Here is a 61,840-nt window from a genome sequence, read left to right as displayed (position 1 = left end):
TGCTTTTCTCGTCACTTTGTTGTTGTTTGTTACCTGTTATTTATTTCCTTTTGCCACACGGCTCTCAACCCAAGAAGAACACCGATCGATCTATAAATCAATTGCATTCTCTAAATTAGGTGATTGTGAGATCAATAGAGATCAGAACATATTGATTTTGTTTTACCTGCTGACCTCAATACCTCATTAATGGGAATATCTTTGCTTTTATGCTTCGTCTCCTATAGCTCTGGTGAGCTCTGGATAATTCTTATACGCCCACCGCTACAAAGAGATTAATTGTAAGCACTAGGTTTAGTTACGGGACCTAGATGAACAGGGCATTTTCCGTATCGGAAAGCAATAACCGTATAATGAATATACGAAAGGTTCAATGTGATAACAACACGCATATCTTATCTTGAAACACACAAAACTGGGTGCGTATTTTATTTTTATTTATTTATTTTTTTTTATTCATTTATTTATTTTTGTCACATGGAAATTGCACATTTGACAAGCACAAAACTGGGTGCCTTTTTTTAATTTTTTTTTTTTTAATATGAAAATTGCACATTTGACAAACAACCCAGACAGAAAAAAATGCCTTGAAAATAGATGAAACCGTCTGTTATTAGTAAAAAAAACTAATCGCCTTTTCTTTTTTCCATTTTCAATACTACTGCGCTCTGAATGAATGGAAAGAGCGAAGTTCATATAATATCATGTATGATGAAGTAATTCACATTTTACCCGGCATAAGATTATTGCTTTAAGATTTTAGGATTTGTTCTTTTTCCAATGATCAAAATGTGCCAAAGGGTTGGCTTAAATGAAGTGCAAGCCCTGCACGTTTTATGGATACGAATTGTATTGCTGTTGTTTGCTGTGAAAACTTTGTGGTCAGTGCCTTCTTACGATTAGCAAAAGAACGCAGCTGGGTCCTTGGGAAACTATGGTAAATTTTTATTCATCGGTGTGTATACTTATCTTACAAAAATGGCCACTGGTCGTGCACCTTAAGCCAAATCACAACACTCATTCTATTGTAATTTCACTCACTGTTGACACATCTTTCATATTTCACCTGATATAAGATGAAGCTAGGGCTGTTGATTATATATGTATATCTTACTCTCCTCTACATCATGGCTAGGTCTCGTTAATTTGCTTTTCTATGGACATTTTCGTCGACCATTCAGAGCAAGCATTTCTGTGTAAACTGTATGGGCGTTGTAAAAGCGTTAGATCAATAAGACTCGCGCACTTAGAAGTGGCAGCAAATACACGGTTTACTTTGCCATTGTTCAACCAAATTTTCAGGGTAAAATACGGCTTGGTTTTTGGACGAGGGCTTCGACATGTCAGGACTAGTTGTCTCTGAACACAATATAGACAGGAAGCATGCTTCTTTAAAAAATGATAAAACGCAACAAAAGAAACCTCGACTGCAAAAGTCAGTCCGATCGATAGGCCTATATAAACCGGTGTACACGCATGTTTGAACACATACATGAATTGCACAAATTAAAGCGGAAACAGTCGGAGGGTATTATCCCAAGCGAGTATAACATTTAAATCACTTATTATTATAACAGGTTGTATAAGCCATACAAGTCGTACAATATGCCTCCCGCAAGTTCATCGTCACAGGAATGCAAATAATAAAAAATGAAGAAACAAAACGAAATAAGTATCATAACAACAGTAAATCAGAAAGATGTGGCCCACATCACGTCTCCTCGGTTTGTCTTACAACGCAAACACAAAAAATACTGAAGCCAGACATCACAAGTACGATATGCAGGATATCAGACAGGTCACATTAATCATTCCGTAATATTTCGTTATGGCATCATGACTCTGCCAGGATGGCCTTTGGTATCGATAAATGTAGTTGTATCGCTGTTGTATCTCTCGGCCGCCTTGGGATCGAGAAGTGTTAGCTGGCTTGGATTTGGACGACTGATTTACACAGATTGAAAAAAATAACTCAGCTGGGGGCCTTTATTTCTATGCCGTCGGTAATTTGAGACTGATGGGGTAAAGCGTCATTTTTTTCCCTTATATTTAGATGACGCGGTGCTTGCCTTTGTTCGAATGGAGTTAATGCATTCACGATTCACCAATCACTTTATGAAGAACAAACTCGCATTTTCAGGGCATTCTTCGAAATCGTTTATAATCGTAATATCATAAATCATTAAAAGCCTTTCGATGTATCATGAATATGGTATCACACTACAGTTAATTGATGTAAAGCTCCAGTGGATTTATACATATCTATCTTTATAAATTTGTATGAAATATTTCTTAACCCAAACTACCTTGTCAGTTTTCAAAGTTAACCATTTGCTTTGAAAGCCATTCGTGTTAAATTAGGATAAGAAGAAGGATTTGTTGATTTTTGTTTATGTGCTACTAGGGCAGTTGCTAGGGAAATTAACCTGTGTTCTAAAGGATGAGTAAGAATTTCAAGAAGGTATGACAAGAGGCTTATCACCATAATCATGACCTGAGATATGAAACGGACATGTAAAGGTGTGAAAAACATACAAACACTAGAAAATCTGTTAATCCTATCCCCTTTTTAGATCCTTTTAGTAATGAAAAATTTAGAAAGAACTACACATGTAAATGTTTCACAGGATTGGTGTTGTTTACTTGATAGCTCAAGATTGTTACAAAACAGCTTTGTGTTGTGCTGAGTAGGAAGGTCGTTCAGGTGGCGAGAGGACGCGGCTTGAGCCTCGGGGTATAATAGGGGTCAGGTGTACATAGACACCTTATTGCCCCAGGAGTGGTATAATAACATAATACATACATGAACTAAGTGTATGATAAAGATTTGCGTCACAAACCACACTCCACAAAGCTTGGGAGTGGGATATTAAGCATTTACTGTTTAGTTCAGAGGAACACTTACAGCTGATATTATGTATTACAATGAATGTTACAGCACAGGGTGTTTAGGTCATCAATTCAAGTCACTTAACAATAACACAGAGCTCTTTGTTTGTTATTTTGCATCCAAGCCTTTAATATAAAATTTACGTGGTTATTATGCAAAATTACAACTGTTTAAAATATTTAAATTCTTTCAAGCAAAAATAATTTGTGAATCACATTTTCGACATGGGCCCTATGTGCAGCATTTTTGAATCACAATTTCATATATTTCATGTCCAGAATAAAGCACAAACAAGAAAATCAAGAAAGACTCATACATAGGTTTACATAATCAATATGATTTATTTATGACAAGGTTGTATGTAATCGATATACAGAACATATAGTACTGTAGCATATTTCCTGATGGTTCAACCTCAGTCATTAGATAATAATGTAAGCTTAATTACCAGCCATATTAATTGGCATATTGCATTTGGTGACTGGATTACTCTCAACAAGAAAACCAAAGACAAATTACCAGACTGTAGCAAAGAACCAGTCTATAAGCATGATGAAAAAAAATCAAAACTTCAATCTCAGGACTATTACCTACTGGTATGTTTTACTAAGATAGCAAACATTATGTACTGGTAGGAACTCAATACTGCACCTTAATATAAATGAAACAACCTCCCCCCACCCCCCCTCCCATTTTTGATGATTAAATGGCATTATGAAAAACTGGACCAGCCAATGCGTCAGGGGGAAATACATGAAAATATGCGAGTTGAGCCCAGACATGTAGGCACCTGTGCATGGGTTTCCCAAATGAAATCTGAGCCACCTTTTACTCCTAAACCTGTTGGGGTTCCAGGCATGAACCTGCTGTATTGGGGTACCATTGATCCAGTGCATGTTTGTAAATATCAAGCTCTTTAATTGATACAAAGAACTTTTGTATAAGTGCACTGAAAAGACAGGCTTTCAACCTAGCGGCTGTTTTGTATGTGGTCAATGAAGCATGTGCTTGTTTCAACATAATCTGGATCAATGGTCAGCATAGAATGAATCTGGAAGAATGTTTCACCCCACATGAAAGTAGACCCATTCATGCAATTTTGGTCGTGTGTCGATGACTTAAAAAAATAATAATAAACCCACATGTACGCAAAATTTGCCTTACTGGATGAACTGTTGCCCTTTAAATGGATATAGTTCACCTGCTTCAAAGCTTTCCAAAATCTTTTTTTTTTAAACAAATAACATTGCTAACTACCCCCTTCCTTCAAATAATTGCACCTATTCACTGCAAAAACAATCTGTGCATATTATACATATACCTAGAATATAAAAACTTTCAAAGGTCATACCACAACAGTATGCTTTCATGAAAATTTCTTCACTATAAATGTGAAACAAATTTTTAAAATTCACATAAATGGACGGATATTATGAACTGGCACAATACATTTGGCTTTATACTGATGGACAACTTTAGAAATGATCACACATGCCTTTGCAGATGCCTTTCCTACATATTTCACTATGATAGTATTGGGCTGGGTATACTGCCTAGATCAAACAAGTGTTCACAGCTGAGTGCTGCAATAGCAGCATCAATGTCTAGTCTGTCACTCTCCTCCCAGGGATGGGAGTGGTCTATCACGGAGGGTACAGGACTGGGAGCTATAGGTGTGTGCAGTCCACTGGCATTCGAGTCCATGTTGATGGGGGAAAGAAGTCCCCGCGTGCTTCCAGAGAGGTTAAAACTCTCATTCCACCACTCTGGGGGCTCAATTTTGACCCCTTGGACTGTGAGGTCCAGAGGTTTGGACTCATCAGATGAATCATCATTGTCTTGGGCAGGGTCTGTGCCCAGTTCTGAGAGGTCTGTGCCAAAGATCTCATCAAATGCCGAGTTTGATGCATCATCAGAGAGTGGCGGACTCATTGCAGTTAATGGACTAGCTGTGCGGTCACTGATTATGTCCTCAGTTTTTACCTTCACACCATTAATATCAATATCCTGGTTCAAAATGGAGTTCCAACTGAAGTCTCCCTTCAAAGCATGGTGATCGTCATCCAGGTGAATTGTTCTCCCATCGTAGCCTGGCTCCTGTTTCACTTTCACTTTGCCATCCTCTGCTTTGCTGTCATTGTCTTTCTTTGACTTTTTGGCAGGAGAAATGGCACTGTTGCTGGTGCTGTCACGCGTGCTGCACCTCCTCTTTTTATAAATACCGTTCACCAGCTGGTCATTGTAATCTGGATTGATACGCCAGAATCCTCCCTTACCAGGCTCGTCTTTTCTTCTTGGAACTTTTTGAAAGCACTTGTTCAAGGACAGGTTGTGGCGGATTGAGTTCTATAACAAAGAAAGAGAATCATTACCAAAAGTGATTATTTGTTTTAACCGAAGTTCAAGTGCAGAAAGTAAAAGTTTTGGGAATGGGAATGAGTGTTCAAGACAACACAATTAGCTCCATTTCATCTGAGCTAACTACAATGTAACAGCTAGCAGCAATGTATTTTAATCTTTTATGGCGTAAATCGCCATGCCCTCATGCAGTTTTTCCACATTTACAGATGAGATGAAGTATGCATTAAGCACTTCATTTATGTCTCATGCTGTTGCATAGTCTTTTCATTTCCTACCTACATCAGCTTCATTCATACAACCTCTGTATTGATCTTGGCAGATCATTAACATGTCTTTGTGGAAGGTAGGCATATTGATCACTAACATCAAATACTAAGCTGACTTGCAGCTACAGAATTTGTTCTACACAATGGAGAGATTACTAAGAAATCTTAGCGACATTGGCATTAATATTCAATAGCATCATGCAAAAGACAAAAGAAATTACTTCTTTTATATTTAACAATGATTGGCTGTTGTATTACAAGGTTGCCCATTATTGTAAATTAAAGCTCTCTGGATAATGGGATGCCGGTCATATTGATCACACAATTAATGTGTTGCTGAATTCTTGCAGTTAATATATTGACTGCCTACATACAGTATTGGTTATATCATCTGGGTGAGTCTTGTTCTGACTTGTTTTATAGAAACAAGAGAAAACCATCATGGCATTGTAGATAAAAGACAAATATTATGTCACAACATCACTTCCTTGCCAATATCTTTTCATACAATATATGTAGGTGTTAATGTGTCTATAAGCAGTCTCCCCCAGGCTTAACAGGTATTTAGTTTAAGACCTAACCAATCAAATGGCTTGACAATTGTCTTCTACAATTAAAAATTTGGATAAATTTTACTAGAAGCCAAATGAAATCAATTTACTAATGCATCACAGTATACAGAGCATATCTGATGTGAAAATGACCATGTAAATATTGGGATATTTACCTGCCAGCTAGGATCTGCCACTCTGTAGTACATGAAATTATCTGTGATCCAGTTATAGATGGCTGACAGGGTCATTTTGGCTTTCTTGGTCTCCTTCATGGCCATGCATATAAGGGTAGCATAGGAATAAGGTGGCTTGACATATGGATTAGTTTTATAGTCTATCTTTTCTGCTGCAACTGGCGTGGCAGGCATGAGGTCATAGGACCTCGGTGGTTCAACTTTTATTGACGTTGATGCATAGTTGAGAATGGCATTAGGGTCGACTTTTCCATCATTGGCACATTCCACTTGTGGTTGTGGACTTGCTGGGGGCGTGGGTGCAGCACCAAAGTTCATGATATTTAGATTTTGTAACCAATTGAGACTAGTCAGACTGTCATCTAGATTGCCATTATTGCCGCTGCTATTGCCACCACTGGATGGAGTGGCTGCCTCCATAGGGTGCTTGGCCAGCCAGTTCTGGCGGAACTTCATGGCCAGGGTGTCTTTACTTAGGACAGGCATTCTAACCTTCCCTTGGAATACGTTGGACTGTGGAAACTTCGTTTTGGCGGTTACTGTATTTACACCAACAAATGTACCACTGAAATATTATAATTAAGCAATCAATATAATTATTATAACAATTAAACAATAGTCACCTTGGTGATTATATTAAAACTTTTTAAAGCCCGACAAAAGATATGATGTACGGATGATTTCCTGTTAAGTTATACATGTAGAATCAGTTATTTCGATCAGAAATATTAAATGTAGACAGCATATCTAGGCAAAAATAAAAACCCAATGAATCAACGCTTGGCTGACATTGGTATTGAATAAAAATAAAATATGCCATTTTCATTTTTACTGTATCTGATAAAACATCTTTAACGCGCACACGACACGTAAACGCTACATATTTCATCTTATGGGATCCACGTTTAACCTTCACAGAAAAAACTAGACAAACCAAAATAACATTCTTTACTTACGAGTAACTCGCCAGCTTGTCTATATGGTGACTCGGATCAGCTGATCCCCTGCAGAGATGAAACAAATTCTCCAAATTCCCCTGTGCTCCGCAAAACGATTTTTCGAGGAACAGTGCTGTTATTTGCAGTCAAGAGGTAATATCCCTTCTAAATTTGGTTATTGTTTAGCTACTGCTTATTGCTATAAACGGTGTGTAAATCCACCAGTTACACCCTTAAGTTCCACGAGAAAACTGCATGCAAGTCACTTGAGCTGGCTTGATAATATTGCTTGCATGGCAACTAGCTAAATAGTGGAGTAAATACTAGCGCGCCCACTGATTGGCGTGTCTGTTGACGACGTCGCTAGGCATGCAAATGAGATAAACATGTTTAGAGATGGCGCTTCTGTTGCCGGCTCAAGACAAGTTGAAATGTGGATTACGAGGCGGAATGTGTTGTATCGATATTTCAAAACTAAACTAAAATTCCATTTATACATCCAGTAAATAAACATACATTTGAAACACAAATTTAATTTTTCAAACATTGATGTGTTTAAAATCTTAAGAAGATGGTCGGAATCGGTATAAAGAGCAATCAAGGCAGGTGCACTGTTCAAAGGCTGTGGTTCGGGTGGTTAGTTTGACGCAATCGCGGCGTGGGAGATGGGGGGGGGGGTGCTTATTATAATTATTACTTTTGGAATTTTGCCTACAGAAGTTAGTTAGCATTTAATTAATTCCATATGCTACATATAACAAAATGAATTAACTTCTGCACTTGTTAAGTTGTCAGTTTGACCAGAGACAATTCAATTTTGGTTTTGGTGGCGAAAAAAAGTCTGTAAGCGGTAAAACGTGTTTAGATAAGGTGGATTTCATGAAGTAGGCCTATTTAGCAACAGCAATAGGCTCAATATACCTTGAATTAAATACAATACACGTCCCAACAAAAGGTGACTTTTCACAATGGCTTGCATTAATGAGAAAATACTATTAGATTTGTTGAATAGAATAAAAAAAAAGTTATATGATAAAACTGAAGGGACCGCTTCTTTTATCATAGCATATCAACACGTGTCCTATATGCTTGATTCCAGAGTCTCAATTTGTTTTCATTTTGATGAACAGGGAATAACAGAACTAAATGGAGTTTACTATGTTCGCATCACAATGGGTCTAAATCTGTTCCTCAGCACCCTGCTATACAATTAAAAAATTAAGCCATGCGACATACAACTGCTTGGTATGGTGATGCCATATCTATAACGTACGTCTTTCATATCTAAGTTTTTATTGAAGTCAGGGTTTGAGGTTATGCAAACAACACAAGAAAAGCAACACCAGGGTAAGCTGCTATACGAGAAATCGTAAGCTAACTGAAGCTATATTCGACGTTAGAGTCAAGTTAGTGACACTTGAGATATAGTTTGTATTAATTAAGTTCCCTTTCCTTCATCCATCCACTATTACAGTCATTCCTTTTTTTTTGACAGAATTAATGCTACCCTCGGCGCAGTGGAAGTCAAACAACTACATCATCATCACCAGGCAATAGTAAATCATATTCGCAATTTTAATAAATGGCATACAGCATGCGCTTGGCACATTAAAAATTACCAATATCAGTCCGTTGAAGTAATTATACGAAACCAAACGGTCACAAGGGGGTGTGTGTGATTGTTATGAAAACCTTGGAGTGTAACATGAATATATCCAATCACGCTTTCCTTTTTGGTGGACAGAGAAACAAACACAGTGACGTCAAATTTACGTATACGTTTTTAATCAACATAAAGAGTCGGCGTTTTTTTAGGACATTCACTGGTGTGTTTCTTGACTTACTTGAGGGGTTTTCAAGCCACAAAACATATCAAAAGGACATATTTGGCATTTCTTCGGTGAATCTTCCTCTAAAGCGGGATTCTTGATAAGTTAGTTTTGTTTACCTCATTACGGATCTATCTTTGATAAGGTAAAGTTGACTTCAGTTGAGAGCAGGCCTTCCACTTTGATTTACCACGTTAACATGACCACTCAGAGCACCGATTCTGCGAATATCTCATATAAGAACGTATGATCGAGCCCATTTTCTGAATCACTTTTGTGCGAAGTAAGATGACTGAGCGCTCTTGTATACACTACGTCAGTTTTATTTGAATTAAGTGAGTTTTGTTACCATACGCGTATATTTCTAAGACTTCAATGTTTTAATATAATCCAACTCGATTTCTTTAGAAAGACGTCTAAGTGCAAAATGGTTAACGTCGTTTTACGGTAGAAAATTTTCATCGAGCCTCATAAATTTGAACAGAACATGCCTAGTGATAGAGACAGGGGTGGAAAAGTGCTAGCCTAAGCGTGGCAAAAGCCATTTTCCATTAAACCTCTTCACCTTCCCAGCTAGCACGAAAATTCATGCGTTAGCACTTCTATTGACGGTTCTGATATGTAGCGGCTGTGCAAGTACGTATCAGAACCGTCAATAGGAGTGCTAACGCATGAATTTTCGTGCTACTTCCCAGCCAATGCATGTTCATTTTATTTTTAAAAAGTTGGACACGTTCCTTTTCAATAATAACAAAGCAAATCACAAGTCTACCGTGTGAAAGGTATGGTTAAAAACAGATACTGATGTCCGACTCTATCAGTGATACTTAGAGGTTTCCGCAATTTGGCACAACAAAGGAGTGGCTACATTGCGATGACAGCACTACTACAGCAATCGGGCAATGGCTGTTTCATTAGTCACTGCAACCCCCTTTAGTTTACGTTCACAAGCCCACGAGACGAACTGCGTCACCCACTTCTTATATCATCTTGTCTTAACTATTTCAAGGTCTATTATTCGTCAATGATATTGCAGGAAAAAACGCCATCTGTTATAAAATGTATTTCAAGTTTGTACACAATGTACAGGTACAACGCAATTTACAAAGTTGTATGAAATGGACTTTGATTGAGTGTGCACTAATCCGTGATGTAAACACCATGCTCCCTGATACAAACAGCAAACTAAAGGCTGCGTGCCAACTGGAGCAACAACCATATGTGCCAGCAAATAAAACAAAACCCTGAAACTGCTGAGATCCTCACATCTATAAAGAATAGACATCTATATTCACTCCATTAGTTTCTTGCCAGTTTTTGCTCACCCACCGCTTTCTTAACACAATATGCATAAAATACAGAAATTACCGTCACACCTCATCATTTAACATTCAAAGTACACTAATTACCATTGGTCTTTTACATTATACTGTTAAGTGACCTAAATACATGATAAGAATACAAATTTCACATGAAATTTTATCATGAGATTGACCAGTCCACAACTACTATGTCCCCTTCTTTCCCTGCCCAAGCTATACCTGAGTGAATGCACTGAGACACGGGGTGCACTACAACTCTCACATATCAGAAGAGATAACAGAATATTTATATATATATACAAAAGATTATACAGCACATAACCCAGTGCATCTGTGACTGACTGAAAGAAACGTGTCATAATCAGTGTGAAACCCAAAGTTAACTTTTGCTCTTCAATGGAGTGTTCCCAACTCCAGGCACTGTTTAAAATTATTTTAGTAGTCCTAAAGACACACCAAATTTTTCAACTAATATAATAAAAGCACCAGATCATTAGTATACACTGTCTCATGTGTCTCCAATTAGTCAATATATCTTTTCCCTTTTTAGTTTCTTTTTCTATAAACCTGTAAAACACTGATACAAATAAATTTTTTGAACTTTTTCCACTTTTTCTATAAACCTGTGAAACGTGGATTAATATAATGTGAATATGAACATAACTGAAGAACTGTCAAAATGATGCTAGACATACATCATATCTACATGAATGATATAGATACCCATACAAATTATATCTTTACCATATTAATTAAATTAAAAAGTCTCAGGCTGTTCAACTTCTCCTCAATATTAAATTGCCTGTCATCAAATGTTTTATAGATGAAATTTAGTCTTTTCCCTGCCTCCATCAATAACAGAAATTCTAACATAGAACTCCTTGATTTCGAAGAGTCTGACCTTGCTCATTCATTGTTATGTTCCAAGCGCTTCACCTGTTCTTGAGAGACAATAAGATTTTCCCTTTCTCCACTCAAATGTTTGCAACACTTATTTCTTTCGTGATTAAGTGTGCTTTCTGTGAAAATCAGAAATCAGAATTTATCTTTGTGCTTCCAGTTCCACCTTAGGTGGCTGTGACTGAGGTGATTGTTGTGCAGGAGAGCTTGCATAGTAATTGGCAAAGTTCGAATTTACTGGTGATGTTGCCGTCATTTTCTCTGCACCGCAAGACCATTTAGAAAGTGCTGCAAGTGCCTCTGGGAAATTTGGCGGTGTGGCAGGAGTATTCGCAGGTGTACACAGCTGAAAAACAAGAATACAACAATACATAAATAACAATAAGTGTTCTCATCTATTGAAACACAACCACATGGTAAACAATACACAATCACCTGTGAAGATATATCACAGAGATAAGGTTGGAATTCCAAAAAGGGGGGGGGGGGGGGGGGGGGGGGTTAGCTTATTTGTCAAAAAGTTTTTTTTTATAAATTCAATTTCACCTCAAAACCTGAAATCTATACAAATTTCAAATACTAACTGAAATAAAAATGTTTAAACTTCTATCCGCGTTCTTAATACTTGTTAGTGTTAGTACACCTAACTGACTCGAAACACACTGGTAAACCATGTTGCTTTATAGATTTTTTTAATTGGCCTATCAAGCGGAAGCCAGTTTCATCAAAACTGGTGGACAGCATTGTCCTATGGATATCACTATCCACTGGGTAAAACTGTTATCCAAGAGTGTGGACAGATATCCCATGGACAAAGAAATGTTTCAAAAATGCTGAATACTTTTTGCCTCAAATATTGCTATTAAACTATCTATAGGAAAACAATTTAATACAATGGATATTGAAACCCACAGGCTAACTCTGTCCAGTATTGATGAAACTGGACTCTGTAGCTTTTAATCAAGTAATTACTTCATCTTTTTAATGGGCAAAAAATTATCATACTTTCAGATACATAATTTTATAATCGTAAAAATTATATTTCTTTTATCATTTGTTGATGCTTTTAATGCATAAAATAGAACTCTACAGAAGTCTTATCTTTAATTTTGTTACTACCACTCAATAGGAATACTGTAATTAAGGAAACTTTGACTTAAAAATACAGTATCTGTAAAACTCATCACAATATCACAGAAAAGTTATTACTTTAAGTAACTCATCAATCAGTTTAAGGTTATACAGCATTAAAAATTGTCAATCATAAAATTATTAGCATGCACCAGCATTTGTTAAATAACTTGGTATGTTGTATGGTAATCCTATTAGCTACTGGCACAAAAAATGCAGCTGAACCAAATCCCTGTATAAATATACAACCAGTGACACCATCACAATTATAAGCTCCATCTCTCTCATACACTCAACACACATATTAGTTGTATATAATATATACATGTATTTACCAAATTCCTTCTCTGCTGGTATTCAATATCAAATATTGAGTATTCACACAAGTGACATAAACAACTACATTACAATCATAAATCAATATCATCCCCAGACAAAATCAATATCATTTCCGTTCCTATCATTAGCTGATAGCAATACCCTAGATCATCAGAATATTAGTTTGTACCGAAGTTTAAATCTGTGAAGCTGATGGCAATTAACCAGTTTACTTTAAGAAATGCTAAGAAAGCCAGAAACCTATTCTATTTACCAATTTCTAACCAGAACTCTCAAAGGTTTAACACATGTGCTACAGCTAAGACTTCTCCAAAGAACACCAAGCATTAACCAGGCTGATAAGACCATAACAGCAAAGCCAACTAAATTGCCTCTAAATTATTCACTTCAATATGCTATGTCTATATTTGTTCAGACAAGTAACCTTTTAAGTCTAAATTGTGGAATTCAGGAAAATAACTTTTCCTGAACCTCTCTCTCTTTCTCTTCCTTCAATGAAAAAGAATGAATGTGGGGTGTTCTAAAAACAAGCAAAATACACAGTTGTCAGCTTTTGGACATTGCAAAGGTATATAACAAGTGTTGAGAGGGGCTGGTATTGGGAATGTAAGGGCGCATTTCCAGAGATTTTAGATCGATCTATCCCCGTGGGGAGTCTCACTAGATTACTGTCAGATAATCCAACTTAAATGTCCGTCCCGCCTACTACAAGCTGTAAGGGGGTAATTAACTTTCATGCCGCCCGGCTGACGGCTATTTAGCGTGAACCCCCAGGGAGTTAGGTCAATTTAGTTGGATTGATCTAATCTCTGGGAATGGGGTCTAAGACTGTCTCTGGTATATCACGTGCACACGGTGAGAAAAATCAAGATTTTACTACCCAATATATACAGTGGTGGATTTAGAGTGGGGGTCGGCTTCGTATCAGCGGACCCCCCTTCAAATAATCCTGGATCAGTCCCTGATATACCAGTATAACTACACTGCTTAAAGCCTAGACATGAGAAACATCAGCTTCAAACTCTTATCAAGGTTTACAAGGTGGCAAGCGTCAGGGATAAAAATACCAACATTTATGTAGCAGGATTCTGACATAATACTACAAATTTTGAGAGCAAAGTAGACTAACAGTTTGCACTCCGTATTACAGAGTGCCATGGTCAGAAAATGGCACAGCTAGCCAAGTACTTGTGTTATTACAGCATAGCAAATATATGAAAGGCAAACTCCCAACAGACATCTATTTCATAAAGGCATAGGTTTTTTTCCAAATCTATTTGCTCCACCTCTGGTGTCTTAACAGAAACATACAACAACAACACATGTATCAGACATGTAAACAGGAGATGCACCATGTCAACAAAACATTACCAGGCACCAAATTGCAACATGAGAACATTGGACTACCTTCTTTAAGCTATGTCTCAGCATTAAATTGAAAGATCATTAGATAGAGATACAGTATTGCAAGATAAAAGAGCCCTAAGAGTTAATGATTTATTTAAGACATACAGTGGCTCCACTTTTAAACTAGTTTTAATGAATATGTTCTTTAAAGCAGCTTAATGGAACAGGAGAAGCAGGGGCGAAAACAACATATTAAATACATCAGGTCAGTCAGTATTTGGGGATGGCAAATTTAAATAGGCCATAATAGCTGACCCCATTCCTGACACAAGGTGACCCACTTACAAAAGCAGGGCACTGACCTCCTGGAGAACATACTAAAATACTAGATCAAAGGTCAAAAGTGAAAAATTTTCCAAAACACGTGCTAGTATTATGTTTTGACGGCAGATGACAATAAGGAGAGTGAAATATCAAAAACCTGCTGGACTGGTTGTCCAAGTCACAACAGATGCACAAAAAGGCACATACTATGAATCTGCAAAGAAAAGGATGAGACAAATGTAATTTTAACTTACCTCATCAAAAACAGTTATGAAAAGATTCCATTCTACTGCCCTAAAATACAATTGTACTTTAACAGATGTATATGTTGATTACATTCAATCAGGAAAATAGTTCTGCACTGTTTTATAAAAATATATAGAGATATAAAAATAAATAAAGAAAAAACATGTAATTAAGCATAGCAAAAGACCTGAATATCACCTACTATTAAAAACATTCAAAACTGGTGCCAGTTTTGAAAGGACCTTCCTTTAATTCTAGGCATAGTGTAAACTGCTACACTTGTACAGTGGACTCCGTTTGGCTAAAGAGCATTTTTACAAACAGTTGCCCCACAAAAAAAAAACAATTATACCTCAATAGGTTACTATTATTGTTACAGAGGTAAAGAACCATTGACAAGGCTAATGAGAATCAGTTTCCTCTAGGAATACATAATGAAGGGCAGAAATAATGATTTTTAACTAAAATGCTACTGTAACATACTGGAACAGAGGTATGTAAGCTCTTCACTTGGGAAACTACAACCATGTAGTGAAGACTAACACATTCTAGCAATATCAAATAATACAACCCATTAAAACCAAGTATTTCTATGACTGTCACTGCAAAATGCATTCAACAGTACTGTAAAGTCAGGCCAGTGCTTTTACCCAACTTTTATAGGTCATAACCTTCATGTTACCCCTAACAGAACATTCTAGACTTCTGGGAACTTGTAACATATTCTCCCAGTGAACCAGAAACAACATGTGTAACTCTCAATCATTTAACTTTATATCCATTTCCCTTTGTGTTGAATGTACTCCAGCATTACTTCAGTTTTTTAATGGGCATCCTTATTAGGTACCAGCTGACATGGCTGTTGCTGCTAGCAGTGTATGTAAACAATGCTTCTCTCAGTAATAATGATAGTTACAATACACTTACATAATTATTAATTTCAATACAAAAACATTATTATGACTTTGACCAAATGTTATATGCTATAAATGCAGAAAAAATCTCTTTACTAGCTGATTGCCATCAGTGAGGTGGGAAAAAATGGAGAAAATAATAGAAAGAAAATGGAGAAAATAATGATACAATTTTAATTTAAGTAAGTTAGTAACAGAATTATTCCTCATAAACTTGAACAGGATGTTGCCACAGAGCGCAGTACAGTAATCCTACTTTTTATGCATGCTACTTACACAACTAGCAGACTTGAGAGAGAGAGAGAGAGAGAGAGAGAGAGAGAAAGAGAAAGTACATCTCAGCCTTGGCATCTGATAGGTGTCTTTAACTAATTTCTACACAGCGAAGGTAAGTACTTCAGACATCTGATGATCAACTCCTATTGTCCGAAACATAGGATAATCACCACTCTTAGCAACCCAAAGGGAACAATAATAAATTTCACAGATTTTATCAGACTATAGAGACAGATACTTACTGAGGGGCATTTTTGTTGTGGGTGTTCTTTTGTCACATGATAAGCATGAGCACATCTCTGGAATCACTCTTTTGTCATGTTTGTTGTAGCAAATAACTTATTTGAATTTTTTAAAATCTTGAGTACACAAATAAATATTTCAAAAATATGTCAAAAAGAAAGACTAACAGAATTACACAATATTTATTTCTACTACTTAAATGCCACACTATCTGACTACAAAAAATGTCGAAATTTAAATAAAAGTACTCTTTTGTTCAACTGGCCACATAAGACTCAACCTAACTTGAAAGGCACATTATGGAATTACCTGGGGGGGGGGGGGGAAAAAAAAAAAAAAAACTGTATCGTGATGTACTGTTATTTTGAGTAAAACTATGCATGTACAGTAATTACTTGATTTTTTCAATGGGCAAAATTTATCAACTTTAATATACATTATTTTATAATCACAAAAAATGTATTTCTATATGTAATTTGTTGATGCTTTTACTGCATAAAAAGAAATCTAGAGAAGCTTTCTCTTTAATTTTGCTGCAACCTCTCAATAGGAATGTTCCAATTTAAAAAAAATCTGACTTAAAAAATACAGTATGTGTAAAATTCACAATTTCCCCTCATTTAAAAGATTTAAGTTATTACCATAAAATTAGTTCTAAAAAAGTTAAGGAAATATTGTGTGGCAGATTCAAGAAATGCAAAATAAAATGTTTTCCATCTTAACATTCAGTGGGTTAGTATCATTACAAATGTGAACATGTTGATCATCTAACAAACATGCAGTTGATAGATTTTTTCAGTTCTTTAACCTAAAGTTCTCCAATGTAATATGACAGATGCCTAAAAAGTAAATCAACTTAATTAACCCATTTTTATGTGATATTCTCACCACCAGATGCTAAGTGCACATGGCAATTGATTCACAGCCATCTGGACCACTACTCTAGAGTCAACAGTCTTAATAAATAATTTGATCTTGTAAAAAAGGTCTACTCACAAATATAAGCCTTGACTGACAGATATATTTGACTTGAAGTGGAGTTCTCAACAACATGGGTGACTTGTCTGGGCTAAATTTTAAATTATTGCAAGTCCTTAATCATTTGCCAAACAAGCACATTGATACAGTTTAAAACAATTCTGCTCTTCTGCTCATGGCAGCATACTTTTCACACACATACACCAACATCTTATTTAAAGCAAGTTCTCTACGTTGACAAAATTGGGTGGTTCAAAGGCTCATGAAAATAAAACGCTTGATCAAGCAATGTATCATATATGCATGTAACCTTGGGAAATGTTCCACTCTTTTCCAAAAGCTGGTAATCTACTTCTGAGGCATCCCAGAAATAAAAAAAAATCCCTAATGAGAGTTATCCACTTCATAACTGCTAAAGCCTGGTGAGAAACAAATATATTTGACAATCATCCACAACAGCTAACAGCTAGATAATGAAAGCCATCATTAAAACACCTGCCAATGTAAACAATGAGCAAGATATCTAGTTGCACCACCCTACTGGCACTAAGCCTTTTCCATTAGTTGGCCAGAATTAGTATAAAACAATAACAATATTTGTACTCTATCAACCTGCACCCCCACCCACCCTCTTAACAAGTTATAACACACCAACACACACATTCACACTCCCAATTGAAAAATGGGCTAAGTAAGCTGTAGTGACATTCACTATCTCTTTGTACTAGAACAATTCGCACTGAAATATTTTTTTCAGATCTCTATCGGGGAAATATGTGTCCTAATGATTTGGCTTGCCTCCAAATATCTTGCATAATATACTGGTACAAACTGTATTCTACAGGATACACTATTAAAAGCCCCCGAAAAAAGGAGTTGTTTGGAGTTTATTATTTATAAATTGTCCCATTCATTAATGAAATAAAATTATACATAAATGAAATCCCATTAGTCATCATAATACGACCACACCAATCTATCTGGGTTTCCCCACCTTCGTACGTCCTCGGAAGCAGGTTAACTAGTTCTAAATAACGGAAACTGAAAGTATGAATATTTCTAAAAGGTATTAACTTAAAGTATTATAATATATCAACAGGGGGGCTTAAAAATTATGATTTGTTCTAAAAGCAAATCACAATCAGAATAGTTGGCAATCCTGCGCTAAAGTTAATCTATCATCTTTATTCTGTAGTTAAACTAAAACATTGCAAGTTGATGATGTCATCAACATGGAGGATTTCACTCGCGAGGCAAATAAGAGGAAAACACTTACCGGGTAGTGCCCGTTCGTGTGAGTTCGACAACTTGGGATGGCTGCCTCTTGAAAAAACATACTGAGAGCGGTCTGAAAGAGAAAATTATTCTGTGAATCTTGATTTAGAGGGTTGTTTAAAAGGATTTCACAACATAAACATGGCGGAAACTAGGTCACGTTTTCATTCAATAACAATCACGCCATGTTTTGATCTTATTTTTCCTACCTGAAACTGCCAGTTTGCTGCCTGTAACAACTGTTTTGCCTGTTCAGCGTGACATCCGGCTGCAAGAACAAACTGGTTGATCATAACTTGCTCCCTTAAATTGTCCATATTGGCGATTTAAGGCCAAAAGTGGCTCGACGGGAAGCGTGCTTGTTTTGGTTCCGAAAAACACTGAGAGTGATTGACAACTGAGCTCATTCACGACGCTTTTGATTGGTTCACATGTCACGAAATGGGGGTGGCCTCTCTATGAAGCGAATTTGTAAACATAAGCTGTTCCGTTTAGTAAACGTCGACCCTTTGCAGAATATAATTATACAAAATGCATTTTGTTTAAACAAGAAAGACAACAAAAGAGAATAATGTGTACAGGAATGGCAGTGGTATAGAATGAAAATCATGTTCTAGTTAGCAATCGTAAAGTATATTTCAACCCCCATGTTTGACTAATTATGCCTAAAATCCAATTGACAAATAGAACCTTACCATGACGTCATCACTTTATGTGTACGTACACAGTTCTTCTTCCATAATTTTCCTGGACACGGAGTACCCCTTCACATAAACCCCCGTTGTTTTGACTGGTGCGTTTGATTATTCAAAATGGGGGCTTTAAATAGTCGAAGAGAGGCCAGGGTGGAAGAGGTGGACATGCCGACTAATAATGCCTACAAATACCCACCAAAAGTTGGTAAGTGATATCTTGATACTAAAGTAAAGACTTCGAGTACTTGACAATATAACTGCATTTAGGTACATTAATATTGTCTAATTTTACGAGGGCTTTTCGGCTTTGAATGCGATTTTAAAGGAGTGATATTTACTAATAATCTGTGTCATTTATTTACATATTTAATAAAATACAGATTTTCTTATGTAGTGTCTAATATATTCAATTGAACTTGTCTCAAAGACATCTACTGCCAGGGTAACACCTGAGAAGGAAAATTAACCTCTTTTCAGTTTCATACTTGGCCTAAGATTATTTTATTTAATCTGTCTCCTTAAAAAAGTTTTTTTACACACATGTGCAAACACACCCAGAAACTTTATATATGCATATGGGAATTTAAACAAAAATGTACACATCAGTTATTTTATTAGTTGAAAATAAAGGCAATCAGTTATGATATAAAGACACAGCTTTACGGAAGAAAGACCAGAGAAGAAGTTATGTCTACAGCAAACTTGCTTTTTAGATTGTTTGTCAGTCTTATTAGTATACACATTTGGAAAGATTTGGGCTATCAACAAATTGTTTTTAAATGAATGAAAATCAAATCGATCCCTTTTCAGGTAACTACTTTGGTAGTCATTTCATCATGGGAGGGGAACGCTTTGATGTAATGCAACCAGAAGCATATCTGTTTGGAGAAAGTACTGATTTGAACTTTCTCGGAAGTAAACCTATACCAGTAAGTGCTATTAACATTAACATGTAATCCTTTTATTTATGAAATCTTATATGCTATTTTTCATATAGCATTTAATTTTCCAGTGAATCAGAGATTACATTTTTAAAATACTAGTAAATACCAGATGTGTTTGGTGTGTGTGTGTGTGTGTGTGTGTGTGTGTGTGTGTGTGTGTGTGTGTGTGTGTGTGTGTGTGTGTATGTGTGTGTGTGTGTTTGCTATATATAATGTTGTATTACAGTGTTCATATGTATGATATGATATGATATTTTGAATGTATAATTTATAAAAGTGGCTGCTGTACTGATTTCAGTTTCCCTATCCTGCTCCTCAACCAGGAGAGCCAACAAAGACCCTTCGCAGCTTGGTCAACATAAGAAAAGATTCCTTGAGATTGATAAGGTTAGACCTGGTATTTCATCTGTATGTATATTATATCTTGATATGTATGATATCAGGGTGTGTGTTTGTGCGTGTGGGTAACAAAGCTGATATTATCTTACATATACTGTGAATAGTTTGAACTGTTTTTGATATTCTTAATCTCTCTTCTTGTCTAGTTATTGTCATCAGCAACTGCATTGTGTAGTATTATCTGACTGTATCTGAAATTCTATTCACAATGCAGTAAGAGTGACAATCAAGTATTTATATTTTATTGAACGCACAATGGCCTGTTTGGTTTATCACAGAGTGACTGAGGATGGTGTGGAAGCCTCCGAGAAAGGCTCTATAGGTGGTTCATCAGCCCCCAGTTTAGCTGAAGGGAGTGATGGAAGAAAAGAAGACGGCACAAACAGTGAGGAGTGTGCTGGCAGTCCAAAATATAACATTGAGTTCACTTTTGATTCTGATGTGAAATGTGCAGTTACAGTCTATCATTTTGCCACTGAGGAAATCACTAATGGACAGGCTGTGTAAGTACTCTTTATATCTTCTGTAATGTACTGTATAATACAGTATTTTTATCTGTAAAGTAAATTGTTGGCAGATGCCTCTGGTGCATAAGCTGCAGTAAGGTTTATCTTTATCTTTATCTTCATTAGTTTTCACTTTTGTCATTTTAAAAATGAAAGTTATCAGCACTTTTGTTCTTAAATGCAGAATTCAGTGAGTGAATTGTAGTAAGTTTACTCTTATGTTGCATTTAACATCATAATTCATATATATAAATCCCATTTTTTGCCAGATACTATCCCAGGGATCCTAGTATGAACTCTGAAACCTTCCACTATAAACGTGGTGCCAACCAAGTCTTCAGTCAATCCACACACATTATACAGCCCAGTGCATTCCCAGAGGAGGATGTGAGTTCTGGACACTTTCTGTTACAAATCATAGATTGTTTTTAAATTATTGGTTGAATATGATTAATTATTTTTTAGGTAAGAAGTAAGATGCATATTTTGGTTATGATTTGATAACAAGGTAATTTATAGAAGTATAAATGCTTTATTTAAAGATAATTCTAAAGAATTAAATAATAATTTAAACCATGTTTTTGAACATTTCTTGGAATATGACTTCAGTTATGGAGATGCAACTCTATATTCACACCTTGCACATTGTCTTTTTGTTCAGTGGCAGTATGTCCCAGAGAAGGATATCATACCTATTGTTATACACTGTGTGGTTGAAGATGAAGGTCTGTAATCTCTTTGCCATTGTATACAGTCATCATAAATCATAATGGTAAAATGGAAAAAGTTCGTTGTTACCTGACATTTGGTAGCATATACTGTAATAAGTGCTGAATGTACTTGAAGTAATTGTGCCAGGAGACAAATGATAATGAAAAAAAATGTGAAGAATGTTTTTTAAAAACTTCACTTCATTATCTCTCTGTCACTTCTTAAAGAAGAAAATTATTTCGTCTGGGATATTAGCAGGTTACTACCATGTAGAATTATTTTCTCTCTTGCATACTCCAGATCACATTGGTCATGCCCATGTCACATTTGCTGTGCTTGAGAAGACGTGTGATGGCTATGTCATCAAGACTCTGAAACAGAAACAAATGGTGGACGGATTGTGCTATCTGCTTCAGGAAATCTATGGCATTGAGAACAAAACAACTCGCTCAAAGGTGAGTAGATCTGTACGTAACTGATGGGAGCTGTAACAACTTTTACAACATGGGTTATCACTAGCATATATCAGATAAGCAGAACATGTGGACATTTAGCATGTACTTCATACATAGCATGTAAAACACTTGGGAAAGAATGATGAATGAAACCTAATGAGAGGGTTATTCATAAACTACAGAAATAGAAATTAGATTCACTAGGGATTAGAATGTTTCTTATTGATGAAAGGATGAAAGATGTAAAGTCAAGTTTTACTCTTTTATATGGGATGTCTCCTAAACCATAACTGAGATTGCATAGAATATTTGTTGTGAATAGGAAGAAATGAAAGTTATAATCTTCTTTTATTTTTCAGCTTGAGACTGAAGAGGAAGACTGGGAGGACAATGGGTCTGAGTGTGTCATTTGTATGTCTGACATGAGGGACACCCTGATCCTGCCCTGTCGTCATTTGTGTCTGTGTAATAATTGTGCTGATTCTCTGCGCTACCAAGCCAATAACTGCCCCATTTGTAGGGCTCCTTTCCGAGCCTTGCTGCAAATAAGAGCATTAAGGAAGAAACATTCCGGTTGTCATGCACAGGTATAGTTAAAGAGAAAACACCTTGTTCAAAGTCATCCTTATGTATTGAATGTTGTGCATTTTAAGTTGTGTGCACCTTGTATATTCTAAGTGTTGTTGAATAAACTTGGTTCATGCATTTTTTGACAATTCTGCAATAAATGTAGTGACACAGTTGTATGGAATCAAAGATAACAGGTTCTGAGTAATTGTTTTATTACCTTAACATGGATTTGTGATAATATTTTGTTTCAATAATAATAAAAATGAAAATTAATTCTATTTATTACAGAGCCAGGAATCGGAGGAATTCCCTGTGAGCCAAGAAGGTGTTCCACCTGGTTATGAGGCCATCAATTTATTAGAAGCTCTTAATGGCCCCTTGAATGGCCCCATTGTATCTACAGAAGGTAAACTATATGTAGTTTTTGTGTGGATTTAACTTTTTCTTTTATACATATTTTCACCAAAAGCTTATGTATCCCAGAAAGTTTATGGTCAGTGAGACTGGTTGATAAACTTGTCAGCAAGGTGAAATTCTACGGCAGTAATTTTGTAGAGAACTGCCTGAAGAGATAAACATTTCGGAAGAAACCTTTTATGCAATGAATTTGTTTAATATAAATTTGGCCACTGGGAAAGTATTTCTGTTTAAGCCATAAGTCTTTGAACATAATCACTTTTCAGTTGTGCTTAAAGGGATAACAACTGTTCATTTTGGCCAAAAAAATGTATTTTCCTGGGGTAAAGGACAATTTTCCCATACTTACCAATGGATAATGAATCCATTCCCACATTCAAAGTTAGTCCCTGGTTTCTTTCTAAAAAGATTGGTTTTCTGTAATATTCTCTTAGGAGATTATTACATAGTGTAGCCATCTATGGAGGTCATGTGATGTGATGGCAAGCACAAATTCCAGAGTAATTGCATTGAAAATGAATTTATTATATTTCTATGAGCTGTTTACAATGCATTTATTGGATAACTTACAAACAGTTGTCATCCCTTTAATTTGTAGTTAGCCTAACAATTGAACCTGTTGATATGAAAACATGATCCCGAATTTTGCATGTAAATGCAGCATGTGGGTTTATTTTCTAAAGAACTGTAGCTAATTTTAATTTGTATGCTTATCATAGTTGTCATGCAAACTTTTCACCTTGTATTACTTGCTTTTCTATTAAAACCAACATCATATTTTGCTTGCTTACAAGAAAAACATTCTATGAGGACATAGCTTGCTATTATTTTTGTTTAAACAGAAGCATTTGATTTGATGCCTCAGAACTTAAGGCCATCTTGTTGGGCTTTAGCATAGTTGCCCATATTAGTAATGCACTTGCTTGAACATGCCATATTGCACTGCATTTCTTCAGAGCCTGGGAGCACCATGGGAGCCACAGCAGGTAAACTGTGTTAGCTGGGGCACAACTAGAGCAGTCTATGCATTCCATACTAATGTGATTGTGTTTGCTGGGCTCACTTCTAATGGCACAACTAAAGCATTCCTACAGCATCAGGCTTATTGTTTGATGGGCAAATTTTTCCATCTTTTCTTTGTCTTTTTTTTTTATGTACAGACACAGTGTGTCTGGACATATAGCTGTTACCTGCATTTGTCATTGTCACTGAAAAAAATTTTTAAGCATGAGATAGATAACCATGTGACTTATTTTCCACAAACTGGCCAGGCTGATTTGTAACATTAAAAAAATACAGGACATGAGCATATATTGGATTTGTCAGACCATTTAGGCAAAAGTCGTAATTTTTTTCTCCTTTCCCAGCATACAAATTTCTCTTTTTCCCCAGCATACAAGTATTTGTTGTGCATTCCATAATGCAGAAAATGAAAAACCATGGCTTTATTTTCCTCTATCATACAGGTCTGATTCTTGATACTGAAAATTTCATGAATTTCTTTTTAATTTTTTTAGCCATGAATCCATCTCAAAGCAAGTAAGGTTAAAATCATGTCAGTTATTTTCTTTGTACTTAAAGGAATAATAACTCTTCGTTTTGGCCAAAAAATGAATTTTCCTGGAGTAAACAACAATTTTCCCATACTTACCAATGGTTAATGAATCCATTTTTACATTCAAAGTTGGTCCCTGGTTTTTTTCTAAAAAGTTTGGTTTTTTGTTAAAATCTCTTAAGAGATTATACGGTAAAGTCTTGAAAATTTCGTCGTTCTTGAAAATTTCGTCGGCCGACGATTTTCCGCAGACGTAATTTTTTTCCCTTTGAAAACTTCGTCGACCTTGAAAATGAGGTACTCGATAATTTTTGAAAAGTTCGTCGCCAAATATGGCCGCGTTGTCCAGCTCAAACATAAAGGTAATGCGTCAGTTGATTCAAGACAATGATACGATCAGGATATCATTGCCGATAACACTCTCAATGGGAGATAGGAACAATAGTGCGCCCCTGCGAGCGGTCATTCACAATATAGATGGTTTAGATGTGAATTCCCGTTCTCAATTGCGGGAACGTCGGCCTTTTGTCTTTAGTTTTATTACTATTACCTGGCTCGAGGCGGCAAATAGAAGACACAGGCCGCGGCTCTGTCATTTGTAAGGCCGTTATTGTTATCGGCGGCTGTCCTAAATGAGGGAAGACACAATGAAAAAATCAAGATATTATCTCGAAGGGAAATGTACCTGTCACTTCTATTCATGGCCATGTTCAATTTAGGACCATTTAACGATTACCTGGCTCGAACATGGAGATCGTTCGCAATGCGAATGGGACGAGATGGCAATTTTCATATCTTCAGCGGAGAATCGTTCGCGTAATATCGTCAACAGATCGTTCGCGATCCAAACGAGACGAGAAGATAATTTTCATATTTGTAGCGGACTCCGTTCGCGTAAGATCACCAGCGGGAGATCGTTTGCGATTCGAGAGAGACGAAAAGGCAATCTTCATATCTTTAGCGGGAGATCGTTCGCGATGTAAGCGAGAATAAAATGCACTTTTCATATTAGTTCAAGGGAACTTCGTTCGTGGAAGATCGTCAGCAGGAGATCATTATTTTAACCCCCCTCCCCCTTTGAATTTTATAAATAATATATATTTTTCATTTTATCTTAAACCCCCCCCTTCCCCACTCACGGCATATCTTCGGCGGAGATCATCAGGACTCTGTTCGCGTAAGAACATATCAGAGGGAGATCGTTCGCAATCCTAGCTAGACGTAAAGGCAATTTTCATATCTTCATCGGGAGATTGTTTGCGATGTAAGCAATAATAAAATGCAGTTTTCATATTAGTTCAAGGAACTTAGTTTTCCAACGATCGTCAGCGGGAGATCATTATTTTAACCCCCCTCCCCCTTTGAATTTTATAAACAACATATATTTTTCATTTTATCTTTATCCCCCCCCCTTCCCCCGCTCACGGCATATCTTCATCGGAGAATCGTTCGCGTAATATCCTCAGGACTTTGTTTGCTATGTAAGATCGTCAGAGGGAGTTCGTTCGCGATCCGAGAGAGACGAAAAGGCAATTTTCATATCATCATCGGGAGATCGTTCGCGATGTAAGCGAGAATAAAATGCACTTTTCATATTAGTTCAAGGGAACTTCGTTCGTGGAAGATCGTCAGCAGGAGATCATTATTTTAACCCCCCTCCCCCTTTGAATTTTATAAATAATATATATTTTTCATTTTATCTTTAACCCCCCCCCCCCCCCTTCCCCGCTCACGGCATATCTTCGGCGAAGAATCGTTTGCGTCATATCGTCAGGGCTTAGTTCGCGTAAGATCGTCAGAGGGAGATCGTTCGCGATCCGAGTGAGACGAAAAGGCAATTTTCATATCATCATCGGGAGATCGTTCGCGATGTAAGCAATAATAAAATGCAGTTTTCATATTAGTTCAAGGAACTTAAATTGCAGATGATCGTCAGCGGGAGCAATTATTTTAACTCCCTGTAAATTTTTAGGAAGTTACAGATGGTAATTTTAGAAGGCCTGACACTTAATCCTGGGAAAAGCCCTGCATGCAACAAACGTTGCCAAGTGCGTTATTTTTTTTTTATTTTTTTATTTTTTTGAATATGTCGCATCCAGGTTATGATGCAAGGTTGCAATTAGGCTTATCTTGATCCTTCTTCTCTATCAGGAGGTATGTTTCTTACCGAGAAGATAATTCTCAACATATTTTCGGGTACAGTAAGTTAAATATAACTTAAAAGAGATGCACAAATAAATAGATTATTATTTACCACCAGAAAATGACTTAGGAAGTAGTAATAAATATCCCACAATATAGGAGGGTCAAAGATAACAGCCGCTAAGGATAAAAGCACAAAGGCCGGATTTTTGAAAATTTCGTCATACCCAGGAGTCGGGGAGAGGTAATTTTGAAAAATTAGTCGGATTTACACAATTAAAAATAGTAATTAATTTTTAAGCGACGAAATTTTCAAGACTTTACCGTAACAGAGTATAGCCATCAATGGAGGTCACGTGCTCTGAAGACAAGCTAAGATATCAGAATAATAGCTATAACTGCCATTTTTCTTGTACAACAGAATATATTATATTTCTATGAGTTGTTCACAATGTTTTTATTGTGAAATATAGATATCATACGAAGAGTTATTATCCCTTTAATGAAGTGATTCATAGCACTAAAGTGAAAGTTTGGAATATTGTCTTATCTCAAGCACTCACATATAGGAGCAAGTAAACAACATCTTCCACAAACCATTTCCCTTTGCCCTCATTTTATGCAGCAAAATAAATTCACAGGATATTTATTTGTGTTTTACCAGATACAGACGACTTTTAAACAATTTTTGTTACTGAAATTGGTCTGTACATTGGACAGCTTTGTTGTCTAGTTTTCATCTTAAAAAGTGTTATCATTGTATATTTAGATTCACATCATGTCAGCACATGTTTGTGCTATAATCAGATGAAAATTGTAACTTTTTGGATTGAAAAGTTGAGACAATAATTCTATATTTGTTTCTTGATGAACACTATACATTAAATTTTTTATTTGTGACTTACATGACTTTATCTTGATTACAGTGCAATGAAACAGGCTAGGCTGTGTAACATTTTCAAAATTTGAACATGACGTGAAATGGGAAATAACAGTGTGTGTGTGTGTGTGTGTGTGTGTGTGTGTGAGAGAGAGAGAGAGAGACAGAGAGAGTTTTGCGTCAATAGATAATGTATGATATCAAACTGCTTTGCTTGCTACATTTACCAAAGTCACCTGAAGTATTGGTCTTTATTTATACCCAATACTCACCCTATATGACTCTCATGATGAGATAGCACATTGACAATAATATGTCAGTTTTATAACAGATTGCATGATGGGACACAGCAACCATTTGAATATTTCTAGCAAAAATGATCACTTATTTTACATATAGTTTGCCACTTATCTTAACTCTGGTGGAGGTATAATAGTTATGAGAGGTTTTATAATTTACCAGAATTGGTGAGAGTGACAGTGTTTTAAAGTGTGGCAGTTTCAGGGCGGATTGAGGCTGTCTTCTGGAAGACAGTCAGATTTTGAAGTTTACATTGACAGGAATATGATTTTTTTCTGTCGGAAGTTGGTCAAAAATGGAGGATGGATCAACAAAGATAATTTAGAGGACTATCAGAAAATATCTCCGGATTCGCCCCTGAATTTAGATTTGTGTGACTGCATAAGTGAGTGATAATGGTGTGATTTATGAAAATATAAGAGTGAAACTATGAGGTGTGACAGTGATATTTCTGGAAGTGTTAATGTGAGGAAAGATGAGATGAAGATGATAGGTGTGAAGATGACAAGGCGTGAAGGTGCATAGTTACTGTCACAGCTGATGGAGGTGCAATATTAATAATCCCAATCACCATAATATGAATTTCAGAGAAGCACCATGCTTTTTTTCTGTATGTTGAATGTTTTAATTATGCAGACAATTTCAATACACATGCACTGATCTGTTTTGCACATATGCTATGATCTTAAGGTTGAGGAGAAAATAAAGTTGCAATATACTGATTTACCTTCCTACTTACTTTCAAATGGTTAAACATAGTAGAATGACAAGAAAATTGGAGCATTTCTTGCTATGTTTTGCCTGTTCTGTGTAACCTTTTGCTTAATAACAAGATGTTCATTATAACTTAAGAGCCATGATGGTAAAATTAGAAGCATACACCACCAGAAAGTGGTAAGAGATGTTGATATCCCCCCCCCCCCTCCCCCCCCCTCCCTTCACCAATGGGAAAGCTCTATAATGAGACTGGAAAACCACAGAAATCTATTACCTACGTTATAGCTAAACAAATGGAATGCATTTCAAACTTACTATAATGAATGGTTTTTTCCTTCTTTTTATGTACAGACACAGATGTGTCTGTACATATTGCCATCACCTGCGTCTGTCGTCGCCGGCGTCGCCGTCGGCGCCGTGCACTTTCCTTGTAAACACGATAAGTGGAGGGCAGTTTTACTTTTTGGCTTTATATTTTCAGAGCTGATGAATATTCATAAAACGCAGGTCAAGTTCGAAAATCAGCATAATCGGGCCATTATTGTAGAAGTTATGCTGTTTTTTCACTTTTCAGCATATATGCAACCCTGTAAACACATTTTAAGGAAAACCGTTAGGCCTGTTGTCATGAAACTCACAGGAGTAATCAATCTTACTAAAACGCAGGTCAAGTTCGAAAATCAGCATGATCGGACCACTATTTTAGTAGTTATGCTGTTTTTTCATTTTTCAGCATATATGCAACACTGTAAACACAATATAAGAAAAATAGATTGGCCAATTGTCATTTAACTCACAGGAATGGTCAATCTTACTAAAACGCAGGTTGAGTTCGAAAATCAGCATAATCGGGGTATTATTTTAGAAGTTATGCTGTTTTTTCACATTTCCTAAGATTCAATTCTTAGGCATGTTAACAGTCTTATTATTTTACTAATAAGATACATAAAAGTGTTTGTTTGACATTTCCTGCATCTTTACAACATTGTTAGTTGATTATGTAAAAATGATGGTAAACTTGTTATCGTGTATTGTGTAATAAAGTTTCAAAAATGGAAATAAACTCATATCATTGCAGTTTGTCAGATTCAATCATTCACTATGTTCAGAATCTCAGAATGGAGGAAATTGGACATTTAACACTGTTGTATTGATATTTTTCCCATCTCATCAATTTTCTTAGTTGATCGTATAAAAATGGCAGTAACCTGTTAATATTGTTTTATGTTAAAAAAATTGTTAAAAATGGGGAAAAAATTTTCAGAACAGTGCTGTCTTGTTTACATTTTGGCATTTTCAAGTTGTGACTTTGAAGTTCCATGGGCCTGAGGACCTTTGCTAGTCACATTTTCTGAATATCCATGATACTAATATTTTATTATTAAAAATTGATGGTCATTATGCTGTTAAACATTATGTAATATTGCATCAAAATTTGAAAAAAAAAAACTATTTTGGGCACTGCTCCCATGATGACCATTTAAGAAAAACCATGTCACTTACTGTTCTCAAACTTACAGGAAAGAAACATGGGACTAGAATACAGCTTCAGTAGGCAATGCAGTCTGTTTGGTAATTCTAACTGCCAGTTTAAACAGTTTTTTTTTTTTTTTTTTTTTTGTGAAAATTTAATTTTTCACATATTGGCATTTTCAAGGTGTGACTTTGAAGTTCCACAGGCTTGAAGACCCATGCTAGTCACATTTTCTGAAAATCCATGATACGTATATTTTATTATTAAAAATTGACGGTCATTATGCTGTTAACCATTATGTAATATGGCATCAGAATAGAAGAAAACACAATTTTGGGTGCTGCTGCCATGATGACCATTATGGGAAAACCATGTTACTTATGATTGCCAAATTTTCAAAAAAGAAATACGGGACTAAAATGCAGCCTGAGTTGGAAAAACAGTCTAATTGGCTTCTTTTTCTGGAAGTTATACATTTTCAAAGTGTGAACTTGTTACACATTTTACTTATATTGGTATTACCTGTCGAGCATAATTAAAATTTGATGTTGAATTTGCAGTTTAACATAATGTACTTTTGCATCAGAATTGACAGTAGCCTATTTTGAGCATAGTTATTTCCTGTTTTTTGTCTGTACATTTGACAGCTTTGCTGCCTTGTTTTGTATAGGTCCTCCACCTCCAGTTTTTGGAAGTCCCCCTCTTGCCACAGCCATGAATGAGAAAAGAGAACATAGCAAAAGGTGTGTTATACTTGGTGATTATAAATCACCTAAGCCTGGTGAAATGGAAATAGTATGCTGTTTGAAAGACCTTTAAGAGTAATTATAGTAAGAAGAAATGACCAAATTGTTGATGCTCTTTAATGGCCTCATGTTATATATGTCTATTTTGTATGCTTATATATTATTCTATATGCTTCACCTGGCTGGTGGTGCATACTCAGGAGAGGCCCATGCCTCCTTGGTCCCCTAATTTTTGTAGCTTTTTTTAACCATAGATAAATCCTTTTATGTGCTTGAGTGATCTCAAAAAATATACAATTCAGTCATTCGTGACATCATCTCACACTTGAAAGCATATTGAGGTATTGTTATCCACTATAAGCTTTTGATTTGGAAGTGATGATAATTGAAATAGCCATTCAGTTCCATCTGCTCAAAGTATAATTATTGATTAGCGTGCATGATAACCTATCAAGACTGATTATTGTTTGGGCAATCAGAAATGAAATTGATGCATAATGGAGTGTCTTATGAACAACTGACCTATGATAAAGCCCATATCCCCTGAATTAACTCTTTATACAGTACAATGAATTTATTTTGAATGCATAAGAACTTGAAGAAGTGAAGGAGTCACACAAGATTTTTAAAAAATTATTTAAATATTGAGAACATTCATTAAGTCTTACATTGTTGTAAATAAAACAGGCCTCTATTCACAATAATAAAAAAAAAAAAAAAAAAATTACACCGTTAACAGAATACATTTTTAGTGCATATTTCAGACGAGTTTCTGAAGGCATTGATCATGAAACACTGTTGGAAGAATCTGAGACTGAGGCCACCAAGGGTGATCCCGAGGAGGTCCACAGAGGGGGGACCCCAGAAGTTGTTTTGATGGTAGATCTTCCAGAACCTGTCAAACCTCCTGCAGCAGAAGGAAGGAAAAAGAAAAGGTCCTCCTCCAAATCACAATGAAAAAATATATAAAAAAATAACTTTGTTATCTTCACTTGGATTATTTCTATGTGTCATCAATAGCGGAAATTGCTGTCAATAATAAGACAGATCAATAAAACCAGCTTAACTTATATCTATTTGTTATTTGTAAAAGGTTAATTTACTGTATTTCGTAGATGGCACTGTAGTCATGATAAAGAAGATATTTTGATACTGCATCAGTTGTGTTTAATTTGCTGACTTTTGTTTCACACCAAATCTTGATCTAGGCAATGAACCAAGGAGGTCACATGTTTGGTTAAGTCAACTGTGAACAGAAGGTTGTCATATGGTAAAGAATGTTTGGCATTTCAGATCAAGCAAAGAAAAGAAGAAGGTCTCTCCGACCATACCTGACATGCCTCGGACTAAACAGGACTCCTTGGAAGTGGTAGATGAAACCCTGAAAGAAGAGACTGGTTTGAAAGAAGAGGTGGGTTCACCCTTTAAGGCAGTAGAGCTTGTGTGTATAATAGATGATAAAATGTCCTTTTGTGAGATGTTGAAAGATGTGAAAAATATATTACTCATTCCCTTCCAATATTATACAATGTGCGCATTTGTTGTGTTTGCTTGGGAGCTTCTGAGTGGTGGCTTCAAGTGACAGGATTTATCTTTCTTTTATTTCAATCCTCCTTTTATAACTGTGCCTTCATGTAAAATGATTAACCCCTTATACTTGTCTCACCTTACAGTAGTTAGAAATTGTGTGATTTGTGTTGGTGTCTCAGTTGGGTATAATTTTCTATTTCTCCAGCCACAGAGTCCTCCCCTGGGAGCAGCTATTGGTGAGGAGAGTGAGGAGAAAGATGGGAACAGCAATCCCCAGACACAGGATTCTAATGCTAGCACACCTGAAGACACTGAATACCCAGAAGAAGGTAAAAGTTTTAATGCTTAAGTAAATCCTCAGTTTCAGTGTACCAGCAATGCTCCTTCGTGAAATATCTGATTGCAAATTGGTGTGTGTGTGTGCATGCATATGTATGTGCATGCACATGTGTGTGCATGCACATGTGTGTGCACGTGTGTTTGTTTTTTTGGTCTATGAACTCATTTCAGCTCTGAATCATATTAGTACATATGCTATGAAAACCACTGTTGTGATAATTGTTTTCAGTGTGAAATGAAATAAGTTTCTTGGAACTCCAAGCTGTCATAGCATGTCATCATAACAACACACTGGAAAACAAGACTCAATATGCATAATGCATTTATAAGCAAAAGTGATGAATCTGAATGCAATGTGCTATCCATTTGCTTAATAATTTTGTTACAGAGTGCCAAGAGACATTTGTGTCTGCAATATCAATTTATTTTTCAATCATTCTACTTGCAATAGCAGGAGATGAAATGACCTGGTACATGGAAAAAGTCTGCTTATATTATTTTGTAATTCTAAGTTATGAAAAAAAAGCAAAACAAAAGCAGATATGATGGAAATTCATCTGTGTAGGCTGTTGATGTTGTCATAAGCTTGAACCTTTCATTTTCTACACTAAATTTAAGCTGTACCAGCCTTACAGAGCTCATAGTAACACGCACTGAGGAAGGTCATAGAGCAACTGAAAGCTCTTAAAGGTACAGCATTAATTTAGGAAAGAACATGAAATATTAAATCTTATAACAAAGGCAGATTTGTTTAGGCTGGTCATGTATTTTAACAACAGTCAGCTACAGATGTTGGAAAATTAATATATTTTGTTTATTGCTGGTGTAATAAGAGCTGGCAACCAAGGGTGACTCTGCCCTTTTGTAAGCATCTAGAAGTAGTAACCCCACATGAGTTCCAACAGACTCATGAACACAAATACATTGATGCTGATTACAAGTTAATTTCTTTGTTCAGTTGAAATGTCACATGCCCTAAACCATTAGAGGCTTAGTCAGGTAATTTCAGTCCAATCCGTATGACCTTTAAGATCAACATGACTCAAAAGTTTGTTAATCTTTCTTATTTTATCCAATTTGCATGGTTATTCAATACTAAAAGAATGAAGGAAGTGAAATGGATGAAAAAGTTAGTGTGGCCAATGTGATGATAGAAAAATGTATATGCAGTGCTATAATTTTCTGTCCTCTTCATCAGTTTATAAGTGAATGTGCCACTTTCCAAAATGTACAAATGTAAACATGGCATTATTTCTTAGAATTTTGTAATTGGCTAAATAGTTGAATGAATAGTATCCAAATCATCTCTACAGACTTTAATTTTAATAAAAATGCATTTAGATTAAAAATAAGTCATCCTTTACAAAAGACGAAGGTAAAATGCTTTTGTTGACATTTGAATTGCCCATGTATGTCAGTCGTCTGCATTGTTTTGAAGCGATAAAGGAAACCAGTACAGGAAAAGGAAGTCTGCAGGTGCCATTTGCTCAATTGAGAGATGACAGGTCCTTCACCACTAGAATTACACAAAACTCTTTGAAGCTATTTTGTTGTTAATGTTTGTTGGTCGGTATTGGGTGCAGTTAAAAAGGAAGTGGGAGGAGAAATTGGCTAGAGTAATGCGGTTTCCTGGTCTCAAATGAACTGCAGAAATTAATTTTTTTTAAAGAAAGAAGGACAGGGACAATTCTTGGAACTTGCATGAAAGAGATAGTGTAACCTCACAGAGGCTCTGATATGCTTGAAATCATTGTTTTTATTCTACAGACCATCCCTTTGACATAATCACATTACAAGTGAGAGGTAAGGTATGGGAATCATTTTACTATGGGTCACCACATATGCTGCTCAACTCTGTTGGCTGCCGCAATATCATACATTTTATTGCACAAACTAATGCATTGACTTTATTTTTAGTTTAGACAAAAGCAGTTAAATGCATGAAAATGTCATTGATGTGTTGGCAATGTGACAACAAAATCATGTAATTGTGCATTTTTATATAAAGACTGTATATGGAACATGGAAAAAGTCTGCTTATATTATTATTGTTAGTGACTGTATATATTCTGATTGGTCTGTCTGTCCGTGCCTTCACTGTCACTGCCCGACACAAGACGTTCATCCCATTACTGCCATACCATATTTTTGTCTTACTTTAAATTTACACAGCGGCTTTGTTTGGTAAAGAGACAGGTTGTTTTCCAAAATTTGTATTGTTTGTTTACATTTATGGTAATTGTACCACCAGCGTTAGCGCTGGCGGTACACATAGTTTCGGTCTCGTCCGGATCGTTCCGCCGGCTCCGCCGGACGGCTACCGTTACCGCTTCTCCTCCTAGACGGTAAGGGCCCCCGTACCCATCTCTTGGATTTAGGTCACCTATAATCTCAGCTCGTTCCACGTAAAATTTGGGCTTTGCCGGTATTGGGGTCTGGGTGTGGCACTCATTGCAATGCACCCTTGTCCAAAAATGGCAAAATTAAATGCTAATTATCTACCCTTGGGTGTTCATCTATTTTGGATCAGGGGGTTGACAAACACCCAATGGTCATTCATCGTGGAAAATTTCATGCTGTTATCATCTTTTGCACAATTCTGGATAAAATTTGGACTGAGCCGCCTGACTACTTTTCACCATGAACTAAACTTTGCAAATTTGGTTCTCTTTCATATCCAAAACTGGCATAGATAGGTCCATAGTTACTATTGGACTTGAATAGGAAGTCATATACTGGCAATCTAAATGTGACCTTGAAATTGACCTTTGACCTACTTTTCACCATGAACTAACCTTTGCAAATTTTGTTTCCCTTTTATCTCCAAAACTGGCAGAGATAGGTCCATAGTTACTATTGAATTTGAATAGGAAGTCATATACTGGCAATCTAAGTGTGACCTTGAAATTGACCTTTGACCTACTTTTCACCATGAACTGAACTTTGCAAATTTTGCTTCCCTTTTATCTCCCAAACTGGCAGAGATAGGTCCATAGTTACTATTGAACTTGAATGGGAAGTCATATACTGGCAATCTAAATGTGACCTTGAAATTGACCTTTGACCTACTTTTTACCATGAACTGAACTTTGCAAATTTTGCTGCCCTTTTATCTCCAAAACTGGCAGAGATAGGTCCATAGTTACTATTGAACTTTAATAGGAAGTCATATACTGGCAATCCAAATGTGACCTTGAAATTGACATTTGACCTACTTTTCACCATGAACTGAACTTTGCAAATTTTGCTGCCCTTTTATCTCCAAAACTGGCAGAGATAGGTCCATAGTTACTATTGAACTTTAATAGGAAGTCATATACTGGCAATCCCAATGTGACCTTGAAATTGACCTTTGACCTACTTTTCACCATGAATTGAACTTTGCAAATTTTGCTTCCCTTTTATCTCCAAAACTGGCAGAGATAGGTCCATAGTTTCTATTGAACTTGAATAGGAAGTCATACACTGGCAATCTAAATGTGACCTTGAAATTGACCTTTGACCTACTTTTCACCATGAACTGAACTTTCCAAATTTTGCTTCCCTTTTATCTCCAAAACTGGCAGAGATAGGTCCATAGTTACTATTGAACTAGAATAGGAAGTCATACACTGGCAATCTAAATGTGACCTTGAAATTGACCGTTGACCTACTTTTCACCATGAACTGAACTTTGCAAATTTTGCTTCCCTTTTATCTCCCAAACTGGCAGAGATAGGTCCAAAGTTACTTTTGAAGTTGAATAGGAAGTCATATACTGGCAATCTTACTGTGAAATTGACCTTTCACCTACCTTTTGATGAACTTTTGATATATTTTTTTGCATATTTTGAAAATTCTTGTTGATTGCATTTTTACAGCTTGTCAAGCAAAAGACTGGTGGCTGTGTCCCTTATTTTGTGTATGTGGGGGTCTATACGAATGCGCTTGCTCCAGCTGGTGGTACAATAATCGGAGGCGGTATCGCCTCTCTGATCCTCTAGTTATTATTATTATTATTATTATTATTTTTTTTTTTTTTTGATAACGTTTGGGTCATCATCTTTTATAACTTCCAAATCATATTTTTGTTTTACTTTAAATTTACTGAGTGGCTTTGTTTGGCAAAGAAGCAGGTTGTTTTCAAACACATTATTTGGTGCACTCTTTTCTGTATCTGACCGTCTGAACATTTGTCAGCTTTGCTGCCTTGTTTCCTGTATGGTGTCTGTATATTTGTCAGCTTTGCTGTCTAGTTAAAGTTGTTTTTATGGAAAATTTTATTTCTGTTTACACAGAGATAAGAGTCTTACATATTAATCCTGAATGCTGGATATTTGTGTGTTAAAATTGTGAGTAGAATACAGAAAAGCTGATGATTATGTTGGAAATGAGGCATGTTACGTAAATCTGATTGCATTCAGCAAGAGTCCTTGGATAGGTCTAGGTAGAATGATGTTTTCATTGAGAATGGGCCCTTAAATGTCCATATTGTTTCTCCAGGGACATCCCCCATTGCAAACTGTGTGGTCAGTGAAATTTAAGGATTTATAGAAGATGATGACCAAATGCATCTTGATTTTGAAGTTGCTCTCACTAGGACATTATATTTGGAAAGATGTAGAAATTACTGATTTATGTCACTATCTTTAGCAGTATTTCATAGCTTTGCAATATTTCCCAAAGGTTTTCTGTGTGCAAACCAATAATTCTGGGATATGCAGCCTTGGGATTTTATGAAGTCAGGTGTCACGTTGATAAATGTTACAACACCACCTGAAGTCATGTAAAAAGCAATCATATTTGTGTACTAGATAATCCAGGTAAATATAGCCATCAAGTCAGATGTTAACAGGTCAGATATAACATTTAATCCACCTATAAACCATTTAGTCTAAATGCTTGCCCCACAGCATCTGGGCAAGTTTTTAAAAAGAATTAAATATCAGTATGATGCATACTTAGGCTCTATTAAAATTTGTCTCAATGAATATGAACTTTTAGGTTGTCTAACTGTATGATACTTCCTTATGTTTTAGTTATAGTAATCACTTACTTTGGCACAAAAATGATATTGAAACAGCTTATATGATACTTGTCAGTATGTTCAATTTTTTATGTTAAGTATTATTCTCCTTAGAACAAAATAAACCTTTATGGATGTCAATTGGTGTCATGTGGACTTCGACAGCTAATTTGTCATTCCTCTTTAATTGCAATGGGCAAAGGAGCCAGATTAGGAGACTGGTGGATTTTCATATCCAAAATGTTTACTGCAAAATATATTTTAAGAATAATAGCTGGAATGTATATTAGGTTTTTTATTAAGTTAATGTTAAAATCTGTTGAAAAAGTGACACTCTTGTGTCACATTCTATGATTCATTGCCTCGTTATTAGCAGCAGGTAATTGCGTATCCAACACACTGTCATGTCTAACACACATTATAACTGACAATGCCTTAATTTGAAATATGTTCTCTTCTGTTTAAGGTTTTTGTGAATGATTCCAAGTACAATTTGAAATGTGTTCTCTTCTGTTTAAGGTTTTTGTGGATGATTCCAAGTACAATTTGAAATATGTTCTCTTTTGTTTAAAGTTTTTGTGGATGATTCCAAGTACAATTTGAAATATGTTCTCTTCTGTTTAAGGTTTTTGTGGATGATTCCAAGTACTTGCATGGGAATGATATATGTAAAAACATAGAATGCTTTCAACCACTGCTTTCTCACACCAAGGATTGAGGAATAGTTTAACTTGTCAGGTGTGATGTAAATGATGAATTTCTTGGAATATAATCCCCTGATTAGTTAACTTTAGAACACGGTTGAATGCAAATGTATAGCTTACAATAAAAAATGAAATGTATGGCAAAGTATGTTGTGGCTTATGATGCATCATTTTATCCCCCCATAGGAGCTACCTCTCTCATTAGTGTGTTTTTCATATGAAATGCATTGATTCAGGCTGTTAAGTTAAGATATATTTTTATTTAGCATTTGGCAGTGAAATTGGGAGCAGGATTTGGACTGACAATAATAACATGCATGCATTTAAAGATTATACTACTTAGAAAAAGGACTGTAATTTGTGCATAAAGCTTTTATTGTTAAATTTATATCAATATGATATACGCACATTGAAATCAAGATGATAAATTAAGTATGACAGTCAGAATCAACTTTACCTGTATTAAATATGGTCATGAAAAACTGCCATGTGGCATTATGTCAATTGCCAAATCCAGAAAGACAACAGAGTTGGTTACGAAGCCAGTTAGATTATATTACCATTGTGAACTATCATGGGGCATCATGTCAGCCACAGATACCATAGTTAGCTCAGATGTGTGGCATTTTATTGCATGTGCCATATCGAATGTGACATTGTGAATAACATGTTTCCATAATTTAGAACTAATCAGAGGGTGATTACATTTTTTTCCATGGAGAGGTACAGATGATGTAGATCATCTCCTCTCCCCCCTTCTTCAGCTTTTAGAGATTTTTATGTTTTCAAGAGGACATAACTGGAAGATTAAATGTCTAGCCTATGTCCCCTATGTCACCTCCCAAAACCCTCCATTGCTCCCACTTCCTGCCAGATCTGCCTATGTGATATAACTGTAGTTGTAGTTCGAGCCTTGAGATTCACTGTCCTAGAATCTATGTGCAATTAAATAAGGACTTTAGGTTCTATTATCTTTAAAGTGCTTCAGAACACATTCATGACCAGGCCTGTATTGTGTTGCATGTGTGCTGTATTTTTTTCCTAATTTGCTTATGATACTCGTGTATCTTATGACTCTAGGGTGTGAAATAATTGAAATGATTGGAGTGCTTTCTTTTCATAATGCTATCATAAATAGAATTGTCTCATGGCCAGATGATAAGAATCTTGTGACAAGTGTGGTGCAAGACGTAGTTTGATAAAAATAATTGACTGTCAAGACTGAGGAGCAAGTACTGGGTGTCTGTTAAGGCCTTTTTAGCAGTGGCATATTAGGTCACGCAGTCAAGTGAAATTGAGAACTGTCCCAAACAAGCCCAAAAGAAATCCTCTAGGTGATGAAAATAGATGAATATTTCACATACGCTCACCCATGGGGAGGAAGTTCATCAGACCTAAGAATGTGATCAATCCCAACGGATGCAATTATGCCATCTGGTGACACTAGTGGGAACATCTGGTTGATTAACACACATCTTTAAGAGTACCTTTTCCAGTAATTCAATGCTTATGTCTGTCCTTACCATTACAGTTCATTGTGTATCTCTGAAATGTTACTTGAATACATTAGCTCGTTTCAAAAATTACATTGTTCTGTTAAATCACATTGTTCTGTTTATGTGTGTACTTATGTTGTTAATCATGTATCTCAATTCCATCTTTATCCTATGCTCATAAAATCATATTATATTATACTAAATTTATCCTGTCTTTTTAACCCTAAGGTTCTCAGGAATGATTTAAAAATTTTTATGGTATTATATTCATTTCTATCTTAGGTGACACTTTTATGACACGTCACAGCTAAATGGCACATTTCCTTTTCACACTTTTCTTTTTCTTTTTTTTTTCAGCAATGGGGGCCGCGAAGGAACTGTCAAGTACAGTGAATGTGATACCAGATCAGGATGAGAATGTGTTTGAGGACAATGAAGACCAGACTTTGGTAGTCCATGATGGAGCCCTGGTGGAACCCCTGTCTCTCCCAGGCACCCCTTGCGTCACTGATGACTCCAGCTATGGGAGCACGTCCAGTAGTAAGGCACTTATCACAGGCTCCCAGAGAGAAGACAGAGAGAAATCCTGTTAAAATGAAACAGCCCATGCTTTTACTGTGGACTATTATATATTATATGTTTTGCTACATGTGGAATTAATGTAGATGACAAATTAAATCAAATTCCGGCCCTAATTGTTGTATGGATGCTTGAAAGCTACATACAGAGACTGAAGAGGCTTAAATTTTTTTTCTCCAGGTTAAGATCTCTCGGAAACAGAGTCATTGTGATTGTTTAGATATGTTAACTGTGTGGCCGGGAATGGCCTGTAATATAAGAATTTATGAGACTGTTAATCGGTATCTCTGGATATGTATCTGTCCCTGCTTTGTTCTTCCATGACACAAGAGAAAGGTTGCATCCTGTGTACAGCTTCCATGTCAAGCTTGGTCCAGACCATTGTTGTGTGCATGATAGAAGATGGCTGTATTATTGTCAGGTGTTATATGTCAGTTACATCAGCAGCGATCATATTTTGTCACAAAAAAAAGCAGTCTGAACTACTCTGAAGCTAGGTTTATATCTGTTTTAACAATGTCTTAGTCATGACTACAGGAAGTGGTTCCCTTATTACAATCCCTTCTTTAAAACCCACCTACTGTTTATTTTGCTGGCAAAGTAAGCTACGGACTAAAAAGGGATTGCATGATCTTTTTTGAATGGCAATTCAATATCAACTTCAGTGAGTTATGAAAAGGTGTTTCTCTTAAAACTGATTAGAATGCAGTTACTTAATTTGACTTACTCTCCATCAGTCTCACTAAGGCATTCTTTCCAGCAGGTAATTTTTTTTCCTGTGTCATACTCCCCATTACTTACAAAACAGATAGAAACCTTTTTCTTTGGGCTACATGCCATGTGCATTGTCACTTGATTGCAGTCAGCACTTGCTTTTCTTCAACTATTTTAACTGAAGTGTGCGCATTATGTGGTCTCTGACAGAAAAAAGGTAAACTTGTGACTAGATATTTGTATGACCCATGCAAGGTAAAGGCGTAGGATGGTTTTGGAAGCTTAGAAGACGGTGTGATAGGCACTTGTCATATCTGTTCCTTTTTTTCTTTTCTTTTTTTTTTCTTGTTTTTTAATTAGAATTTAGCAATACATATTGCTGAATATAATACACAGTTTCATACTATGAGCAACTGGTTTGTTATATGTTATTCCAAAATGGCACTCACTCTTAGTTTTAAAGAAAAGGTTTTGTGGTTTGTGAATTGTCTTTCATTGTTTAAAGTTAAAAGTGTATGGCTAATACTGTGATATCAGCATTGTTTATATATATTAAGACTAGTCTCATCAAAACTGGTGATGCTTAGATTATGGACAGAAATTAAGGGACCTAAATTGGATGATGAAAATTAAGTTCTTTTGTTAAAACTTAAGTCCTTGGAGTTTATTTATTTATTTAAATATTATATGAGCAGTTAGTTAAGGTAGGACAAATGCAGACTGCAAAATAATGTATTTATGTAATGATTGGATAGCTGAAAATACTGCAGAATTTTTGTGCAATAAATTAGATAACATCTTTGGGCTGTTTTGGCAGTAATTATATACTGTTTTGCCACTCGCAGTGCTGCACAGATTTCTCTCCGAGACCATGAAAAATGATTGTAAAGATTTTCAAATAAGTTTCATTTATATCTCTTGTTCATGATGTAGTGAAATGTCACAGGATGTAAAGGCAAACCAACATAAATGGTGAACAAGACTGCTGCATTAGAAAGTTTATGGTGCTTCATGACTTTTATCCAGATTTTGCTAAGTTTTAACTTGTTCATTAACCAATTTATATTAAACAGATGTGATAAAATCTACTCTAATTAGGTTTGAGTCTTTATCCTGATCTACTCAAAAGTGTACAGAAACCCTCCAGCCCACACTTGAGATATTGAAGACTTTAATTAAAGAAAAAGTAAAAGGAAACATCATTGTTATAAACAGGGACAATGGTATATAACCTCTTGTTGATTTATTAGCAAAAACAGTTAAAATAGAATGTCCCCTATTGTAATTATATTACTATATTATTATCAGAGCATGTGTTGGGATGAATGAATGGTCTTACACAAAGTAGAAGTGTAAGTGAAATGAATGGCATTTGTAGTGCAATTTGATATATTTTAATAATTTATTTAGTGTTTACATATGCCTTAGTATGAATGGATTAGAAATAAAATATATCCACCCAACTGTTATTTTGGTTATTTTGTTGACAGGTTGGGATGGGTTTGGACAGTAGTATGATGCAAGTAAATGGGAGAGGCGCTGTAAAAGTATTGGAACAGAAAAGGGGAGGAGGGTGGGCTTTATATGTACAAACACATAATGCCATCACCTGCATCTGTTGACCTTGCCGTTGCTGTGCTCTTTGTTTTAACAATAAGGCAGCAAAGCTGTCAAATGTACAGACAAAAAGCGGAAAATAACAATGCACAAAAATAGGCTACTGTCGATTCTGATGCAAAAGTACATTATGCTTAACTGCAAATTCAACATCAAATTTTAATTACTTGTTGAGCATAATTAAAATTTGATGTTGAATTTTAATTACCTGTTTAGCATAGTTAAAATTTGATGTTGAGCATAATTAAAATTCAACATCAAATTTTAATTATGCTCAACAGGTAATACCAAATTAAGTAAAATGTGTAACAAGCATAAAGCTTCAGGCCCATGGAAGTTCAAGTTCACATTTTGAAAATACCAGAATGAGAAAAAAAATTTCACACAAAGTTGCATAAATTCAATAATAAATGATAACCCAATTTAGCTGGCTTTCTAATTTGAACTGCATGCCAATCCTAAAAATCATACTTGTAAGTTAAAATGTAATAATAACACAGTTTTCTTTTCATAATGTTTGTAGTAGCAGTGCAAAAAGAATTTTGTCAATTTTGATGTAACATTACATAATAAATTACAGAATAATTATCACCAATTTTTGATTGTTGACTATAAATAGCATGGACATGTAGAAAATTTGATTACCATTCGGCTTCATGTCCATGGGAGCTCTGAGTCCCACAATGAATATGCCAACACAATAAAAATGAATATTTCACTAAAATGTATAACTTCCAGAAAAAGAAGCCAATTAGACTGCTTTTCCAACTCAGGCTGCATTTTAGTCCCGTGTTTCTTTTTTGAAAGTTTGACAATCATAAGTAACATGGTTTTCCCATAATGGTCATCATGGGAGCAGTGCCCAAAATAGGGGTTTCTTCAAATTTTGATGCAACATTACATAATGTTTAACAGCATAATGACCATCAATTTTAAATAATAAAATATTAGTATCATGGATATTCAGAAAATGTGACTAGCAAAGGTCTTCAGGACCATGGAACTTCAAAGTCACACCTTGAAAATGCCAATATGTGAAAAATTAAATTTTCACAAAAAAACTGCTCAACTGCCAGAAAAATTTACCAAACAGACTGCATTGCCTACTGAAACTGTATTTTAGTCCCATGTTTCTTTCCTGTAAGTTTGAGAACAGTAAGTGACATGGTTTTCCTTAAATGGTCATCATGGGAGCAGTGCCCAAAATAGGGGTTTCTTCAAAGTTTGATGCAATATTACATAATGATTAACAGCATAATGACCATCAATTTTTAATAATAAGATATTAGTATCATGGATATTCAGAAAATGTGCCTAGCAAAAGTCTTCAGGCCCATGGAACTTCAAAGTCACTACTTGAAAATGCCAAAATGTAAACGAGGCAGCACTGTTCTGAAATGTTTTTTTTTCCATTTTTAACAATTTGTTAACATAAAATTAACAGTTTACTGCCATTGTTATATGATCAACTAAGAAAATTGATGAGATGGGAAAAATATCAATAGAACAGTGTTAAATGTCCAATTTCCTCCATTCTGATATTCTGAACATAGTGAATGATTGAATCTGACAAACTGCAATGATATGAGTTTATTTCCATTTTTGAAACTTTATTACACAATACACGATAACAAGTTTACCATCATTTTTACAAAATCAACTAACAATGTTGTAAAGATGCAGGAAATGTGAAACAAACACTTTTGCGTATCTTATTAGTTTAATAATGAGACTGTTAACATGCCTAAGACTTGAATCTGAGGAAATGTGAAAAAAAGCATAACTTCTAAAATAATGGCCCGATCATGCTCGGTATTGAACCAATTTGATGTGTAAAACCGCTCTTTTGACATTTCTGGCATCTTAAAAATTTTGTTAGTTGATTAAATGAAAATGCTGGAAAATCTGTTATTGTGTATTGTGTAATTAAGTATCAAAAGCTGAATTAAACTCGTACCAGTGCAGTTTGCCAAATCCAATCGCTCACTATGTTCAGAGTCTCAGAATGTAGAAATTGGACATTCATAATTGTTCTATTGATACTTGTCTCATCTTAAAAATTTTGTTAGTCAATCATTTAAAAATGAAAGTAAATTGGTTATTGTGTATTAAATTGTTGAAAATGGAAATAAACTCCTTTGGGCACAGTAATCTCTTATGTACATATTGGCATTTTCAATGTGTGATTTTGAAATTTCATGGGCCTGAAGACCTTTGCTAGTCACTTTTTTTTTTTAAAAATAGTGCAGTGCACAATTAAAAATTGGTGGTGATTATGCTGTTAAGCATTGTGTAACATTGCATCAAAATTTTAAAAAAACTATTTTGGCCAATATAGTGTCCTTTTAAGGAAAACCATGTCACCTATGATTTCTCAAACTTACAGAATCATTGACATGCTGCTCAAATTGGCAAATCAGCTTAGATTTTTCTCTTTCTTGGTGTCTGTACTTTTGTCCGTTTTGCTGCCTTGTTTCTTTGAAAATGTTAAATGTTAGAAAAGAATATCCATTCCAATGTCATATGTTCTTCTCATATTTAATTTATTTCGACTGTAACTTATGCAAAAGGAGGGCAGCCAATTTACAAATGTCTATATTACGTAATCATACTTTAGAGTAATTGATTCAAAGTAATGAGAAAACGAGATAATCAGACGACTCGCACGTTTTAATTTACGACTAAAACTTCACTTTGATGGTTATCCCAAGTAGTTTTGAAACTTTTTATGCTCGAGTCATAAAGGAAACCTTATTCAATCGGTGTCGTCCAGTTACTGTCATTGTCAAAAATAGAATCCTTAAGCCTCAACATGTCAGGCATATGCTAGCCAGCCGGATTGCCGATTTTTATTTGGATTTATCTCCTTTGCAACTTTAAAAATCCTTAAGGTGTTTGTTAGATTATCTCAGCACATGTACAAAATGGTAAAAGGCACCAAAATGTAAAGCTAAAACTTAAGAAAAACTTTGAAACTGTAAGCTCATAGTACCGGTAGGCAGTAGATGGCATTGTACAGGTTTCCATGCGGTCATTGTTCAATGGACTTGCGGTAATCCTGATAATGGTCGAATTTGTTGTATGTCTCTTTCTTTTCCACCATTGGAGACCTTCCTTTTTTCTTTTTTCTGAGGCATAACGATTGTGAATATGTTAAAAATTTAGTGTGATTGTAAGGGGCTACTCCGATCTTCAAAAGGAGATGGCGTGCTGCAACTGTTCTGAGATCGAAAAGGCTTCGTACGATCACTGTTCAACCAACAAACCTTAAGGTCATGTCGGAAAAATGTCATGGCAATCGCACGTAATTTTGCAAACATACTCGCCGCATCCCATATAATAGCCACTAACGACGTCAAAAAAGATCATATACGATTTTAACGTATGTCGCCCGTGGCAAATGTAATCTAGGCTTTAGTTGTCATCAAATAATTCATTTTGTTCTTACTGAGTGAGGTATACAATGTTAAGGGCAGATCCAAGGTTTTACAAAGGGCAGAGGCAGGGTTAAAGAACTCGATTTGAGCTTCCTTTCCTCGGGGCATCATATATATATATATACCCCCTGAACATGCAATGAAACCGGTCGGGGCAAAATAACTGCTGTTCTTTATTTCTTTTTTATCATTTGAGCTTCCTTTTCTGTCTTTAACTTATTTGTGTTGCATAGTGTGGCTAGTGTGGCTATGATAGCCCGATCCATATACGTGAGAAATATCCTCATTACTTCTCATGTCTTTTACTTGGGTTTCTTCCTCTTCGACTCTTTCTTGCGTCACAAATACGAATCGTTCTTTGTTTGAAGGGCTTCATTCCAAAGCAGATTAAACCACTCGTGTTACGACCATTCATCTTCTTCTTCTTCTTCTTTTTTATCTTACGGGCTTGTCCCTTTTCAGGGGTCCCCACATACGTCTCCACTCACGCCGTCTTGCGCATCGTCCTCCCCCACTCCCAATTCCTGCATACCCTTCTTGATGGCGTCCATAATTTTTTCCTCGGCCTCTCTCGTTTTCTCTTTCCTGGTGGTTTCATTGCCAGCATTCTTTGCCCAACATATGTTTCTTTCCCTCGTCTGACATGCCCATACCCAGCCTCCACTCATTCGCTTTCTCATGTTACGACCATTTATCTTCTACTGGTCGTATGTGCTTCTTGTATGAACTGCTCCAGTTTTGATCTTCTGTCAGATTAATTGGTTTCACCAGATTGCTATTTCTTGAGAATTCAGAACCTGCTGATAAAGGGCAATTTTAATAATTAATTAGTAAAACTTAAAAGACGCCGACTTAACTCCCTGTGCCTATTTGCATCTGGTGAGATATAAAACGGACTTAAAGGATATGTTTTAAAGGTTAAACTGCTTTGAGGCTGTATCTTAAAGGTGCTTAATACCGCCACGACGCGTTTCTCTCTTCACTTAGTGACAGCAAACCAAGTAACAGTAAACCTGGTGCCTATTACAAGTCTGTTAAACAACAACAATAATAAAAGTGGGTTTCGCAACCACATAAAATGTAGCGTGGAGTTAAGAGAAACACGATCTTTGCCAGATTTATCTCACCACCACCAAAAATAAGATCACGTTTTATTTCATCATAAAGCTATTTTACTGACACCCAAATGCCCACGCTTTGTTCGCGAAAAACGTTTTGCCCGCATTTCCTATTGTGTCAGGTTGAAAAAAATATGCAGAACCGAAATTGGAATAAAAGTGAGCGAATGTCTGTCATGTCTTCGACTACTTTCATGTGGTGAACGACAATCACTATGGTCCCGCAAAAAGCAGAGGGTATTTGAGAAAAACAAGACATGAGGATTATTGCTGGTAAACTCACTTTCACAAACAATACACAGCCGGCACTTCATAATAGTAAATTCATATTTCAGGATTTTATTTGTTAATGTTTAGAATATGTGCACTTGTTATTTGAAAAGAAATTGAAACATTTTGCTAGGAAGAATTATTAACTTTTTGAAGTTTACGCGAAAAGAAAATAGAAGGGGATTACCGATCATTTTAGTGGTTATTTCAAAGAAACAAGGATAATTCTAATTTATAGTGAAGCTCGGTCAGTGTGTTAATGGCATTTCTCCATCATAAGTATCAGATTGACCAGAAAAGTTCCCGACACTGTCAAAAATGTCTGCGTGTTACTCAGAGCGACAAAGATACGGTAGTCTATCTAGGCTGAATATCCTTTTAGTCAGTTTGACTAAGAACAGGTAGTCACTGTATGCTGCCCAAAGTGACTAACCTGTTGGACATTTGTTGTCTATGTAACTTATGTTTTGTCTAGTTAACTGACTATAGGTTGATTGAATTAATGCTTTTACGAATAGAAATCACAAATATCGTGGCTAGGTATCAGGTCCATGCAATCCCATTCAACTGAGGATCCCATATTACCAGTATGTGACAAACCTTCCTTCAATAAATAGAAGTTCAGTTATTCGAAACAGTACCATTATCACAAAAATTAAATGTTCAGCAACGATAAAAGCCTAATTTTCGTAAGTGTAGTTTCATTCATACAATTAGGCCATTGCAGTTGGCATTAAAACACGCACATACAGAAAATTGTGCAGAAGCCGTTTAAACAGTCAGTCATTTCATTCGGAAGATTTGGTGCGTAGGCTACCAGAATGATTGCTATTAGACACTGAGGTAGGCTTTAGTGTTAGTAGTAAGAAAATGTACGATACACCTTCATTCAATGATGGACATTCACACGTACTGCTTGCATGTGTATGTCGTAGGCCCAGTCCCAATCCAGGCATATTCTAAATCCACTAATCCCAGTATCGCATAATGCATTAAGTGTAAATGTTAATAGGCCTGTGACATATATAAGAAATCTTTAGTTGTGAAGTTTTTTTTAAATATAAGACTGCATGGTCAGGGTTGTAAACTTTGTCGCTTCTCGTCTCACATATCTGCTAATTTCCATTATTCAGTTTACTCTCGTTCATCTGCATGACCTTTGTAAACGGCAATCCATCTGGTCCTTTCTCATATTTCCTACAAGATCGAGTTACACCCCTAATTTTGTTTTTGCTAGGTTATGTTATTGCATTTTATTTCTTCACATATAGTATCACTTTTTAAAGTGAAAGATTAATTTCTTAGAGGTTTTGCTATCATTCCTATTCTAAGGTGGCAAGGAAAGGTCTAATTTGTACTATATTTTTAGATCAGGGTTCTTGTTCAGTGTTTGAATTTATATAACAGTTACCGATACAGACGTAGCAAGTGTAAGCTTTGGTACTATCATTATAATTTTTGTTCAAACAACGACAACAGTGTCCCTTCTAGGATCACTATTCTGATCAAGATTTTCTCACAAATCTGTCCATTATATAAGTGCATGAGTGCACTGGAAACTGGAGCTATTGGCAATTCCGGACCATTCCTCAGGTGATCAGTAGGGTTAATATCAGGGCTCAAAGACGGTTGTTTCATTTTTAGACCATTGTGTTTCGATCTGCAACAAATCACTAACCGCACGAGAACCGTGAGCAAGTGTGCCCTCAAGATGAAACCTGGAGGTACATACCGTGGGTCTGATATCAGTGATATCAGTGGAGGTGATATCATCGTATTCTATTCGAAATTTGGGGTTTTGGGTGGGAAAGATGTACAATTTCCCTTTGTATAGGTATGGCAAATGAGGCACTGCTTCCCCCTATAGTCCTAGCTATCGTTTGGCATGCTATTCTGTATATCGGGCTCGTGGGCAGTGCCTTATTTAGTACTTACCCCCGAAGTCACCTCTGGCAGATAGAGTGAGATATCAGTTGAGAATGTGCCATAATTGATTTGCATTATTATGTCAGCCTTAGATTAACCCTTGCCTTCCCACTGTTTGGGTCCACCTGATAACGACATTTAAACCGGTGCTCATTAAGGGAGGACACGATAATGGAACTTGCAAGATTTAAAAGTTAGACAGTGACCTGATGACCACTGAAGCCATGATAAGACTGATTCCAGTTTTATAGGTATTACGGTATTCAATAAAAACGTGCTTTAAAAAAAAAAAACGGGAATGTACTTAAGAACAAACAATTCGTTTAATGGGCAGTTTTCAGTGCTTGTCAGCCAGCAATCTACTGCCTTGTTAACCCCAACCTACATACCTGTATGAGCACATTTTTGAATTCATGTCTAATTTTTCTTATATTTGCATTGTCTGATTTACTAACATGTTTTTTATTTGTAAAAAGACGATATTTAATTATTAATTATTTATACACAGAAGCTTTCTGCATAGTTGGAAAGCCATGCCATGTGCAGAAACAGCCATAAATTATAACAAGATTCAACTTTTGATAACGAATAAACGAAATACAGTAAAACCATCGAAATATACCTAGAAATGGAATATCTCTTCCTACACACCATATCCGATTAAATGGAATCAGTAAGTACATTTGTATATGTCGTTTTAAAATCATATCTGTATAAAAAGCCCTTTTCTAGCAGTTTTCTCCAAATATTAGGTGCATGGCATGTTAATGGTACATTGGAGCAAAATAAGATAGGAGCATTTTTGGGTTGCTCTAAGACGCCATTTTAGTCTCTTTGCTGACTTCCTAACAACAAAGAAGGCAAAAGCGATGGTATGCCACCACTCGCATCAGCAATCCTCAAACCTTTCAAACATTTTCCATTGATAAATTGCATGGGCAATATAATATGAATTATATATGTGACTAATGCAGTGACGTTAAAAGCGACAATGAATACTTTTAGGGTAAATTAGTACGTAGTCAAAACAAACATTTCAGAGTGACAATAATAGTTGGATTCCCCCGAACCCCCCCCCCCCCCCCCTCTCTCTCTCTCTCTCTCTCTGCCTGGCGTAACGGCAAATATTCTTAATCACATTAGCACATCTTTAAAAGCACTATATCTTATAAACTGCGATTATGCAAACATTTAAATATATCCTAACATTCACATGTTGGGTCTTTTTATTGATGAAATATACTCGTTTGGTGGAAAAAGAGTAAGGGCAAGAGAGAGAGAGAGAGTGACAGAGAGAGGGAGAGAGATGGGCATATCAATAATGGGCAATTTTCATGACAACAGCCGGTTGAATTTAATATACTTGTGTTGACTGCAGTCCCCAAGCATCCAAGGAGATCGTCTAGTTGGATCTATTGATCTTCCTTATCGAGGAAATTATCTCTATATCATCTGTTCTTTGTCGGCCTAAAAAGGTGCCAATTCTCTAGCTGGTTATCATTCATGCCTGGATCAACCTGAAACAACAGTTTGTTACCTATAGATGAGAACAGGGACACGCAGGATGCACATAAGTTGCTGTGACTAATTAGAAGTCGTGTGGGCTGTAAGAGATCCGCATTAATGCAGAACCTGCCTCGGAGCGGTTTGTGCGTTCGCCAACCCAGCTGCACAGTCTTCCATTAAAACGAATTCTAGTACAATTTGACTCTTTGGCCATTCGTTTTTCTGACGTCCCATTTCTTTCCAATTTGACATGAAACTGCCTACGGTGCCCTTGAGATTTGGTTTGAATCCGCTGATGTGAGAAATTCAATCTATCTGGCAATCCATTTTGCAAGGTTTTTGTGCCAGTTTAATAAAGTCGCTAAATCTAAAGTCTCTTGATGCACCTACTTCTATCATTGTTCAATGTGGGAATTAAACAAAAATTTGTAACTGAACCCTGTTGGTAGAAATTTCAAGCAAATAAAGGCAACTGAAAGAACTATAGCATCAAGAGTGTCAACAAAGATGAAAACACTCTCAGGCAAAGAGCGATGCAGGTTCACGTGAAACCGACACCGCGGCTTAATGAATCCCCAAAACCGAGTAGAAAGTTTACATGTTTATTAGGGTATGCAGTAAGGTTAAAGTATGAGAAACTCCAGGGAAATCTCAAGCAAGGAATTGATCGAGGGGAAGTCTTTACAGAATAACAGCCAAGGTAGTCACCATGTGGGAAGGTGCAGGTAATGACCGTTAGTCTAGACACAGGGGAGTCTGCACTGCAGATACTCACAAGCATGGACAGACCACTAAATATCATAATTAGTTATCTTGTACCCCATTAGGGGATATCTAAATGTTCTGCGGTAAAAAAAGATTGCTTTTTTAGTTCTACATAACTCTTCAAATGATGTCCTTGAACGTTATTTGACGAAGTCTTTGCCTGTAGTAGAAGTCTCTCGTGTAATGAATAACACTGTAAAGACGTATTGTATTTTAGTATTTGTCGTATTGTATTTTAGAAAAAGCCCTTTTCCGTTGAAATTGAATCTAGAATCACCAAGGCATTTAATGTTGTAAATTCAAACAGTGATTCGGCAACAACATAATTCGTTGTATGCATCACATATATGCAAGGTGCATGTAGAATACGTATTGTAAATTATATTTATTATTTTTTTGCACTGTGCAGATAGGCCTACTATGTCTGTTGACAACAGACCAAAATGACCGTCTATTTATCTAGAGACATATCTGTGAATATCTGTGGAAAATCAATCTGTCACCCTGGTAGAGGGTAGCCTACTAGTGCTATATATCTTAGTTAATCTGTTAATCTACTTAGATTCAGCGACAGTCTCCGCAGAGTTGGATCGATCTACGTAGAACGAGAGTTTCATTGGGAATGAGCCATGGTTAGGTAATTAAGCCAGCTGGGACAAAGGATACAAGCATTCCATTCCATTTCCAGCCCTTAATTCCTCTCTATAGTAGCTCATGTGCCAAAATCAAAGTAATTCCGCTTTCTGGAAGAAACATTTTTAAAAATTTCCATTTGGAAGGATGACAAAACAAAATTATAACTAACAAACTCAAAGCCGTTCTCATTTGATATCTTTTTTAAAAGCACTAATCAAGCGAAGACTTCACCGTCGAACGATTGGGTATTGCAAAAGGTCTGACATGCCTATAAGAAATGTTTTGGTTTAATTAATTTCTTAATTTGCTGAATGAACTTCGACACAAAGAAAATAGAAAATAAAGATATGAATATTACATGAATCTTAAAAAAAAACTCATTACTGTAACTCATTTTAGCAACTCCAGGTGGACTGCTTACAATGTTTACATGCGCAGAGACAAAAACGATCTTAAACTCTCTGGTGAATGCAAATGAAAAAAGGACAATTGTAGTAAGACATTTTGTTCTTAAAAACATAAGCGACCGAGAAGGTCGCTCACGTTATTTTTGTAACGCAGAATTGTAAAAACAAAAATTAGGCGGTATGTAAACATGCGCACCACTGACCGTACAGATACATAAAACCTGTCTCCAGGACACCGTATTAAAATTCGTCCTGCCTATCACTGCGCAGCAGAAGTCCGGCGATAGAATACATATCCCAAAACTCCCAAGAGGCTGATCTGTATTGTTGATAGAAAAATTGAATTACACCTAATGATATAATGCTTTGATGCAATTTCCGGCTAATACAGTATATTTCAACAATGAAGTGCAGTGTTTTAGTGAAGTTTAACACCATATTCTTTTGCAAAGAGCATCATTTGTCTTCATAATTTCACCACTCCATTGAACTGCTCTTCATAACCTGCACTTAAAATAAAATTGGTGTCCATCATATTATTCTGTTAAGAGTCCAGACTGCAATTTTTGAGTCATTAACGGCGATGGTATATTGTTATTCACTTAGCGTTTCGGTAGATAATTCAGTATGACCCTGGTCTTGATTCACTTAAATGCTTATTTGTGATATGGAAGTGGCCTTTGGGAATAAATAACCTTTGTTTGCTAGATTGTAATGACCTGCCTGTTCTTCGAAATAGCTTAAAACAAGATTATATACGTGGTATAAAAGCGGAGTTTCTGAACGACAGCCTGTGCCATTATCTATGGGTCAAACAGTGCTGTTGCGTAGATTAAATGAACTCTTTCTCAGAGCCACAGCACATTCCAGTTAATGACTGATCAATCCATATTGTTTGCAAAGTCAAATATTTGTTGGACGTTGAAACTGCGTGATTGATTAGTATATCAAGCGTAGCGTATTGACGGTTCCTCCATCGTCATTATTTCACTTCTATACACTTGTTTGACTCGACCTATTAGTCATTACCATTTATATTAAAAATACATTCACCTACTTGAATCACGAATAAAAAACAACAAACGTCGACCATCTTTATGTACGTACGACCAGTGCTGTTCAGCTCCATCTGTTTTTTTCCTGCAATTCTTTTTATTTGAATACTTATTTACAGCTAGCATCTTAACGCATAGACCTACCTAATACACTGTTTGTCCCTGAGGGATTTTGAAAATGTCTGATGTTTTATTTTTTGTTTTACTATACTCTCGCTTAGGGCTGGATATCAAGTATTTTTCCAGATGTAACAAATGCTAATGCATTGCGTGGTTTGATAAAACCGGGTCGAACTGTTCTTACATGTAAAAACTTTGAATCTTCTCTCTAAATCTACTCCTACTGAAATAGTCTTTACATATTATTTCCTGAATGACCACTCCTACTGTTTACATTATTTCATTTTTTATATCTATCTATCTATCTATAACCAGTATTATCTATAACCAGTATTATATGTAAAATGACTGCTAATACTAACATTACCCATGTAGCACAAGTATTTGCAGTACATGGCCCTTGCTGTAGCTTTCACGTAATACTGCGCCATATAATTGACAAGTCACAGCTCAGGTGTTTGAAACGCAAAGGATAATATGTTAAAAATGAGAAAATGAAGAATTGTTTTTTTTTCACTCACAAACAAGATTTTTATGTCGTAGATCTGATTAGACAAGGATAAAAGATTGTTCAAAAATATGGCACCTACTGCGTGGAACGAGCTGTGAGTTTAATAAATGGGTTCATTTACAAAATGTCAGATAGATTTCAGTATCAGTGTTTTGGCTCAATTGACTGTACCTTCACCAAGACGTACTATTCATTTGAACAAGATGTGTCAAGTTTAATTGTAGCTTCAACAAATAGGAGTAGTGAAGGGCTATTTGAATACTCTCAACGTGTATGTGGTAACTGAAGGCATACGAAATTTGAACTAGTAGGATCATTTGTCATTTTTGAAGACTTTACAGAGTGCGTTTGGATACCACTATATCACTGTTTGTATAAAATATCGCATTAAGTTATAAAAACTGTCGTACATGTATGTTTATCATTTAAATAATGGATAAAACCTAAGCCGACACCTTCATTGGCTGAGAAATCAAAATCCCGCATCAATACGAGTAAAACTGAGGGTCATATGGACAAAGGCAGCTAGGGCTAACTGAGTTTCTACGGCCTTCAGTCGCCATATTGGCCCACGCTTTCGGCACCTCGTGTGTTAACTCTCCAGTTCGAGCTGGAATTGATTACAGTATATTAGGCAATCACCCTCGTTGAAGCGAGACACTTGTGAACTTTAATTTGTATGAACTTAAATTTGTCAAGAATCACGGTTACAGAGGCGAGACATTTTTGTTGAACTACTATTGCAAAAATAAGTGACCCTTGTGAAACTATCAGTATACCAGGTGATATACATGGACCCCCCCCCCCCCCCTCTTTTTTCCTCCTGGACTTGCAGCTGATGAAGGTCACTTGATGACCGAATAGTGCTTCATGCAAGCAATTCACCTCTTCATTTTCTTAATTATGTCCACGACGGGGGTGGGGGGTTGGGGGGGGGGGGGCGAGACACTTCAACCCTTTTTTATTATTTCCCATTCATTTTGGTTAACTTGAACCGTTCAGCGCATAGGTATCTACGTTCAAGGTGAGAGGCCTAAGAAGCCTTTTAATTCATTTATCCATCACTTATTATTTTTATTATTATTATTATTATTTATTATCACTGCAGCAAGGGGCGCTGTCAAAACACACGTGCTCAACTCCGAATCGTGCTATTTCGATTAGGTGAGTTTTAACTAGGAACTGAGCCGACCATCCTCACACATTGGTTTTATTTGAATTGACCAGGTAGACAATAACCGGGTAGATCTGGCGATGATATGATACTTGGGCAATCCGAGTCGATGTCACGGGCAATCTGAGAAATGACCAATATTGGGGCTTGTGTGAACTATATACTGGATACTGGCTTGGACGGGAACCAGGGCCATGAATGCTGTTGTAAAATCCACAGTCAGACAATTTGTTCATTTTATAGTACATATAGTAAATGACGGAATTAATCGCCCATGATTTTTTTCATATAAATAAAAAAAAAATTACACAGTTTTACAAAATCAGCACAACTCTTCTATTGACGTATGAGAAATTATCCACCACTGGCAGTGCTAATTTGATATACTTTTAAAAAAAGTGCAAGTATTGCAAAAAGATATAGATTCTTACAAGCCTGCAAGCTTTGAACTACTGAGCACTCTCTTAGAATCTCTCTTTGCTATTCGTACACCGATATTCCACTGTAAACTCCAGGTCTCCATTGGCGGCTTAAGATTCTATGACGTTTCTCTAAATAGTTTCTTCAAGAAATTTTGCTCAGAGTTTTATTTTTATTTATTTATTTATTTTGCTGTTATGTGTTTAACAGCCCGTTTATCCGATTAATTACTTTTATCTTATTTGTATAGTGCATATGTTGTTTCGTAATGTACTAGTATTCTCTGTAAGTCTGACATAGACAGTGGCCAACTCTTTCCGTGTGCTTATGATTGAGGATTTTCCCACTCGTACGCTTTTTTCATGGTAAATGATTGCCTATCTTACGTAATCCTATTGCTCACGTAAGATATTCTTTTGATATACTGCGTGGGGAAAAATAGCATTTTTAAATTACCCAGATGGAGTCCGGTTATCCAGTTTGGTGGCTAGAGACCAACCCGCTTAGCTTTCCCAAATGACCAAGGAGCATCTTGATTGTGGCTTTTCAAGCCCGCGGAAGTTCAACCTTTACCTTAATGGACTCCAATTGGCCCCGTATTCTGGAAAATCACATCATTGCAGGAATTGAACGAATTTAGGCACCTTTATGCCTCTTTCAGGCTATGATTATATTTGAAATAGCCATGTCCTCAACAGATTTGAGACAGAAGCAATGCAATATTTAAAGTAAAGATAACTAGGACAGGAGATATTTTGGTACCAAAAGTTCCCACCTCACCCCATACAATTATCCCCCTTTGCTTTGCTAAGCCTATTTCAATCGATCTTCTGTCTACATAGGTAAGGGTACCGATGGCATTTCGTGACTTGATGCACAATGGTCTCTTTCTACTCTTAAAATGTCATTTACGAGCTATACTGTTGTCTGTAGCAACACGTCGTGATAGGAAATGAAATGACAATAACAAGTATCATTTTACTGTGCAGTCAGAGAATGATCTTGGCCTACTCGAGCACACTCTATTCATGCTTTCCTATTAGTTTTCTACTGCTGATAAAGAGGAACGAAACGTTAGGATGTCAACCACACACTTTTAGAATAAAAATGGTTTATTTGCAGACCGCCCATTAGAACAAGACAGCGAACGAAAACCGCCATCTTTGGCGGTACACACCAAAGATGCAGTAAAAAAGACACCAAACAGCTTTGATATTTCTACTACGTATTGTACGCAAGATAACAGTAACCTTTCCTGCAAATCAATGTTAGCTTAGCATATTTTTTACAAAATTGTCATTAATACACAATTAATAGGCTTTAAAAAAAGACAGCAAAGTTGTCAAATGTACAGACACAAACCGAATTTTAAAAAATGCTACTGCACAGTATGTTTTATTTTGAATTTGTTGTTATCCTTTTTAACCGCATAATCGCCGCCAATTTTTAATACTATAGGTTACATGAACGTTTAAGAATTTGTAATGGGCTTAAGTCCCATGGTATTTGTAAGTTACACATTGAACATGCTAATATGACAAAAATGAAAATTTCACAGAAAATTGCATAACTTCATAAAAAAATAACCCAGTAAGGCTGTTATTCGAACTTGACACGTATGTTAGTGGCATAAATTACTGCAAGTCTATAAAAAGTCGACACGATTTTCTATAAATTGCGTAAACGGTGAATAGTGCACACTGGGCTGTTCATAAAAAATCAACACAGAAAAGACCCACTACACGTATGCTAACGAATGACTACTACACTCGTCTTTGAAAACTACCTCATGTACAGGGAGAGGAGGTGAATTAATTTTTTATTGGGTAACCCCGTAGGGTTTTGGAGTTCTGTAATAAAGAAAGCTTTTGATGGTGAGATTTATGACGTTTTTGCTTTATCTTAATTTTCTGTCAGATACATTTTATTATGTTCAGCTTAACAACATGCTGCTTCGCATTTATTGCAAGCAGATTGAAAAAAGGTTTCACCGCTGGCACAGGGTATTTCACAGAATTGCTTCTTTGTTCCCAAACGAGCTTTTATTTGACTTCCAAACGCACATGCTGTTTTATATCTTCGTTTCTTTGCATTCATGTCACGGTTGTCGATGCCATACAGATACTGTCACAGACTTCTGACAAGAAGATATTGGATTGACCTCATTTAGGTTGCAATGCATTTAGGGTGCATGCTAACTACACATTCGCCTTTCAACTCCATCGGTTTACTTCATTAATATCGGAAATAAAAGGTTTGCTTCCAAATCTGGCCGACACGCAGCACGTTCGATCAATTTTTAATGAAAAGTAATTGCTATCATTTTTCCTACTAGCTCGGGCGTTTTATAATGTCCAAACAGGGTAATTATGAAGAGGGGTGGTCTTTAAATTTTCATGGTTTTGTTTTATTGATTCACAAAGCTGCCTTGTACTCAGAGTACTGACCTTCTCGTTCAAATTATGTTTGCGTTTGTAATAGAATCGAGATAGTGTTGTTGAAATCACTGAGAGAATCACAAAGTACGATAAAGTTACAAAACCAAGGTTACATTTTGTAAAGTAGTTGGCCCAAATAAAACCGAAATGAATGCTTTCAAAGTGCATGTCACGTAACCAGAAAAGAAGAAACATACTGTCGAACCATTAACTGATTACAAAAACTTTCGCGCAGCATAAACTGGATTAGTAGTGCCCCTAAGACAACACGATATCACAGTCATCAAGAGAAGGGGGTTTCAACGTGCTAAATTAAAGCAGGTTGAATGAGCTGGGGCAGGTACGTGCCGTCTGTCTTTTTATGTACAGTGATAGCAAATCTAGTGTCTGTCAACAGTTTTACACGAAGGTAAGATCGTGTGGTTAACTGAAAAGTATTATTTGAAGTAGAAATGTTACTATAAATTTGAGTAAAATCTGACGACTTGTGTAGAATATATGGAATTTACTTTCCCTTTTCATTATGATTCAATTCTTAAAACTCTTAAAATTGTTACAGATAAGAGACATTCCTTTCAAGTTCCAAGTGATTCAGTTTCAAATTTATTCAACTCTCAGTATCGTTCTAAGTAAACAGAACCAAAGACCAGCTTACAAAATTATTTTGTTTTGTATTCTCCTACAGTTACTTTTATTTTTTAGTTTAGAAAGAAGCCTGTGGCATTGGCCTTTTTACCAAGTGTACACTGTAAAACTGGAATAGTTTGCAATTCATGAAGGCATATTCATTGCTAGGTCGGTTCAGTTAGCAGGTTTTCACTGTATAAGGTCAACCCATTTAGAAAATATCCACAGAAGGTGTGGTCATCAACAATTCTCTGAGGATTAGTCTAAACGTCACATGGTCGATTTAGCCATGGCCAAACAGCAATAAGATAACCTGGTACCGAGGTGATGTATTGTTTACATGATTTGTTTCTCCTTTGTATCTCTTACATCTGCATTTGAACCAGAGGAAAAATATTTTTATTTGGAGAGCCAATATTTGACTTATGTTTACCATGAATGCATCGTCCTTGGTGGTCTCTTTAAAGATATGAATGGACATGTCAAAATAATTCCACTGAACTCGACGGAATGCAGCCTTATAGTTTCAAATAGTGCAACTGAAAGAAACACTACAGGGCTTTGTTTCATTATTTCCTTTTGTTTCGGTTTTGTTTAATTAGGAACTGGACGGACAGCTGATAAAGCCAAGTTTTCCATCTTTAAGGCAAAACAGTTTTTAAGCATTTGTTTTTGGCTGACCGAATGAGAAATTTTGGTTATGTTTGGCATGTGGATTTTATTGGAATTGTGTAAGTAACTGATAATAGTATTTGCATGTGTTACGGGGAATGAACAGACAAAAGGTTTAACCTGCACTCTCGCTAACGAATTTTTTCCTTTGTTGTATCGTTTTGTTGCTCTCTGGTTATATATCATTGCGACTGTCTTTCGTCAGTAGTATATGATTTACAGGTTGCTTATCAGAGTTGTCAAATAAATTGATACCTATTTCTCTCTGTTTCATGGACATGTGCAACATTTAGGACCTCCCTTTATCCTGACCAATGGTGTCTTAAAACAACGTCGTTTCAATTGTTTTAAGTTTTACTTCAACTAATTCGTGTGCCCCAAATGTTCAAAGGGTCACCAAATAGATAATTACAAAGATTTGCTGGTCAAATTGTACAAGTGTATAGGCTAGGTCTTTTCCTGGGAATTTCAATCGTAGTCAGTCTTCTACAAAAAATGTATATAACACATGGCATAAGATAGGCAGTTGTCGTGGAACTTGAGTTTTATAGTGGTATCCACGTTTTTTTTTCTGGGGTAAATGGGGTTCCTGTATTTTCTTATAGTTTACTATTTGGGGTGGTCTTGATATGCTAACCACCTTCCTACCGGTCAGCTCTCTTTATCGTAAACATATAACATGCATGGCATTTTACAGATAACTGATATGGTATTTGTGTTTTACCCGTTGCTAGATATTCAATAACGCCATAAGACTCTAGCGCTTCCAAGCGGGCTCAAAAGAAACTTGGTGGCGAAGACAGATTCGATTAATTCATATAAACAGAGCGTTGATGGAATAGTCGATATTGATTTTAAACCACAATATATCGTTAGTTCAACAGCCTGTCTTCTATGTAAATTCAAAGTACAGGTAGCTAACTTTTGCGTAACCATCATTGTCAGTGGTGACAGAAAATTATCGTTTCAACTGTGTTGAGGCACGGCAATCATCTGCATTACGCAGAACATCAGCAGTGGAATGCATCGGCAGTTTTTATATCAAATACGTTACAATGAACCAGCTGGACGACAAACTCGACAAACACATCACCCATCATTAAGCACAACTTTGCCAAAAAGGCTCCAATCAACATTTCCCCTGTTGCTTTTTATTGTCACATTATACGCACACTCCGGATTTTACAACACATTGCACAGAACGGCACAGATAAGCACCAGCATAGAGTTTCTGTGTTTGTCAGTCTCCTACATTAAACCGCAGATCATGCGATGTGGCGTGCCGATGCTCTGCGAAAGTCTAGTTATTTGAGAAAGGACCGGATGTTAGCGTGATATTATAACACTGCCACAGACCACAAGGGAAATATGCCCAATAAAGCAAAATTCCAACTCCGCCCGACAGTACAAACAACTTTGGCAACTTGCCTTTTATTGAATGAGAAACATTTGGAAAGAAAGGGTATTTTACAAGTCGTAACAAAATGGTGGGAAAGAAGATGCTCCAAAAATAGATAGTATAAGAGAAGCGAGCTAGGCGATGGTGTAGTGAAACCTGCAGGATTCCCTTGTATGATATTGAGAGCTAACTTAAACCATGTCACGCTGCAGAGAAGTTATGCTCACCTGGAGCTTTCGGCCGCAAGGGAAATATGCCCAATGAATAAAATGGAATAGGATAGTTAAAAAAAGAAAACATCAGATAAATGTTTTTTTCAATCGAAAATGGAAAAACAAATCCAATTGCGTGCAAATTAGTTTTTATTTTGGAATAATTTCTAGAGCACGCCTACTTTGCTTGGCTTGATGGATTAGGTTAAAGGAGTGGTGCATAAAACGTGCACATTAATGTAGAACCTAACAAATAAAAAACAAATTTTCATTTTCTGGGGCTTTTTTAGCTCCAACGACATATTTGTAAAAGAAATGTCTGAAT

General features: G+C 36.1%; 3 protein-coding genes across 6 annotated transcripts; 1 reads left to right on the top strand and 2 right to left on the bottom strand.

Annotated features, from left to right (window-relative positions):
- Nucleotides 1–3,207: 3,207 nt before the first annotated feature.
- LOC106162725 (forkhead box protein J1-B) lies at nucleotides 3,208–7,839 on the bottom strand. The gene is made up of 3 exons (XM_013540124.2): nucleotides 7,222–7,839; nucleotides 6,245–6,830; nucleotides 3,208–5,236 (listed from the first exon to the last, which is right to left on the bottom strand). The coding sequence occupies exons 2-3, from the start codon at nucleotides 6,749–6,751 to the stop codon at nucleotides 4,415–4,417; spliced, it is 1,329 nt and encodes a 442-aa protein (XP_013395578.2). The 5' UTR covers nucleotides 6,752–6,830; nucleotides 7,222–7,839; the 3' UTR covers nucleotides 3,208–4,414.
- Nucleotides 7,840–10,080: 2,241 nt separating this feature from the next.
- On the bottom strand, nucleotides 10,081–18,738 carry LOC106162689 (UBA-like domain-containing protein 2-A). The gene is made up of 3 exons (XM_013540047.2): nucleotides 18,537–18,738; nucleotides 18,329–18,400; nucleotides 10,081–11,600 (listed from the first exon to the last, which is right to left on the bottom strand). Exons 1-3 carry the CDS (start codon nucleotides 18,642–18,644, stop codon nucleotides 11,397–11,399), a joined length of 384 nt encoding a protein of 127 aa, XP_013395501.1. The 5' UTR covers nucleotides 18,645–18,738; the 3' UTR covers nucleotides 10,081–11,396.
- A 273-nt stretch (nucleotides 18,739–19,011) lies between these two features.
- LOC106162690 (E3 ubiquitin-protein ligase MGRN1) lies at nucleotides 19,012–42,668 on the top strand. Of its 4 annotated transcripts, none has more exons than XM_087003058.1 (15): nucleotides 19,012–19,227; nucleotides 19,833–19,951; nucleotides 20,265–20,353; nucleotides 20,644–20,868; nucleotides 21,141–21,258; nucleotides 21,533–21,596; nucleotides 21,883–22,037; nucleotides 22,397–22,624; nucleotides 22,896–23,013; nucleotides 23,981–24,010; nucleotides 30,763–30,835; nucleotides 31,591–31,773; nucleotides 32,132–32,249; nucleotides 32,574–32,697; nucleotides 40,270–42,668. In XM_087003058.1, the coding sequence occupies exons 1-15, from the start codon at nucleotides 19,140–19,142 to the stop codon at nucleotides 40,503–40,505; spliced, it is 1,968 nt and encodes a 655-aa protein (XP_086859184.1). In that variant the 5' UTR covers nucleotides 19,012–19,139; the 3' UTR covers nucleotides 40,506–42,668. The 4 variants fall into 4 exon arrangements, with proteins under 4 accessions (XP_086859184.1, XP_086859185.1, XP_013395503.1 ...); XM_013540049.2 differs by having other exon boundaries at nucleotides 19,015–19,227; nucleotides 31,603–31,773; XM_087003059.1 differs by lacking the exon at nucleotides 23,981–24,010 and having other exon boundaries at nucleotides 19,014–19,227.
- Nucleotides 42,669–61,840: the final 19,172 nt, after the last annotated feature.

This window comes from Lingula anatina, chromosome 2 (assembly GCF_051362555.1).
Source record: "Lingula anatina isolate TDL-2025a chromosome 2, LinAna3.0, whole genome shotgun sequence".
Classification (NCBI taxonomy): domain Eukaryota; kingdom Metazoa; phylum Brachiopoda; class Lingulata; order Lingulida; family Lingulidae; genus Lingula; species Lingula anatina.
This window is presented reverse-complemented; position numbering and strand designations above follow the sequence as displayed.

Coding starts and splice junctions, on each gene's coding strand:
- LOC106162725 (XM_013540124.2), bottom strand. CDS start 6,751: ATGCCTGTCCTAAGTAAAGACACCCTGGCCATGAAGTTCCGCCAGAAC. Junction 5,237..6,244: donor TGGCAGATCCTAGCTGGCAG/GTAAATATCCCA, acceptor TCTTTGTTATAG/AACTCAATCCGCCACAACCT.
- LOC106162689 (XM_013540047.2), bottom strand. CDS start 18,644: ATGGACAATTTAAGGGAGCAAGTTATGATCAACCAGTTTGTTCTTGCA. Junction 18,401..18,536: donor CAGCAAACTGGCAGTTTCAG/GTAGGAAAAATA, acceptor TTTCTCTTTCAG/ACCGCTCTCAGTATGTTTTT. Junction 11,601..18,328: donor ACACGAACGGGCACTACCCG/GTAAGTGTTTTC, acceptor CTTGTTTTTCAG/CTGTGTACACCTGCGAATAC.
- LOC106162690 (XM_087003058.1), top strand. CDS start 19,140: ATGGGGGCTTTAAATAGTCGAAGAGAGGCCAGGGTGGAAGAGGTGGAC. Junction 22,038..22,396: donor ACAAAACAACTCGCTCAAAG/GTGAGTAGATCT, acceptor TTTATTTTTCAG/CTTGAGACTGAAGAGGAAGA. Junction 30,836..31,590: donor AAAAGAGAACATAGCAAAAG/GTGTGTTATACT, acceptor ATACATTTTTAG/TGCATATTTCAGACGAGTTT.